Source organism: Haliotis rubra, unplaced genomic scaffold (genome assembly GCF_003918875.1).
Source record: "Haliotis rubra isolate DU_JTF1 unplaced genomic scaffold, ASM391887v1 Scf154, whole genome shotgun sequence".
Taxonomy (NCBI): domain Eukaryota; kingdom Metazoa; phylum Mollusca; class Gastropoda; order Lepetellida; family Haliotidae; genus Haliotis; species Haliotis rubra.
The window spans coordinates 296,211-361,150 of NW_025765492.1; the positions used below are offsets into that span (position 1 = coordinate 296,211).

Here is a 64,940-nt window from a genome sequence, read left to right on the forward strand (position 1 = left end):
TGATAAAATGTCTATGTTATAGTTATATTCTAGTTTTCAGGGCTGCATAGGACGTATTATAATCATTCCCGTACAACGCACTGGACCATGGCCTGGTTCCACAATAAGTTCAATAGATAGAATGTCTGTACTTTAACGTCGCCCTCGCTTATATTTCAGCTGCATGACGACGGTTGTGTACATAAATTGAGTTTGGACCAGGCAATCCAGTGACTGACACCATGACCATCGATCCACCCAATTTACATACGACGACACTCAATTCTCCAAGTCACCGATCCTAGCACCCAAACAAGCAAAGACTGCATTGAACTAGATGGTTTAAGCGCAAATATCGCTCCTTGTAACCTGCAGTCGTATACCAATGGAAAAGGACCTCGCGTCATGCATACCGAAAGTCCAACTGAAGACATGAACTTGTCCATAATTCTGATGTTATAATGAGGAAGCTCTTAGTTTTGGCGACCGGTTTCAGCAGGTGTTTGGTGTTTGGCAGCATGGCCTTCGACATCCGTGCTTCGTGCAGTTCGCACGAACAACGCACATACCTGCATTCCATGTGATCTCACGCGTGGTCCCATCCAGAAGACAGAGTGAGTACTACTGCTGCAGTCGGACAGATAGACAGATTATATATTAGAGTCTCACCTCATTGACATAAAATAATACAGCATAATATACAAAAAGAATACATGAGCCACTCCATTTGGAGTTATGAGAGACTATCTGTTAAAACCATGTACAATGATAAAATACACTATGATATGAGAAGCATAAATATGATTATAAGCATATACATACATACATACATACATACATACATACATACATACATACATACATACATACATACATACATACATACATACATACATACATACATACATACATACATACATACATACATACATACATACATGACAGACATACAGACAGACAGACATAGGGAACATTAAAAACATAAAATATATAACTAGGAATTGTACAATTTTTCCATTCGTTTGTCTAAAATAAGTTTACATGTTTTGGAACATAAAATGGCTATCACAGTGCAAGATAAAATGAAACTAGTTTTAGTGATATCATCAGCAGTATTAAACTCGGGCCACACTTCAGCACATCTCTGCAGTAAAACCTGTCGGACATCATTGTATAGAGGACATCGCAGTAACACATGGGTTTCGTCTTCGGTACAGTCATTACAGTTAAAACAAACTCGTTCTGCAACAGAGAGGTTAACATATCGCCCAGTTTCTATCCTGATAGGGGCGACTCCACATCTAAAAACGGCTAACGCTCTTCTGTGAGATTTGGCCATAGGGGTAATGACGTATGCCTCAGCGCCGAACTCCGACTTGAAACAACCGTAAAGTCGTAGTTTGTTACCTCCGGTAGTGCGGTTACCTTGATGACGCCGGATCGCTGTTACCCACTCGCTTAGGAAGAGTTGAAACATTCTGTTTTTTACTTCACTTGTAACATGCTGTATTGGAAGCGTCTTTTCAATATTATTAAAGTGTTCCAAATTTAAGAGTTTATACTTAGCATGAATCCTGAAAAAACTTGCAGAACTCGCGACAGCTTGTCCCATACGTTTATAGTCTAAATGTTCTGTAAGTAACAGGCCAAGGTAACTATAGCTGACAGTTGCCTCAATAATGGTGGATCCACACTTAAAAACACAGTGACTTACAGGGCGTGCAGGACTTCTGAAGTGCTGCCTTCAGGCACAAGGGGTCATCTCAAAGATATTTATGCTTCCTCATGTGTGTTGAATATGTCTCATCTTTCAATTAATATCGTATGTGTCTTTCTTTCATAAAGCTTATGTTGAGCTATGTAAAAGAGTATGATACCCACAGGAAAGCTTAAATCAGCCATCGTATTAAATGTCTCAAAATATATAAACTGATGTGCAAAAGAAAGTACACAGGTTGTGTTTCTTCCAATAAGATAGAAATAACAAAACCTTTTGATGAAATGGAAAATGTATGTTGAAGCACACTGCAATACACGTGTTTTATCAGCAAAATGACATTGTAACAATAAACAGCCATGTAGTGATGACCACTGCAGACGGTTCCTACGATGCTGGAAGGTCAAGGCCATTCCACGCAGCGGTCGGTAGGCCCATACATGCCAGCAGGACGAAATCGTCTTGTCACTGTGAATCGGCTTACGCGATGACCCAATGATGTGGCTGCTAATGACGTCACCGTCAACATCCAGTTGCGTAGGTGAATAACGCGCAGATAGTGATCCTCTTGGGGTGTTGTGACTCTGGAACGTCCACTTCTGGGTCGATCACATGTCTGGACTGTCGTACTGAGACGGTTATGGTTTGTCTTGTGCAACCCAATGTCCTTGCAATATCGCTGTTGACAGCACCCATTTGTGTCATTCCTTTGGCCCTTTGGGTGATTCTGACCCAAGTTCCTTTACAAAAATATTTAGATCATTTTTTTAACTACTGTAAACAATGGAAACTGGCTTTTAATATATGAAAAACTAAAATTGTTACATTTGGTAGTGGGCAGAAGAAAAATAAAACATGTTATTTACTAATGATACTACTTAATTGGAATTTTTCAGTTCATATAATTACCTGAGAATTAATTTCACAAGAATAGAAAATTATAACCGTCTACCCCTAATTTCATGATTGGTGAGAACTAATTAGGTTTCTCAGTATTGATAAGCAAATGTTTTACTTTCAGAACTTGTACTTCAATGAAGGTATCTTCCATACTATATAATTATATCATAACTGATAAAACAGTGAATGTGTATCCATGGCTAAGTCAAATACAGTCAGTGTTAAACAACTGTGGAATCACGTAAGTATACTACTCACACTTTGCTAAGGGTCACAAAAATTCACAACTTTACTTAAACGTAGATTTATAATTTGAAATTGTATCCATTTAAAACTGGATAAATAATAATATGGCAACCCCTCTTTAGGCAAACGGCCACTTTGATCTAACCTTATGCACTTGATACATGAGTAACCATAAACGTGGTTTTCATGGCACCAATCAACATTTTGCAAATCATGGAACGAGTCCTTGACAAGTACACAACAATAGCAGGTATGGGTTCCACAAGATGAAATGACATACTGAAACCTAGGATCCATACTTACAATAAGCTTAGATATTGAAACCAAATTTGACCCCACATCATAGTTTACTGTTGAATCCATGATTTGATCCTTAGCCAAGTGTAAACAGTATATTTCGAAAGTCTCTGCATTGTTTCAACTGTGGAAGGTGTACTGAAAGATTATTAGATTCAAAATACCTTGTCAAGATGTAAACCATAAACTACTTATTATGGCCCAGTCCTGTAACTTATCGTATCCTGTGATATATCCCTACAAATCAGGTACCTAACTGGTTGATTGGTCCTGGTGTTAAAGCGTACCCTCGCCAAGCTGAAAGCCGGGTCGATTCACCACATGGTGTCAGTGTATATATAATATTTTGAAACTGGTGGATATTTCAGCTGCATAACAAATAGTCATCCCCTCCTAGTACATATCGAAGTGTTTGTTAAACTGAAAGTTTAGAAATCCAAGCAGATCTTCAGACATAAAAATCAATGGGTCAAAATTACATGCGGGGCATCTAAATGGGGTATTCCCGTGAAGTAGAATTTTGTTGTTACGGTTTTATCTTCTTGATGTTGTGCCGGTGTTGTTATAATCTAAATCCGTTGCCTTCAAAGGCCCTATCGGTTTCAACACCAAGAAAGCGATTTGTATAATTCTGCTACCAAAATATATGATTGTAATGTCACAAAAGCATATATTTTACGATATGCAGCGAAGATTTCAAATAGCGTGATACAATAAGGCCTCAGTAAAACTTTAAAATGCAAGCTGTGGTAAACACTTGGAGGACATTTCCAAATTTGACGTGTCCGTTACAAAAACATGTTCTATGCAGTTCCCTTTTTGGACCAAACGTTGTCATGTCTTCAGGTGAACTATTGTCTTGCTGTATGTGGGTGTCACCAGTGGGGCCTGATACGCTGCCTGGTCACGAACACCGGGTGTCATCACAGCTTGGTTGTAGTTCATACACTAATGATCATCTTTGTCGGAATCGTAAATCGATTCATTCTGCTTCTAGCAGAGATGTCTAATGAATATGGAATGACTTCTGTTTTGTTGTTATCAAAATGTCGCAATCCTTGTTTTTTCAATATATTTTCCTAATAAACTTTACGAGGACGAGTCCGATAGGAGGTGACGGAGAGAGGCGAGTGTTGACGAGGTTACGTTTAAAGCAGAGCTCTTGACCCACATTGCCAAAGCTGGTTGTGTAGAAGGGTTGTACGAGTAGCTAGTGTGTCTTAAGTTATCTATCACAGGACCCGTGGACGAAATACACAGTTTCACAGGTGCTTCAATCACAGAGAGAGTTGACACAAGCGAGTAAACCAAACACGCAAGAACGCTTTAACACTGATTTGATTGAGATACCTTGTCAACTATACACACACGTGAGTATTCCTAGTCTATAACCGTGTTAATGCGGTAACATAATCTCATACTGTGTATTTCTTTTCAAAATAATTTATTTATTATTATTGGATATTTATATAGCGCACATATTCACGCACTAGTGCATGTTCAGCGTCCCTCAACGTAAGTAATTATCGATAATGGTTTATGTTTGTGCACTAGAACAATCATTATTATGTATACACGTGGAGGTTCGCGACTGTTATCGCTTTAGTGTTCAGTGGTGGGTGGAGGGTTTGGCGCGCTGCGAGGATAACGAACACCCCCAACCCCCGACTATGTCGACCTGGAATATAGCGGTATGTCTTTTTTCCAACCTGCTGCATATTTCAAAGTGAATATTGACACAAATTTCATATAGCCCATTTCACTAATTGTGAGATCGTGCCATGGTAATTGGATACATTTTCTTTACTATTGGTCGGTTAAGAGTATTGACAACAAACATTTTTAATGGAAGAACGTGTTACTGGTTTTACGTTTAAAGATCTCAGGTAAAATGTTTAATTACTTCATCATAGCAATAAAACCCGAAAGGAATGAACCAATTGCGGGACAGTGAGTTGACCTAATTCATCAGTATGCCAGTTACAAACAACAGGATTGCGCCGTGCTAGATCAACTCGTGTCAGGGAACGTCTCAAAATCATTATTAGGGTCAGTAATTAGACTATATCGACATATCTGATGTAGTTCATTTACCATTTCACAAACATTGCGATTATAGCGTCTCCCCTAACTACAACAAAAGAGGATGAGATTTACAATCGCGTAAGTACATATTGATATACGCCCACGATAACAAGGAGCGCTTAAGTGGAAACGTCTCCTATATAATCAATCATTTGAATCGAGATGTGTTTGTGCAATTATATAATCTTAATATGGTTGTATTTTCCATATTCGAGCCTACAGTGTGAGGGAACGCATGCTAAGATTATTAAGTACACTACACAATAATATACCGTTTACGGTAGACATATTATGATTGTTGTGTCTCCTATACTCGAGCTTACAGATCAAGGAAGGACATGTTAAACAGGATATTGTGTATAGTACACGCCCCAATCTTAGCATGTGCTGTCTTACACAAGAGGCTTGAGTATAGGAGACATCACTGTCATAGAATGTCTACCTTCAACACGGTATATTGTCCTGTACTGGAGCCTACAGGGTAAGTGAGCACATGCTAAGATTGGCGAATATACGACATTGCAACTTACAGTTTAAAGGGAGACATGCCTTGACAGTCTTGTCTCCAATACTCGAGCCTACAGGGTAAGTGAGCACATGCTAAGATTGGCGAATATACGACATTGCAACTTACAGTTTAAAGGGAGACATGCCTTGACAGTCTTGTCTCCAATACTCGAGCCTACAGGGTAAGTGAGCACATGCTAAGACTGGCGAATATACGACATTGCAACTTACAGTTTAAAGGGAGACATGCCTTGACAGTCTTGTCTCCAATACTCGAGCCTACAGGGTAAGTGAGCACATGCTAAGACTGGCGAATACACGACATTGCAACTTACAGTTTAAAGGGAGACATGCCTTGACAGTCTTGTCTCCAATACTCGAGCCTACAGTGTAATGGAGCACATGCTAAGACTGGCGCGTGTACTATACTACAATATACCGTTTAGAGGCAGGCATGCTATGACAGTTGTCTCATATACTCGGGCCTTTAGTGTAAGGAAGCAGATGCTAAGATTGGTGCGTGTACTATACTGCAATATAACGTTTAAAGGTGGACACGCAACGACTGTGGTGTCACTCATGCTCCAGCACAGACAATGACCGATTACTCATCTCATTAAAATAGTTGGAATTGTACGGAATGGAGCGTTGACATAACGGTCGACGGCGTGAAGATGGATTTAAATTGCTGACCCAGTTGATGAAACCACGAGCAAAGCCATGGTGCTTACAAAGCCCTGAACACATCAGACTCACGAAAGCTTCCATGGAGGCCAGTTACCCACAAGCTCTGAGCAACAGTGAGTTGGGTTTACGACGTTTGGAACTGTGTTCGTAATATATCAGCTTTATATTGGAGGAAAGTCGGAAGTGATTCAGGTTTTAGACGCTTACCATTTTGGAAAAGGTAAATTTTAACGCAAGAATGACTGTGCTGTGACTTCAGTGAACGGAGAAGTCAATGAAATATCCGAAGGTGTATTTGACCTGTGCGTCATTTGTGGCTCGTGAAAGATCGACTGAGTGTGTAAGACAGGATTAATCTTCCCCAGTATTTTAACTGGAACGAAGAAGTTGGACCTGCTTTATGATAAACGAAGACAATTCTTAGTTTGAGTCTCCAGCACCTCCTTTCACAAAGCACTAAGGTGATCGTAAGTCACTAAGGTAACCTTAGTGCAATGTTAAAGAATGGGAGTTAAGGTCAACCTTAATAAAGGTTGCTTCGTGAAAGGAGCCCCAAGTCCTTGAAATGATTTACACGGATATTGTAGAGTGACAATAATTCTTACAGCGTGAGTCATTTTTGTTGTCGGCATGAAATGGACGTAATCTGTCACTACACTGGGACAGAACATCTGCACAAGTAGGTGGCCAATGGCCGTGTCATCATTCCCCACGAACAGCTGAGCTAATACATCAATATCCAGACAAATGAAAGATGGTTAGCGATAGAAAATAATACAGGAAACAAAATAGTTATACATATAAAACATTTACTTCCATCCTCGTCAAGGCACAGGTAAAATAGACACAAGAAGTCTGACAATCAGGTCAGCAAACATGTTACACTTGATGTTCGAATTCAGCAACATTCAAGTAATCAATGAACTTTCTGGGCAAGGGGAGGTATTTCACTGCTTCACGTATGTTTCTTGAGTGATGCAAGTGACACCGTATGACTCTGCGACATATTCTCTGAAGTGTCGTCTGCATCACAAACTCCTCCTCAAGCCAGCTGGGGCAGTCTGCTTCCCCTCCGAACAGATGTGTCAGTAACACCATATCATAGTCCACGTGTGCGCCACACAGAATAAGGTATTTTAGCACCACTGGATCACGTGTCATGTGGACGGGCGGGTCTGGAAGTCGTTCACGGCGTTGATGTCAGCCCCAGTGTTAACCAACAAGTCGATCATCTCAAAGTGAGCCTTGTTCTCTCCCTGGAGAAGCTGCTGGATGTCTGAAGTGGGGATCCGTCTCATCCGTCGATAGAAGTCCACCGAGGTACACAGCATAGTCCGTATGTTCGACCTGGACAACCTGTCACAGGCAACGTGTAATGGGGTGTCCCCCTTGTGATCCTTATAGTTGACGTCTGCACCCCGTAGCAAGAGGAAGCGACTTCCTTCCAAATCGTTACCCATCACGCAAGCAAATAATGGCGTCCACCCGTATTTATCCGCGCCATGTATTGAGGTGCCGTAATTGAGTAGGAGCTCTGCAATGTCCAGATGCTTGCCTTCGATGGCCCTGTGTAGAGCATCTCGCTCCACGTAATCTCCACGGTGAACAGAGGCACCGTTGTGCATCAGCACGTCCACGATTGTTCTGTAACCAAGGTGACAGGCGTGGTGAAGGGGCGTCATACCACAGCCATCCTGCCCATCAACCTGGGCTCCACTACTCAGCAGTGTTTCTACCATTCTCAGGGAGTCCTTCAGAACCGCCATGTGTAGAGGTCTACGTTGCCAGGCAATGGTTTCTGACTTCTCGAGGTTGGCGCCAGCATGAATCAGTAGTTCGGCCACATCGTCATAGCCCTGCTCCAAGGCGTGGATGAGGGGAGTTTTAGCATAGAGGATAACACAGTCTATGTTGACCCCAGACTCAATAAGATGACGGATCTTTCCCAGGTCTCGTTTCTCTATGGCTCCAACCATACGGAACTGCATTTCTTTCTGATACCGCTTGGATCCTGAAACAGATATGCACAAATTAAGGTAAAAAATTCAAGGGCCTAGATTTTCGAAGCTCTCTTAGCGCTAAGATAGTCGTAAGTGCCATACATTAACATTAACTTACGACTATCTTAGCGCTAAGAGAGCTCTCGGAAAATCTAGGTCCAGGGCCTTAAAGTCTGATTCATGAACAGGGTTGAAAACCGAGCTACAACCTCATCACAACATGGGACAACTCAAGAAGTTTCATGCAATGGGGGAGACCTTACGAGATCGGGCACTTGGGACCAAACCTGCCTCGGAATCTCCACAGGGTAGGCACAGCAGCCAACCATTAAACAAATGTGTGTAATTATAGTATAGCGGACATTAGCAACATTTAGCAATGCAAAGTCATCAACATACCCATTAGTTATAATGTATGTGTGTGTATTGATACATTGCAATTGATACACTAAGTAAGATCACTTTTCCAGAAAGAAGAAACTTAAAGAAAGACTGACTGACTGAGTTTGGTTTTACACCGCTTTTAGCTATATTCCAGCAACATCACGGCGGGGGACACCAGAAATGGGATTCACACATTGTACCTATGTGGGGATTTGAACCCGGGTCTTCGGCGTGACGAGCCAACGCTTTAACCACTAGGCTACCCCACCGCCCCCTTAAAGAAAGAAGTGGTAGTAATAAATATAATCACTCACGGATATTATCAGTAACAAACATTAAAGTTAATTATCAAATACCAATTAAAACATGGTTTTTATCCTGTAAATATGATAAGCATTAATGATTATTATCCAGTAACGATAATAAACATTAAGGCTTATTATCTAGTAACAATCGCTGGCATAAATATATATCTGGTACCAATTACAGACACCAATGGTTAATATCCCCTTATTATTTCTTGCGTACCTATTACACAGCTTAAATCCATCTTCACCTTCAAATGTCTACCGGACTCTTCTTCATGGGCTTCAGATGAGGGTGACACCGATACTAAGGGTGGGAGAGGTGGTGGGGTCGGTGGAGAAGACGGAGGGTGTATATCCTCCGAGTCCTGTGCAGCCATTATGTATAACTGAAAAGTAAATGGACACTTTCACGTAACCTGTCATCATCTGTTTCAGTCATTAATCATACTGTTTTTGTTTGTCTCGAGATAAGTGTACAGTGCTTTCAAGTTAGAGAAGGGATACCGGGAGATTTAACAACTATAAATTCAATTTGAAACCCAACATGCACCGTACATTTATCTATATTCTATCAAGACAAACGTATGACATAACATGACCCTCTGGGGTTAGCCGCATGGTGAAGTGCGACCAAATTGGTGCTAGCTTAACACTATTAACTGTCCTTCAACAAACAATGGCGCTTAATGTTTTTGAACATAATTTGATACATCAATATGCTATATTCCTATATACGGCATATTCGCATATAAAGTTTGTATCAAAGATACTTCTTACACCAGACTGAAGTTGCTACCTTTGCGTATACGAGAAGCGCATTAAAAAAGGTATTGTCAACAACACGATGTTGCTTGATTAATCGCTGTTATCTTGCGGAATAGATTTATCAAAAGATAGTGTTTCTGTATGTGTGTTTACTCAGGGAGAGGGAACACCCCGACTTGTCGATATTTGCAACATTTTGAACATAATCATTCTGCTTCATTTACGTTAAGGTTCTGAGATTCTTCAAGGTCGTTGTTCTGAAACACATTGTCCCTTAATTTAACATATTGGAACGTCTTAAAACGTTTTTGTAAAAGTGCTTCACAATATCGCTCTAGAATAATTATTAGAAGCCAAAGTATATATTATTGTACACGAACTTCCGTTCTCATTCAGTTCTAACATTTTCAGTCACTGGGAGGTGCAATTTAACTAAACACATATAATTGTTATAAGAAACTACATGGACAGATTTTAAAGTTAGTTTGTAAAAAAGCTGACATATTATGGGATTATATTATTTGTCAGGAAAGACATTTGAGTCATTTTACATATTGACTGTAACACACACGATGTGGTTAATAACCAAAGTCCAATGTTCATGTGTTAAAATCTAAATAGTGTACATGAAAATCGCAGAATATGAAGCAAGTAATTTATCAAAACTTCGTCTTGCATCTTACCGATGCGATACACAATGATATCTACATTCCTCTATTAATTCCAAAACGAAACTATATTTCGCCATTGTGATGATTCATTCAATGTAAGGATACATTCTTGTACTTTGGCGCAACTTACATCGCGAACCAGTCGAGATATCATCCAGATATGCAAGGGAAAAAAAGACTAACAGAAGCGAGAACTAGTCCCGGCGGAGATCAGTGCCCCTGTAACTAACTGCACAGCAACAGGCGCTGGCATGTGACATTGTGGCACGCTTTTCTATATTTGCAACATGGCAGATGGAGGTTCTTGTGTCATTCATCAGGCGGTATATGGGTCACCTTGCCACCATACAGGTGTCCCCAGCCGAGTTTGTGGAATTACATACTGACAAATGTTCATGTGCGTCTTTACTACTTTGATAATGCCGTGTTGCCGGTGGTTTGGTTCAGTTTTATATATGTGTTACTTAACGCACAACTCTGAAGCAGTCGGTTGTATGACAACAGCCTATAAATATACGTGGATGCACCAAACTATCCAGTGTCAGGAAAGAGTTTGGTAGATGGTGTCGGCCTGGGAAAGCGAAATTTCAATATTCCCTATTCCCGGTAAAGCGAAAACCAAAGTTGTACTAGAAGTGCCGCGAAAGCGAATTGCTATGAAAACATCGGATTACCGTACTTCAGATTAGCGCGCGACCCCAATACTCGATCTGTTAACCTCTTAACTGAGATGAAGTTTCAGCTAATTCAAGTTTCAGCACGTCCGTGACCCTACTTAACTATACAGCTTGTTCAGCTTGACCTGATCAAGTGAATACTAATAAGTTGCGTGACCGTGTCACAACTGGTTGGAGTCTGACTGCCTCCGTGGTGTAGTCGTTAGAGCGTCCGCCCGGAGTGCGGAAGGTCGCGGATTCGATCCCCGACCGCGTCATACCAAAAGACGTTAAAATATGGTACTTGTTGGTCCCTGCCTGGCGCTCGGCATTAATTGGTACAACAAGGACTGGTCGGCTCGGAGTCAGTATAATGTGTCTGAGTGGATTCATGCTTCACTGCGGGTGGTATCTCAGTGGGCTAGCACTATAAAACCAGCTTCAGTCTGGGCTAGTACAAGCAGCCGCACATACACATACACACGCATGCACGTCGTCATATGAGCGAAATATACTCAAGCACGACGTTAAACCCAATTCCACCACCACCACTGGTCGGGTCTATTATTGTGAACAGGTGCACCTTTGTCAGCTGATCGTCAACATGCCCGAACAGCCGAGACAAGGTCGCCGTTTGATATCTCAGTGACGAGAAATCGTCAGCAATGTCCTTACTTTCTTTAACAAATAAGCTACAGGTGATAGCGAGAGCGAATCGGATTGTGAAAGTAACTGCCGTCTGTACGTTGTAAAGTTAGTAAACCAAGCTAGATAGCTGACTGTATAAACAATTCAAGTAAAACATGAAATGATTATTTTTCAGAAGAGTTGTTTTCCGGGACAAGTTCTGTAACGAATCCATGAATGCATGTTTCGCACGAACGCAGCATTCTGTAGTTCTATTAATTCATATAATGAATTATTTTCATTGTTAAAAGAACCTTATTGTTCCTGGCCGAATTTTTTATGTACTCCTTTGTTATACTCATGTACCACCGATATCTGTTTTCCCGCGTGAGCGGGCACATCATTGTGAACTACCTAAGGGAAGTTGATCTGTATCATAAATTGTAACTATGTAATGCGAATAACGAATTGAGTGCCTTTGAATTAAGTGCTATGACATTTTCTGTGTTTAAATAACAATTTCCTGAATAAATATGTTTTAAAAATAAAACTCTTTTGGACTATGTACTTAAAATGTTTATGAATGCAGACTTGATTTCGTCACTAAATGGCTGGAATAATGCCGAATTCCTATCTCTGTATATATTAAAAAGTGAATAATTTCAATTTGCTTTAAACTTGCTACTAGTGTACATCAAAATAAAATGTCAGTTATAATTCACAATGTTTTATCAGAAATGCTAGAAAATAATATGTATGCTTCACCATGGCTTGCTAATGTTAAACGTATTTATTTATTTATTTATTTAAATTTCTGCCATGACTACTGTATCAGATGACGACTCACATTTCTTTGTTTTTCTTGTGTATTGAGAGTCCCGGAAACGCTAAATTCAGTGTTCACTGTAGCGAAAGCGACACCTAAACTGAGGTGGTTTGGTCCAGATTTCGCTTTCCCGGGCCATAACTTGGTAGAGTATATCATATTAACCACATGTAGCGTTACATCAGATCAATGGGCAAGAAAGGCCAACGTGGGAGACCGTTCCCTCTTTCGTGAAACCATCAAGCCTGCATACAAAAGAACATTAATAATATTGGGTTTTTTACCCGAACATTCCTCATTTGGCAAAGTTTGTATTTAGTGGAGAGGGTGGGGTTAGGGTCGGGTGGATGGTTAGATTGTGAAAACAGGGAGAGGAGAATACAATGTACTTTCTAGTACTGAAATACGTACACAATCCAGAAGAAACAATCGTGTGATCCTAAACATCTTTTGAACTGGATATTGCGTTCTCCATACAATAGGCTTGCTCCCTTTTGAGGTGAAATCTTGCTTACTGTCGTAAATGCAGGAAATATAGATACTGGGTATGTCAAAGTAAATTCAAAGGAGTCAGGGGCCATCATGGCTGATAGCGCTAAGCGTGTGGTCGTTGCTCAACAAGGGACTTGTGCATGTCGCAACAGCCATGGAAGGTCTGGTCAATTGTCGTAAAATCATTCTTTTCTCAACGTGCCAGTCCAATTATCCCGTGATGATCCGTGTTAAAACTGGTCTTCCGTAACAATTGCTTGTCGTCACTGGATCGGGAGGTCAGGCTCGCTGACTTGGCTGACACATATCATCCTATCCCAATTGCGTAGATTGCTGCTCTTGCAGCTGATCATTGAGTTGTCTGGTCCAGACTCGATTATTTACAGACCGCCGCCATATAGCTGGAATATTGCTTGGTTGGGCGTTAAACAACAAACCAATCAACCTCCCAGTCCAATTCGGTATCACAGAAATGACAAACGTCTAGGACCCTCTCACAATAGTCCCGAGTTGAGTTATACCGAAATACGGACATACAACATACAGAAACACACTCAGGATGTAACGTCTCATTGAGGGGATCCTGTGTTAAGATATGTCCCCAGGAACCTATGTTGGTTGGATGGAACGACCTTCAGGGTCTAGTTGATTACCTGCCACTGACCCCACGGCCCAGTTAATCTGCGGTGTCAAAATAAACCCACTCAATAATATTTCTCATTCCGTGAGTGTGTCCCTTCCAACGTGGCTTAAATGTACAGGCCTACCTAGGTTTTTCGACCCATATTTTTACCTATGTACATATGTGTGTAAATGATGCATCAGAGACTAAAAGTTGGTTAATAATCCCCCAGCGGTGCCTATAACACAGTTGCTGTCGCAAAAGTAATCAAATCATATGCGTATATGGGTCTGAAAACAATATGAAACAGATCAACCCGCCTCATTACACAATCCCTTACAGATTTATGCATGAACAGATGGACATATTCAGTTGCATCTGTGTTCACAGCACAATTCATAAGGCTACATAACTCGCCTCCATCAGTAACATCTGTTCATTAGGCCCTTCATCCATCCCCAAGTGGTAGCAGTTACGGCTCTACAGCTGGGTCAGATCGGACAACTCTTAGTGTACTAAGGTAAGCCATTCGGACACAATACATTTTTTGTTTGATTTTTATCCCATCCAGCAAAAGTGTGGAGGGAGTACCCTTACTTCGTATGAGAGGATCTTGATAGTACTCTCGTAACAACAATGATGGTAGCTCTTAAAGATCTTCTTGATGATGGTAACCAGCAACTAGCAACAATCTTGGGTAGCTCTTAAAGATAACCAGCAACTAGCAACAACTCTTAAAGATAACCAGCAACTCTTTGATGGTAGCTCTTAAAGATAACCAGCAACTAACAACAATCTTGATGGTAGCTCTTAAAGATAACCAGCAACAGTACAATCTTGATGGTAGCTCTTAAAGATAACCAGCAACTAGCAACAATCTTGATGGTAGCTCTTAAAGATAACCAGCAACTTCTTGATGGTAGCTCTTACCAGCAACAGTCTTGATGGTAGCTCTTAAAGATAACCAGCAACAATACAATCTTGATGGTAGCTCTTAAAGATAACTTAGCAACAGTACAATCTTGATGGTAGCTCTTAAAGATAACCAGCAACAGTACAATCTTGAATCTTAAAGATGGTAGCTCTTAAAGATAACCAGCAACAGTACAATCTTGATGGTAGCTCTTAAAGATAACCAGCAACAGTACAATCTTGATGGTAGCTCTTAAAGATAAAAGATAACCAGCAACAGTACAATCTTGATGGTAGCTCTTAAAGATAACCAGCAACAGTACAATCTTGATGGTAGCTCTTAAAGATAACCAGCAACAGTACAATCTTGATGGTAGCTCTTAAAGATAACCAGCAACAGCAACAGTACAATCTTGATGGTAGCTCTTAAAGATAACCAGCAACAGTACAATCTTGATGGTAGCTCTTAAAGATAACCAGCAACAGTACAATCTTGATGGTAGCTCTTAAAGATAACCAGCAACAGTACAATCTTGATGGTAGCTCTTAAAGATAACCAGCAACTATACAATCTTGATGGTAGCTCTTAAAGATAACCAGCAACAGTACAATCTTGATGGTAGCTCTTAAAGATAACCAGCAACAGTACAATCTTGATGGTAGCTCTTAAAGATAACCAGCAACAGTACAATCTTGATGGTAGCTCTTAAAGATAACTAGCAACTAGCAACAATCTTGATGGTAGCCTTTAAAGATAACCAGCAACTTGCAACAATCTTGATGGTAGCTCTTAAAGATAACCAGCAACTAGCAAGTCATGGTGGTAGCTCTTAAAGATAACCAGCAACAGTACAATCTTGATGGTAGCTCTTAAAGATAACCAGCAACAGTACAATCTTGATGGTAGCTCTTAAAGATAACCAGCAACAGTACAATCTTGATGGTAGCTCTTAAAGATAACCAGCAACAGTACAATCTTGATGGTAGCTCTTAAAGATAACCAGCAACTAGCAAGTCATGGTGGTAGCTCTTAAAGATAACCAGCAACAGTACAATCTTGATGGTAGCTCTTAAAGATAACCAGCAACAGTACAATCTTGATGGTAGCTCTTAAAGATAACCAGCAACAGTACAATCTTGATGGTTGCTCTTAAAGATAACCAGCAACTAGCAAGTCATGGCGGTAGCTCTTAAAGATAACCAGCAACAGTACAATCTTGATGGTAGCTCTTAAAGATAACCAGCAACAGCACAATCTTGATGGTAGCTCTTAAAGATAACTAGCAACTAGCAACAATCTTGATGGTAGCCTTTAAAGATAACCAGCAACTTGCAACAATCTTGATGGTAGCCTTTAAAGATAACCAGCAACTAGCAAGCCTTGGTGGTAGCTCTTAAAGATAACCAGCAACAGTACAATCTTGATGGTAGCTCTTAAAGATAACCAGCAACTAGCAACAATCTTGGTGGTAGCTCTTAAAGATAACCAGCAACATGCAACAATCTTGATGGTAGCTCTTAAAGATAACCAGCAACAGTACAATCTTGATGGTAGCTCTTAAAGATAACCAGCAACTAGCAACAATCTTGGTGGTAGCTCTTAAAGATAACCAGCAACTTGCAACAACCTTGATGGTAGCTCTTAAAGATAACCAGCAACAGTACAATCTTGATGGTAGCTCTTAAGGATAACCAGCAACTAGCAGCAATATTGATGGTAGCCTTTAAAGATAACCAGCAACTAGCAACAATCTTGATGGTAGCTCTTAAAGATAACCAGCAACTTGCAACAATCTTGATGGTAGCTCTTAAAGATAACCAGCAACAGTACAATCTTGATGGTAGCTCTTAAAGATAACCAGCAACTTGCAACAATCTTGATGGTAGCTCTTAAAGATAACCAGCAACTTGCAACAATCTTGATGGTAGCTCTTAAAGATAACCAGCAACTTGCAACAATCTTGATGGTAGCCTTTAAAGATAACCAGCAACTTGCAACAATCTTGATGGTAGCCTTTAAAGATAACCAGCAACTAGCAATCTTGGTGGTAGCTCTTAAAGATAACCAGCAACAGTACAATCTTGATGGTAGCTCTTAAAGATAACCAGCAACTAGCAACAATCTTGATGGTAGCTCTTAAAGATAACCAGCAACTTGCAACAATCTTGATGGTAGCTCTTAAAGATAACCAGCAACTTGCAACAATCTTGATGGTAGCTCTTAAAGATAACCAGCAACTTGCAACAATCTTGATGGTAGCTCTTAAAGATAACCAGCAACTTGCAACAATCTTGATGGTAGCCTTTAAAGATAACCAGCAACAATCTTTAAAGATAACCAGCAACTAGCAAGCCTTGGTGGTAGCTCTTAAAGATAACCAGCAACTAGCAACAATCTTGATGGTAGCTCTTAAAGATAACCAGCAACTTGCAACAATCTTGATGGTAGCTCTTAAAGATAACCAGCAACAGTACAATCTTGATGGTAGCTCTTAAAGATAACCAGCAACTTGCAACAATCTTGATGGTAGCTCTTAAAGATAACCAGCAACTTGCAACAATCTTGATGGTAGCTCTTAAAGATAACCAGCAACTTGCAACAATCTTGATGGTAGCTCTTAAAGATAACCAGCAACTAACAACAATCTTGATGGTAGCTCTTAAAGATAACCAGCAACTAGCAACAATCTTGATGGTAGCTCTTAAAGATAACCAGCAACTAACAACAATCTTGATGGTAGCTCTTAAAGATAACCAGCAACAGTACAATCTTGATGGTAGCTCTTAAAGATAACCAGCAACTAGCAACAATCTTGATGGTAGCTCTTAAAGATAACCAGCAACTAAACAATCTTGAACAATCTTGATGGTAGCTCTTAAAGATAACCAGCAGCAGCAAGTTATGGTAAGATAACCAGCAACTTGATGGTAGCTCTTAAAGATAACAATCTTGATGGTAGCTCTTAAAGATAACCAGCAACAGTACAATCTTGATGGTAGCTCTTAAAGATAACTAGCAACTAACAACAATCTTGATGGTAGCTCTTAAAGATAACCAGCAACTAACAACAATCTTGATGGTAGCTCTTAAAGATAACCAGCAACAGTACAATCTTGATGGTAGCTCTTAAAGATAACCAGCAACTTGCAACAATCTTGATGGTAGCTCTTAAAGATAACCAGCAACTTGCAACAATCTTGATGGTAGCTCTTAAAGATAACTAGCAACTAGCAGCAATATTGATGGTAGCCTTTAAAGATAACCAGATAACCTCTTAAAGATAACAGCAACAGTACAATCTTGATGGTAGCTCTTAAAGATAACCAGCAACAGTACAATCTTGATGGTAACTCTTAAAGATAACCAGTAACTAGCAGGTCTTGATGGTAGCTCTTAAAGATAACCAGCAACTAGCAACAATCTTGATGGTAGCTCTTAAAGATAACCAGCAACTAGCAACAATCTTGATGGTAGCTCTTAAAGATAACCAGCAACAGTACAATCTTGATGGTAGCTCTTAAAGATAACCAGCAACTAGCAACAATCTTGGTGGTAGCTCTTTAAAGATAACCAGCAACTAGCAAGTCTTGATGGTAGCCTTAAAGATAACCAGCAACTAGCAGAGTGCAATAATCTTGATGGTAGCTCTTAAAGATAACCAGCAACTAGCAAAGTCATCTTGGTGGTAGCTCTTAAAGATAACCAGCAACTAGCAAGTCTTGATGGTAGCTCTTAAAGATAACCAGCAACTAGCAGCTCTTGATGGTAGCTCTTAAAGATAACCAGCAACTAGCAACAATCTTGATGGTAGCTCTTAACATAACCAGCAACTAGCAACAATCTTGATGGTAGCTCTTAAAGATAACCAGCAACTCTTAGCAACAATCTTGATGGTGCTCTTAAAGATAACCAGCAACTAGCAACAATCTTGATGGTAGCTCTTACACATAACCAGCAACTAGCAACAGTCTTGATGGTAGCTCTTAAAGATAACCAGCAACTAGCAAGTCTTCATGGTAGCTCTTAAAGATAACCAGCAACTTGCAACAATCTTCATGGTAGTTCTTAAAGATAACCAGCAATAGTACAATCTTGATGGTAGCTCTTAAAGATAACCAGCAACTAGCAAGTCTTGATGGTAGCTCTTAAATATAACCAGCAACTAGCAAGTCATGGTGTGAGCTCTTAAAGATAACCAGCAACCAGCAACAGTCTTCATGGTAGCTTTAAAGACAAACAGTAACTAGCAGGTCATTGGTAGCTCTTAAAGGTAACCAGCAACTAGCAAGTCTTGATGGTAGCTCTTAAAGATAACCAGTAACTAGCAGTCATGATGGTAGCTCTTAAAGATAACCAGCAACTTGCAACAATCTTGATGGTAGCTCTTACAGATAACCAGCAACTTGCAACAATCTTGATGGTAGCTTTTAAAGATAACCAGCAACAGTACAATCTTGATGGTAGCTCTTAAAGATAACCAGCAACTAGCGACAATCTTGATGGTAGCTCTTACACATAACCAGCAACTAGCAATCTTGATGGTAGCTCTTAAAGATAACCAGCATCTAGCAAGTCTTGATGGTGATTCTTAAAGATAGCCAGCAACTAGTGACAATCTCCATTGTGGCACCCAAAGAAAAACAGCAACAATCTTGATTGTGATACCCAAAGATAACCAGCAAAGAGCAACATGGCATGCATGACAACTGAAGGCATACCTATGCTGGGCATTGATTCACATATGACAACCAATAAGGCATGCCTAACTAGGGGAATAATTCATAGATGACAAGTGATGGCATGCCTACTCTGGGGGAAACTTCATGCCTGACAACTGAAGGCATGAGTACTATGGGGGTAACTTCATATCTGACAGCTGAATGCATGCCTACTCTGGGGGTAACTTCATGCCTGACAGCTGAATGCATGCCTACTCTGGGGGTAACTTCATGCCTGACAACTGAAGTCATGCCTACTCTGGGGGTAACTTCATGCCGCATTGCCTGACAAGTTAAGGCATGCCTACGCTGGGGGTTACTTCATGCCTGACAACTGAAGGCATGCCTTCATGACATATGCTGGGCAGTGATTCATGCATGACAACCTAAGGCATGCCTAACTAGGGGATTAATTCATAGATGACAACTGAAGGCACTCCTAACTAAGGGGATTAATTCATGACATCAACTTAAGGCATGCCTACTGTGGACATTAATTCATGCATGATAACCTAAGGCATGCATAACTAAGGGGGTTAATTCATGACATAAACTGAAGGCATGCCTACACTTGGGGATTTATTCATGCATGACAACCATGCATGTTAGTGGATTTCCCCAAAGTGGTAAAATCAGCATCTCTTCCTACTTTCCCTTACATCAAGCGGACACACCACGACATAAATGGAATACCGCTTCCAGGCTGTGTTAAAACCCAGCCCACTCACTCGTTTGTCACCATTCAAAACACACTTCCCAAACTGGTCTTAAAACTACCAAAATATCGAATTTTAGGGATTACATCGTCTATACTTTCCTTAGTACCCCTTTATTTTACAGTAATGAATAAATGCAACAGTTTGTACATTAGTACTCCTTTGGTGAATATGTTTTAAGATCTTAAGTTTCTTGCATGGCCTTGCATGTGTTTGTGTCAGGTGCCACTGATGATGCAGGATATGCTCACCTTTCCACAAACACCTGGTGTCATCACTATTTGACTCATAAACACATGCCCATGGTATCGTCAAAATCATACAATCAACACTGCTCTTGGCAGATATTACTTAAAGATGTGGAAAGGTTTATTTCAATGTAATCTATTAATATGTATGCCATGTACTTGTCACAGTAAACAGATGGAACCATTACCTACAGAAGGTTGGGATTACATTGTTATGAATACATTAACAAGAGTAATGTGCTGTGCAGATATTCAATCAACTGTCATGAATGCCATACATATGATAACATTTCCAACACATCTGGTACATCAGTTCACCTATAATAATCTTTTTACCTCGTGACAATCAATTATCTGTCAAACTGGAATACATAGTTTGGTAACAAAGTTATTTTTGAGTAATTGGATACCACATGTACGTGGTGTTTCCTACCTACCACAGTCCTATGATCTGCTAGTATTTCATTTCTACTGACATTTGTACTGACTCATTTTAATAAGAGGTTTTTTAAATACAATTTCATCATAATAAAATTCACAATGATGCTTACTAAACTGCCTGAATAATTACAAAGATGACATTGTCATTTTCAGCTGGGGAAAATCAGTTCACAGATGTAATAAAGACAATTCAGTATTTCTCCTTCTGGTATTACTCCTTGAAAGGTTTCACTGCCATAGGAAATATAGTTTTATGGGACATATGTCCAAATGTAAGAGTTCACCATAGGGCCTCAACATCAGCTTAGTTTGTTCAGATGACCTAAACAAACAGATGGCGGTTTCAACAATAAGATAGATGCAGTTGGATAGGAAAACAATCCACAATAAAGGTAAAAGCATCTACCAGAAAGAAGTCTTTACAGTATTAACATCACACATTACAGGAAATATGTATACAATGCATCGAATATGGAGAAAATGCAGGGACACCAAATGTGATGCACTGAGATGCATCCTCACTGCAACAATTGCATCCCATTGCATCTGAAAGACCCACCAATTGTTACAGTGCCTGCCTCACATATTGATGTGAGAGTGAGGTCCACATTTAGTGTGGAACACTAGCTGATTAACTGTGTCTGTCCAGTCTTTCTTTAACTTCCAACAGTCCAAAGACAAGGATTAGAAATGGTACTTCAATTCTCCTTGAATCTGAGTATTGTTAACATTACAATGTATGGTATGGATTTACAACTTCCTTTTATATTTACAGCATGACGTTTCAACAATGTATGGGCTACTTCTTGCCCCTCCATAACAATGTATGGTATGCCCCTCCATAACAATGTATGGGCTACTTCTTGCCCCTCCATAACAATGTATGGGCTACTTCTTGCCCCTCCATAACAATGTATGGGCTTCTTCTTGCCCCTCCATAACAATGTATAGGCTACTTCTTGCCCCTCCATAACAATGTATGGGCTACTTCTAATCGAAGATGGGTGGAGTGACTAAACGACCAAGCAATCGATCATGTTTTCTCATAATCGAACACAAACAATTCTGGAACACTTGTTTTCATAAACAATATTTTTCACAAGGTTGGTTTTTGTCAGTTACATTTCATAAGCACTACAAGCTCGTTTCAAGTCATGATTGAATTTATCTTAAAGACTCCAAGAAATTTATGTTCCTGACATACTAGTCATCCTTTAAAGATGTGAAATTTTGCCAAAACACCCAAAAGAACTACATGTTTTTTCCTTATTTTTATGTGCATTAACAAATTTCATTAATGACGCTTACCAATTTTTTTTCAATGATTGATCGGTTGTAATAAACCAATCATCAATTATGAGATTTTAACCAAGTCCCAACACTACTCCATAACAATGTAATGTATAGTGATCAGGTGAATCACCTGGTGAATCATTCACCAGATAAAGGGGCAAGAAGTTGAATTGTTGCAGCCCTAGTACATATTATATTTGACAACTCTGAATCATAATTCCATAACAAAACATAAACAAAATTAAACAATTCCAGAATTGATTGAACAATTCCTGAATTGATGTGTGGTGTTGTGCTGTTTGTTTAATAAACACTGCATTATGAACAACATCCCCAACAATCAACAAAGTCACAAAGTCTGACAACTGACCCATTTAGTTGCCTTTTTAAAAACAACACATGTTGCTGGGGACATATTTTCACTGGAGCTCCAAACAGATCTTGTGTGTCGCATGTTATAATTGATGAGCTTAACTGTGGTGCAAAACAAACATGTTTCTTGAATATTTCTCTCGTTTGTAACTGTAGGCAGCAGAATCTCTGTACTTGTAAACAGAAAAGTAACTTAAAAGTTAACAAATTACACACTGGGGCGGATACAGCTTTTTGAGAGGGGGGGGGAGGGGGTGCACAGTTCATTTCAACCCATTTTCATGAGAGTTTCCATGGTCCTTTAATAAACTTTCAGGACAAAAGGGTGTGTGCGCACCCCTGCATCCCCTCTGTATCCACCTATGTTATATATTTTCAACAGTCAGAAACCATTATCATGTCCCTAGAGTGATCCTGTCTTTCATGACTATGATCTAGCGTATGATCACAAGGTTGTCTTGTCCAAACTAGAAGGTTCTCCAAGGGGGATATCTAACTAAAGAATGAGGACTATTTTTATGGATATACAACTTCTTTATTCTGTACAGGCGACGTTTCCGACATAGATTCTAATGTCGTTGTCAAGCAAGTGGTGTGGTCTTTACAACAACATTAGAATCTATGTTGAAACGTCGCCTATTCAGAATAAAGAAGTTGTATATCCATAAAAATAGTCCTCATTCTTCATCTACCCAACTTCTAGAATGCAAATCAAAGAAGATATCTAACTAGTTTGCAGATAAATTTGGAATGGTGATTAATGTAACAGGTGGGGAAAAAAATTGTGGGTGTGTTGTTGGAACAAGCATGTCAGTATTTGTATTACCTAGTATTACCACTTATAAAATTTTCTCACATAATTTTCATCATTGTGTAAATGGAATCTTGCTTGTGGTGGTACACAAAGTTTTATAAAGAAATATTGAATGGTTTCTGTATCGCCGGTGGGCAATTATCGGACGAAAAAGAACTCATTGATTCCTGATTCTTTTTGTCACTTTTGTGTACATGGATTGGGCAGGGGTAGGGAGTAGTTTGTATAAATATACTCGTATTCCAACCAATGCCTACCTTGGTATAGTGCTAAGTCGTCTAGTTTAAAATTTGATACCAGAGGTACACACTTAGATCTTGGATATGTTATATATATTTTACCTGACCCTTGGAAAAAGACTATAAAGGAATATGGGTATATAAACATCAATGATCTCGATATAAATTCTCTCCAAAAGGAGTTCATATCCCCAAGAAAAGGTTCCAGATTATTACATAATAATTGTTATCTGAAAATGTTAAACCTCATATGTGCCCAAAATGGGAAACATTACTTGATTGTATTGATTTTGATTGGCATTTGATTTTTTATATTTGCAGAAAGAATTTAAGAGATGTGAAACTGTTAGATTTTCAACATAGATTTCTACACAGAACTGTTTATACCAAAAAAGAATATAATGAATTTCTAAAATGAATCTTGTTGACAATGCAATATGTTCTTTTTGTAATGTTTCTGGTGAGACCTTTTGCCATGTATATTGGGAATGTGATGAAACCAAAACTCTCTGGAAGAAACTTGAACCAGGGCTCCAGATAAGGGCCGTATCGGCGTATGTACAGATAAAAAGTATGCACGATACTGTAGGAAATAATTTAGAAAACGTAGCAGATACAAACCACAGCAATAGTGTACGGTCTTAGAATCATTTACAGACGTATTTATCTGAAAAAGTATTGTTTTATTGTTTATTGACCTGTTTACACAAGAGCGGCAATGTTGTGGTTCACATATGAAACAAAACACAAGATTAATGATACTCCATTAAATTCCAATCAGTACTCTAAATGTACACCTAAGGTTTTCCAGTACTCCTATATTGAGAAAATGAAGAGTACGTACTCCTGATGTTGAAAAATTATCTGGAGCCCTGTTGAACGGTGGATTACGAAAAGTATCCAAGCACTTAATTTGACAAAAATCTTTGATCTGGTTTGGCTTTTTAGGTAAGAACCCATTACTGAATCACATAATCTTATCTGCTAAGAAGTATATTTACACTTGCTCTTTGAAAAAAACAATTCCAAAATTTGATGTGAAGCCCATTTCTGGTGTCCCCTGCCGTGATGTTGCTGGAATATTGCTAAAAGCGGCATAAAACCAAACTCAGTCAGTCAGTCAGTCCAAAAGTTGATAATTTCTTAAGGATATTAAAAGACATATTCACCAATGAAAAAAATCATTTCCAGAAGAAATAATAATGGTGAAAGCTTTTTAGCCAAATGGTTTCCTCTCATCCCAGAATTTAATCCTGAATGACTATTTAACCCAAACATATTGCTGATATTGATATTTAATATACTATCTCTCTATGGACCCACAAGCTGTTTTGTACACATGTATATTCCTCTATATGCTTGTATTCAACTTATTGGGATCAATAAAATATAACAACAAAAAAACCATATTGGTTAAAATTATTAAGTATGTCTGATTCTCATCATCCCCCAAAAATGTTATTACATGATGTAGTTAATTGGGTTTCGACTGACTGACTGACTGAGTTTTGGTTTTACGCCGCTTTTAGCAATATTCCAGCAACATCACGGCGGGGGACACCAGAAATAGGCTTCACACATTGTACCCATGTGGGGATGCGAACCTGGGTCTTCGGCGTGACGAGCCAACGCTTTAACCACTAGGCTACCCCACCGCCCCAATTGGGTTTCAAAGTGTCGAGCTATGTTGTACAGTTTGGGTTTGGGTTTTGTTTGGGAACAGCAATTTGTTAATTCTCCTACCTCGTTTTTATCTGAAATTGTGAGTGGGCTTTAATGCATTCATGAACAGAACTGGTATAGTTCACTTCGAAATGGGAACAAAACTATGTTGTATTCTTACTTCAAAATATCATTTTCCAGGGAATTGTATTTAAATGTAATTAACAATAAATAGTTTAGAGTAGCACTCGCTCAGTTTAGATGTTTTTCACATTTACGTATTGAAACTGGAAGGTATTATGATATAGACAGAGATGATAGATTATGTTTACAGTGGGAAGAAGGTTATATTGAGGATGAATTCCATTTTCTCCTCATGTGTTCCAATTTCAAAAAGCTCCGCTTGAACCATATACCTTAAACCTATTGTACCAATCCAAGTAAAGCTAAATTCAAACTCGATCCTCATGTCATCATCAGATTGTAAACTTATAAATAATTTAGCTAGCTTTATTTATCATGCAATACATCTAAGATGTTAAAATTATTAAATTGTACTGTACACACCATGTTTTGCCATGCACAATGTAACCTATGTATTTATGGGCCGATGGCCTACACTTCTGTAATAAAAGACGTGAATATTCAAAACGAAAAAACAAACAGTCGTCTAGTTATATGCTGGTCTAGGATAGGGAGCTAAATTTTACTTCTTTGATAGGCATTCTAAATTTTACTCGAACTTGGCAGGGACTTGCTGTGACTTCAATAGGGAAAAATCATCCATGTGCATGTCTCTAAATAACAGATTCATAGGGTGTCCCAGTCTCTCGGAGACACTCCTGTACACTGTACTTGACAACCCCGTAACACATGTTGCACAAAAACCTCTTAGCTGGGGCCTATCACCCAGCACTTCAAGAAAACCACCGTTCAATTGATCACGAACACAAACCAAGGTCAAGGTTGATGTAAGGACAACCTTTCTCTGCATTCAAACAACGGCAGATTTTGTCATCAATTGGTAAGTCAGACTTAGTTAAATGTGTAAGTGAATTCGAACAACGAGGGCTGACATTCCCTCCCTTATATATCGTCGCGGATCCTCACGGTAACGCATATACTCGCGGCTATATAATTAGGCCCTGCACCGAAAACAGCCGGGATGTCGGTTCGTCAGTTGAAATCAAAAGTCCGCTAATTTGACTCTATTTAGCCGCTTGTCGTGTACTTATGAGAGGATGATAAACACACGTATCTTAATTCGGCTCGTAAATGGGAATAATAAGCGTTAACACACAGCAAACTTACTTCTCGGCAATCCGAGACTGTTTCCTTTCCATCACCGGTGCAGTGGATATTTGCGGCCCATGAAAAGTGGTTCTCCCGATCGGATCTCTTTGGCGTTCACTTTTCACAACGTTTGAGGAACAATAGAACATGCTCCTGTTAGCCAGGTTTCAAAGAGCATCAAACGCATCTTACTCATAACTTGTGCGATTAACGTTACAACAGTCTAGACATCAGTAAAGCTTTCAAAAGGTTCTGTGGTAGTATCACACTTGCATATATTTCTTACTACCTTTTCATAAATTTAGTGTGAGAAAGACAGTCCTTGCTCTAAAAGTATTTATCACCCAATACAGTGTTCCACAGGAGATATTGCTTGTGTGAGATCATTTGATATCGTTTTGACAGTAGATTTTGTACAATGTCCTGACAATGCTATGACGTCATGAACTTGATGACGTCACAATGCTATGACATCGTTGCACTGCAAGTCTAATAGAGGATACTAACCTCGCTTCCGTGTAATACCAATTTTATTAATCGAGTTAATGATTTTAATAAAAATGGTATTTCACGGAAGCGAGTTTAGTATTCTGTTTATTACTCTCCAACATACATGATAGAAACTGCCTACAGTGTGATGACTCTCATGTCAATAGACCGATCCAGTCCCGGCCAATAAGCCCCGCCCACTTCGTTTTTGACGTTAGGGGGGACAACCACTGACAAATCACAATGGCGTCACCGCCGGCGAAACGTTACGTGATTGCGAACGTTGTTGATGAATTCTGCTTGTGATACTTTGGTATCCGTCGTTTGTGAATGTTATTTAAAGAGGCAAGTTATACGTATGTGATTTTTATTATATTATAGCTGGCAGATTGCAACTGGCGAGTGAAAATGAGTTACATGCCCGATGAAAAATCGTCTCGACTAGCTGCTGAGACTGTAGGAAGCGTAATTTCTTTCGAATCAATTAATCTATCTGGCAATTCACCTCCGTCACAGATATTAGCAGGTGAAGGGTAACTGAAATTTTGTTGTTTGAGTTTATAATTTTATAAAACTCGTGAACACAACCACATGTTCATGTTGCAGATCGTTTTGGTATCTATAAATAGATTATCAACACTGCGCGTGGCGCCTTTACTTATCCGTTGGCGTTGTTCAAATTTAGTTCAATAATCTGAAAACATGGGTTTCTATCTTTTAATGAATTAAGAGAATGGTAAATAAAAAGCAGAAAATATTTCCCGTGTACTACTTCATGCACTTTATTTGTCTGTATATAATTTATGTAAACAAATCAATCACATTTGGAAATCTGGAAAAGTAATAGGGCTTGTAAACAGTATGTTTCCATGGATGTATCTATAGATCTGGACATACCCAGAAGCAAATATTCAACAGCTGATCTGCAGCAATTCTCAGTAAAGTTTCTCTCTTCAAAATCTTACACCATGATAAACTGACACTGAATATAAGAAAATCATTTTTTTTAATCATTTCCATTTTACTTTTCTATATGTACTTTGTTGTTGAATCCTAATTTACATACAAACTTCCGCAATACTGGACTTCATGAACTGCCAGCGTTTATGTACAGGTATGTCACAGTACCAGAACACACAAAAGATCCAAGATACAGTCTGCACCTGTACACTAGCTGAGCCATCTTCCAGAAATAGGAAACATGTGATGCAAAATCTTGGATCCACAGTTATCCAAACAATTAACTAGCATTGAAATAGAATGTTACACAAAATACAAATGTAGATCTATTGTTTTTTCATCAGAGACGTTTAACTGCTAACTACTAGATCTAGTGTAAATAAGGTGCAAAGAATATATCCTATGTTCAAAGCTTTTTGTCAATACAATTACATATTGACATTATTGCTTCTTAATTAAACAATGATAATCTTTCTTTTATTAGATCTGAGACCATATCCCTCGAGAACATAACACTGATTTTGATCTATTTCCTTTTCTGAGATACTTACTGGTGTCATAAAAAATATAGTAAAGTTGATTCAAAATTTGTTAAAAGTCATAACAAAGGTTAAGGAAAACAGACATGAAAATGTCCTGAAGCATTCACCTCCTACAAACCAGTGTGCAATTTAATATGAAGCTCATTTTCCAAATAACCATCAACAAACCTTGAACAATTTGTCAAAATCCATCATCTTAATAAACACTAGCTATGGCTCAGTCTTCAAATATTGATAACCTCCTAAAAACTGATGATTTATCAGAAGAATTACATCAAATATGGGTTAAATATATGTTTCAATATTTATTCCGTTACATGAAAAGTCAACTGAGATTTTTGTAAGTTATTCTGTTCCAGGGCCTAGATTTTCGAAGCTCTCTTAGTCTAAGATAGTCGTAAGTTAATGTTAATGCATGGCACTTCCGACTATCTTAGCGCTAAGAGAGCTTCGAAAATCTAGGCCCTGCAGGACTGGATAATGCATGACCAGGGTTTGACCAAAACGTAGCCTTTGCTTTTTCAAATTCTCTGGATGTTGAAATAAATTTAATGAGTTATGATACTAGCAATCACTTTCAGAATTATCTTATTAGTAAATGTAGTATTTAAAAAAACATCAAAAAGCAGGAACCAAGAAACTAAGTTAATACCAAGTGATTGTCCTGCCATGATATGTATGGTGTTTGTTTGCCTAGTTCTGCCTTAAAATCATAAGAATCTGATATGTCAATCAATTAAATAATTATTTATTATTGATTAGATTAATATTAATTTTATTACCCTTCCACGTTTACTAAAAAAAGCAAGATTCTTAAAACATACCTTGCTATCATTTCCAGTGAATTAATGAAAATTACAGTTGTAATATTACTCCTAAAATGTACCAATATATGTGAATAATTTATGTGGTAACAAAACTTCAAATAATGTTCTCATAATTAAGATATACACTTTATTTCACTCCGTCCAATACTCCAGAGAGTCGATCACTATTCTTCTCACATAGTTTTCGTATTCGATCAACAGGGAGGAAGGTAATTCAATTCAAAGTCCCATGCAACTCTTTATAAAAAAAGCTGAAATATTTAAAGCATGGTTTTATAGGCACTCATATGAATTCAGTTTGATCCTTGGATATTGCGTGATAGGCAACTGCTGACACTGACAATATTTCCGTTTGAATAAAAAATATTACTCCTCGAATATTTTGCTCTGTTAACAAGATACTGTAGGCCTTCAGATTGTGCTTATGAAACTTAAAACATCCTAAAATGTGTGACAAATTGAAGAATATCTAAAAGCGAAGTGGACAATATCCACCACATTGTTCTTTCATGTAACAAGTTTTGCTATTTCGGTTGACCGTAACCGAAATGGAGATTTGTTTACATTGTGTCACGGCTTTCTCGCCTGTCTCATTTAAGCTTTATGGCGTACCAACTCAATGCCTAGTAGTGACTAAACACGTTAAGCAAAACCAATTTTGTAGTTACGAGAATTGTCCGTGAATATAACACTTACAAAATCTTAAATTGCTATTTGTTGTCATCAATTGGTAATGATTTTGCACATGTGCAAAAGTGTGGAAATTCGTGCAAATTCTCATCAGCAGGCAGACGTAGGTTTCCTGAACGATGGTGCAGACATTTAACTGATCGTTAGGCCTATCGCGTTTCTTGATCCGCCTCCATTTTTGTTGTCTTGACCGTAATGGTTTGTTAAAGGTACACATCAAATAGCAGCAATATGTAATAAATATAGCGAGTGTAAATGGCATAATTCGAAGCACATCGCTTCGGAGGCATCGTTTGACCCCGGAAATAAGTTCGACAAATCAACACAGCGCGCCCGGCCTGCTGATTAGCCAAATTTGGCGCATGCGCCAGTTTTGATTGACAGACTGGATCGGTCTATTTTCTGCGAGTCAAGCAAGGTCTAATACCATTGCGACAGAGGTACATGTATTTGCATTGTGACGTCATAACTGTAACCATTATGACGTCATATGTCTAGCGGTATATACACTAGTGTAATATTGCCGTAAAAATATTACACTTAAAATACAGTTCGCTCTACCACCATGTACAGTGTAATAAAGCACACTTTCGCCCTGAATTAGTATAGTATTAACGTTATAATACATGGTGGTAGAGCTACACATGTCGGTAGAGCGAACTGTATTTCTTTTCTAAGATACCAAATTTAATACTTTCTAATGATAATTACGATTAATCTGAGGCAGAAAACAAACGGCGGTGTCGGTGACTTATTATTAAGAATCCTTGCACAGGGCTAACTAACGCGGTGTTCTATTGACGTGTCTGTCCCCCTACGTTAAGACGAACGTTACCAGAAAAAAACAAATGATAAACAGTTTGATGACGGTTTACGTTCGGGTTAAATATCTTCTCTAAATTGTTTTAATTACATCTGTGCTTAAGGTAAACCATATGGGGCAATATGAAAGTCGCATTTCTACTACCAGCGTAAGTTTAGATCAGTACATCCAGATGAAGCTGACTAGTCAAGCGACATTCCACGATTACATTGTGGGAATGTAAACACTGCGAACGTTACCGTGTCGCTGTAAAATTGTGAGCCGAACTGAGACATTTTAGCTGTCGGAAAACATAAACGTAATGTTTCCACCAGTGATGTTAGCTTAATGAAGCAACTGCAAACCAGGAAACGGGATGCAAAGGAGTAGTTTACTGTAGGAGGCTGTACGAGGCGATGACAACTGACATGCATCGTGACGTCGATTACATTGTGACGTAATGCAAAAGTGTTCGATTACGAGGGGGCAGACTAGAATGGCACAGTGACGCCAATACATTGTGACGTAATGCAAAAAGTGCACATTATCGTCTGATAAAGTACTGTCGGCGCCTTTGATCTTTCACAGAAGTATCTTAGAATGCAGCATCTTGGAGTTCATGGAGTTACCCGCCTTTGCCTGATGTTTACAGTTCAGAACAGAGAGTGCAAAAGTGAAAATTTTAAGTGTTTAAGCATCGTTAAAGAGCATAATCCTGTATGTGGTTTTTGCTTGAACATCATGGTTGACATTGAAACATGGAGGTTAAGAATTGGATGTTTTGTAATGCCAAAAGGCTGTCGACAAATTGAGCGAGTGGAGACTAAGTACACAGGAGAGACAAGATGGACGCCGTGGATGGAGATGTGCTACAGGCTTTATGCAGTGAGTGTTAGCCTGTCCATTATTGTGCTCTCGTCTGCATATGCACTGCAAGAATACCAACGCTCGCAATCTTATGTTTTCCCATATACATGCAATGGTAGATTGATGTCACACTGTCACTCTGACTGTTAGTATCAACATCCGGGTACTTTGGTGCCCCCTGACCTCCCTACACAACAAGACCTGCAGACGACGTTGTACAGTTCATCACTACTGCTGTTATCTGGCGACATTAAGACTAATCCATGACCTTTGACAAGATCTGGAAACAGTGACGTCAGTGATGAAGCTATCCGAAACTCACCGGAGCTTTTAACTCAACAAATGACTACCTTGACTGAAACAGTGAAAACAATGAACTCTACCCTAAACAACCTCGCAACAAGCGTGGAAACCAATAACACACGAATGAATGAGCAGTTGGATACACTAAGACAAGAAGATGTTATGTTAAAAACTACACTATCCGCCCAGACAAGAAGGATCGCTGAACTAGAAGAGAAAATAGATAAATCAGAAGGATATTCTAGACGAAATAACTTAATCTTCTTCGGGATTGAAATGTCACAGAGTGAAACACTGCAGGAAACAAAAGACAAAGTTGAAGCGTTTATTGAAGATGAGCTTGAAACTGATATAACATTCAATTTGACATTGTACATAGGCTTCGATCCAGACAGAACACACACACACACACACACACACACAAGCATTGCAAAGTTTATATCTAGAGAAGATAAATCTAATGTGTTCTTACATGCACGACAAAAGTTGAAATCGTCAAATGAATACAGAGTTTCAGAACATTTTACTCCTCTTGTGTGAGAGAGAAGAAAGAAGTTTGTACCTGTCCTTAAATCGTCCAGAGATGATGGAAAACAAGCTCATGTAAAAGTGGACCACCTCGTCATCGATGGACAGTATTACTTCTTTAACGATCTGGATGGAACTATCTCCAAAGTAACCAGAACCCAGGACTACAGAATACCCAGTTCTACAATATCAAAACAACAGGTAAACAAATAACAAGACGGCCGTGACCCTATTTTGGACTATGACGACACCACGATATGCACGGGATTTGCACGCACCTCAAACGAAGCAAGCGTGTAAAAGATTGTTTGCTGGAACGTGAATGGACTTTATTGAAAAAAATTAACAGTGACGACTTTATTAGTTTTCTCAAAGAATTTGACATTATTTGTTTTGTAGAGACTTGGTCTAAACAGTTGAGTGAACATGTTAGTTACCAATGTGTTAGAAAAAAGGTCAAGAAATATGGACGTCATTCAGGTGGTATCTCTGTTTACTTAAATCAGTGGTTTGATTCGTTCTTTTATAGAGTTCACGATTCGTGGAGTGACTGCATATTTTTAATATCAAAATCACAACATTGACCGGCAAACGGATAATCCTTGGTATTTGCTATATTATCCCAGAGTCACCGACAGAAGATAATGGCCTTGAAAACCTAGAAGATGTGCTGCTAACATTATTGAATGAACTCCCAGAGTGCGAACTAATGCTCTGTGGGGATTTCAACAGTCGCACAGCAACTAATGCGGGCTATATTGAAGACGACGATATCTCGCACATACCAATTGACGAAGATAGTTACACAGTAAATGACAATAGACCAGAACCGCGTCTTAGCAAAGACGTGTTAAACAGTTATGGGAAAGAACTCTTGGAATTATGTAAATCTTTAGAATTATGCATGTTAAGTGGAAGATTTTCTGATAAGGGAGAATTCACTTACATTGGCGGAAATGGATTCAGTACACCCGACTATATATGTGTGTCATCAACGCTTTTCTCTAGAATAAAGGACTTTCAGGTTGTAAGCAAAACAGAATCTGACCATATGCCATTAAAGGCTGTTATAAGCAATATATTTTCAAACATACAATCTAGTGACAAAGCAATGCAACATGTAAAATGTACGATACGAACACAATTCAAATGGAATGAAGACAAAGGTGTGGAATTTCTTAACAACTTCAAATCAAATATTGTGCTGGAACTACTGGACGAATTCAAAACCTGTACATATGACGACATGCAAAGGAGTACAGAAATACTGCAAACTGTTCTAAGCCAATGTGGTAATCATATGAAATTGCCTACACGTCTATCTGCAAATAAGAAGAAGCAGCCAGAATGGTTCGACGATGAATGTGAATCAGCAAAGCGACAGAAATATAAACCTCCTTATCAGTTTGAGGGTACTTCTAATGCCGAACATTATCAATTGTATAAAGAGGCTAAGGAATTGTTCAAACTCTTGTGCAAGAAAAAACAAGCTGACCACAATGATAAGATAACAACGAATGATAAACTCTGCAGCAAAGGGAAAGGATTGCAAAACATTTTGGAGACTAATTAAGAAACATACATCAACAAGATCAACATAAAATGCCATATCAGCAGACAGCGGGTTCTATTACTTCAAAGAGCTACTTAATCCAGTATCGCCAGATACGAACTCCCGAGGTGTCACGGTTCCTTAGTAAACACAATCCTGCAACATGTCATGAGTGTAAAATGGAGGATATTTTATCATGTGATATAATAGAACAAGATGTTATGAATGCAATATTATTCCTCAAATCAGGAAATCCCCCATATATGACGATCTTATTCAACCAAATTCTTCAAACTGGAGAATTTCCGCACTCGTGGACAAAGGAATGATTATGCCAATCCATAAGAAATGAAGTACCAACGATCCAAATAATTTTCGTGGCATTTCACTAATAAACGTTATGTGCAAAATCTTCACTTGTATCCTAAACAAACGATTAGAATTTTTCATCGAACTGAACAACCCTGTAAGCGAACACCAAGGATGATTCAGGAAAAATCACTCCACAATTGACTGTATTTTCATTTTGCAGTGCCTCGTACAAAGGTGTATTACCAAGAAGAAAGGAAAACTCTACTGTGCTTTTATTGACTTCCGCAAAGCGTTTGATCTGGTCAATAGGAACTTCCTTCTGTATGTTCTGCTGCAAAATGGAATTCATGGAAAATTCTTCAACGTTATCCAAAGTATGTATAACGACATAAAAGCAACAGTAATTGTAGAATACGGGAAAAAGCTCACTGACTACTTTGAAAGTACGTGTGGTGTTCGACAGGGATGTTCGTTGAGTCCAGTCCTTTTCACGCTTTTTATTGAAGAATTACACAAACATGTAAATAAGAACTTTGAAGATGGAATTTATGTGTCAGACGAAGTGTTGAATATAATTGCACTGTTATTTGCTGACGATGTCATCCTTCTTGCTGACTCTGTGATCAAGTTACAACGATGACTTGATTGACTATCTGACTACTCCTCAAAGTGGGGAATGGAAATCATACATAGAAAAAAGCAAAATTATGGTTTTCAAAATGGGTGGGCCTCTCTCTAAATCCGAAAAGTGGTATTTTGAAGGGAAAACTTTGAAAACTGTGAATGTGTATAAGTACCTTGGACTTATGATGACGCCAAAGCTTATATGACAAAAGCATGTAGAACATTAGAGAACATGTAGAGCCTAGCCAGTAAAGCGATATTCCCAGTAAAAGCTCTCATCAGACGCCTGAATATATCCGTAAATGAAGCTCTCAATATATTTGACATGAAAATTGTGCCCATTCTTACATATGGAGCGGAAATATGGGGTTTCAATCAACGTGATGATATTGATCTTGTTCAAAGATAATTTTACAAATACGTTTTAGGACAAGGCTATAAATCTTCAAACTGTGTAGCATATGGAGAATGTGGGAGAAACCCTCTATGGACTGTATATATATGTCCAAATGTGTAAAGTATTGGCTCCGTTTGATAACACTGCCTCCGAATAGATACCCATACCAGTGTTATAATATGCTTTTATCGATATCAGCCCGGAGACGTAACAATTGGACAAACAACATACGGAATCTTCTATTTAGATACGGATTCGGGCATGTATGGCTCTGCCAAGAAGTTGGTAATGAGGAACTGTTTATGAATTTTTTCAAACAACGTTTATTAGATACCTCAGCTCAAATGTGGCATGACAGTCTTGACAGCGATTCTATCACATTTTACTTCTCTTTTAAATCTCTATTAGAGTGTGAATATTATCTATCTGTAGTAACTTCACCTAGTCAAAGACGGATCTTAACTAAATTTCGAAGTGGCAATGTGAACATTGGAGTGATGAAACTAAGACAGAGGACAGAGCACCTTAGATGACATCAATATATTGTGTAGGTCCTGTTTATCCCTCGAAGATGAGAGTCATATATTGTTCGACTGCACCATATTTACGGACATAAGAAAAGAACTAATTCCAAAGAAAAACGATGGATATTACATATCCATTTATTCACTATTCAATTCTCAAAATCCCGAAACCATTAATAATTTAGCTAAATATATTTTCCATGTGTTTAAACAACGAGGAGAACTGTAAACTCTAACTTACTGTTAAAATGCTTTGAATATTTAATGAATATGTACAATGGGTCGTATGGCATTTAAAACGAATAAACAGAAACATTATCATTATCATTACCATTATCTTCCACGGGGGGCGAGTAATAAATGGCAGTACGTAGTGTTCAGAGATGTACATTTTTCTGAAAACTAATGAAGAGTGATTTTTTTATGATGAATAGAATCTCACCCTCTCAACACTCGTTGATAAAAGTAAAAATATCAACTCACGCTGATATAATTGATATCAGTAGACGCTTGGGTGAGATTCTCAATATATCGTTTAATTGTCACTGGTCAACCGAAGCAATAACTGTGTCTAACAAAGGCCTTATTGATAATTATACATACAAGCCGGCACCGGCCTATCTTCTCTTGGTCAAACACTGATAAGTGTTTTGTTACCAGATGGCGCATGTTTGATCATAGGCTAAACATGGACTAAAAGTCTACCCTTGTGATGTAATCCTGGGGCTAAGCTTTAATACATTCGTAAACTTTGCCAGCACTGGGTAGATACAATATTTGGAAAGTGTTACATCAGAGAAATTGGTAATGTTAAACGAGTGGAGCTTTGAGCTTTAAATCTACATGGGATTTGGATCTCAGACACACTTGCGTGAATAGACCCAAGGAACCCACAGCTCTCCCCTCACTTGTTTCAAGGTAAGAAACATGGACATTTGTGTTCTATATTTTGTTCTTATTTCAATGTAACATTGTGCTTTACGTATTTATAATGTACAGAACGAATACTTCTTTTCTGTTGTCTCGACATTCACGTATATATCCGTGCCTTCTTTGATCCATTGAATGTTCGAGATGAGTGTGTGTGTGTGTGTGTGTGTGTGTGTGTGTGTGCGTATATATATATATATATATATATATATATATATATATATGCAGTCTAGATTCTCTTGCAGTAGCGTTGCATGCAATACTTTAGTCCCAAAGGCAGTTCCAAGGTTTCACAGACCTACTTCAAGCAATGCTTAATTTGTAGGTGGGCCAGTTATTCAAGATTCTCCGATAGTTCACCTATAAAATATTACGGTCTTATTGCTGTGGTCACAGAATAGGTTATAATACGGTCTTATTGTTGTGGTTATTTATTATGTTTTGTCGTTATGAATAAGTATTTAGGTATTGTAAAATAATCCGTTCGTCGTATTGTTGTATATATGATACAGAACAACTTATACGCGAATTTCAGGACCTGAAATAAATAAGCAATAGATTGATCTGGAATGGAACCCATGCGGGGCTGAATGTATATTTTCGTTAAATATGAAAGAAGATCATAAATTATAAGCATAGTATTTAAAGGTTAGCTCTCATTAGTTGTATCGGGTCCCAACAGGACCTTTAGCTCATGTAACACAGAGCTGTTTTAATAGGCATGTTGAGAAAATTTCAAAATCTGACGCTCCAGTGACAAAAGTTGTGCCCGATGCAATCAGCTTTTTAAATTTGTACCAAATGTTCCCGATATTTTTCAGCTGAACAGTTGACTAGCCTTTGCATGTGTTTATGAAGAGTGCAACCAGTGGGACAGGACCCGCTCACATTTTCGCCAACATTTGTTATCATCACTTTTTATACTGTGATTCACAAGCATATGCTCATGACATAGTCGGGGCGGTGGGGTAGCCTAGTGGTTGAAGCGTTGGCTCGTCACGCCGAAGACCCGGGTTCGAATCCCCACATGGGTACAATGTGTGAAGCCCATTTCTGGTGTCCCCGCCGTGATGTTGCTGGAATATTGCTAAAAGCGGCGTAAAACCAAACTCACTCAGTCAGTCAGTCATGACATAGTCGGAATTGCACAATCGACTCTGTTTTTAACAGAGATTTCTTATGGTCGTGAAAAAGGTTTTGTTGCTTATATTTACAGACGTACGTATTTCCAGAACTTGAGGATACACATATTTATAGTCCTTATGCATTTTGAGGAGGTGTTACAGCGAAGACCGCCCGGTATACGGCAAGCGGTTTTCACATTTATGAAGAAATTACTGATATCTTCAATCGTTTTAAAGATATCGGCATTCCGTTTAAAGGTGTCAATTCTGTTTTTAAGATGTCCGTACATAATTGAATATATATTTGATTAATTTCTGATATCCAAAATAGAATTACTCATATCGTAAAATGTTACCGAGATATCACAATTTCGTGGTGAATTAAAGGCATCTTAATTATAGCTTTCGGCCGTAGGAGCCGCGCCAATTTACACTTATCAGAGGGGTACACAAAGTCCGCAGTCTTGACTACCAGTTGTCCTACTTCCATTTTAGTGGAAGTCTGACTTTATGTGCTAGAGATTAGGTGCCTGACTCTGAGGGTGTGGGTTCGAATCCCGGGTGGGACTCAACCCAACAAAAGTACAAGAATCTGTACTTTACTAAGAATATGTAATCCCAAATATAACATCTTAAATTCAATTCAAAATATCTTGAAATAATTTATATAAGCCACAACAAGCATTGCAGATATCTGTTGTGTTGCCGAACCCTTTGTCTATAGACGTGTGAATTTTCACCTTTTTATCATTGAAATTCATGAAATAATATTGATTGCTCTTAAACTAACGCAATAAATTCTTCTAAAATGACTTATGCATTTCTTTTCTTGAACAGTGTAGATCCTGTAGTTGTGAAATGGTGTCTTTTGGTAGTTTGTGATTGCTTAAACAGATATTGTTCAGGTTTTCATTGCAACAAACTTCATGAGTTGTGTTCTCTTCCTTATTGGTTGCAATCACAGACCTTCGCGGCGGGTATCTCAGTGGGCTAGCACTATAAAACCAGCTTCAGTCTGGGCTAGTACAAGCAGCCGCCAATACACATGCACACGCATGCACGTCGTCATATGAGCGAAATATTCTCAAGCACGACGTTAAACCCAATTCCACCACCACCTTCGCGGCGGATTCCCCTTGTACATAATACACCCCACTATACCCGTGGACAGAAGAGTTCAAATTGATTGCATACAGTTTGATTGTTGTTTAACGCCGCACTCAGTAATATTCTAGCTATTTGGCGGCGAACTGGACCAGATAATCCAGTGATCAACAGCATGAGCATCGATCTACGCAATTGGTATACGATTACAGGTGTCAACCAAGTCAGCGAGACTAACCACCCGATCCCGTTAGTCGCTTCTTACGACAAGCATGGGTTGCTGGAGACCGATTCTAATCCGGAACTTCACGGGTTAGAATGACATACAGAATGATTAATGTATGCATTTCAGGATGCATGATTTGGTTAACCACTCGATCTGATTAATGTTTGTAAATTCTTATTAAATCTGATTACTCTTTTTTCTAGCTAGTCGGTCAACAATGTCCAAACAAAGTCCAGCAGATCGCCTGTGTGCCCTGGCAGTGGAGGCTGGTTTTCAAGTGACGGATGAGAGGTTTGCCAAATTAATGGACGAAAAGGATGAACTGAAGGCATTCAGGAAAGAATTCCACTATCCAAAAATGAAGGAGATCATGTTTGGTAAGAAGACCTTATACAAGGATCATGATTGGCATCAGCCAATTTGTCAATCTCAAGCAAACGTGTTTTTTTCTAGCCGTTTGAAAATAAATTGAATTCTAGCGAATCCCCATTAATCCACCAATCTTTCCTAACAACAAGTGATGAGGACGCCTATTCAGGAATACAGGACATTACTCCCGAGAAAATGGTCGGTGGGGTAGCCAAGTGTTTAAAGGTTTTCTCTCGTCACGCGGAAGACCCAGGTCCTACTTCTTACATTCTTCCACATGTGCGAGGCCCATTTGTGGAGTCATCTGCTGTGATATTGCTGAAACCGGCGCAAAACTGTACTCTCTCGCGACTCATTGGGCATACCGGTTATTAAGTGTGACTTCACTATGAACGTCGTCCGTCGAACTCACTCACTCACTGACTCACATGAACGCTTAATTTAATAGGTTTAGTAGTAGATTGTTTCACGCATCACATAGATGTGAGTGTTACAGATGACGTGCAACCATTTACAGTAACAAAGGAAACAATTCTATCCAGTTAATGAGTGTTGAACAGTTTTTGCATAAGCAGATGAGGCTGAATGGTGATATAAGCAGTGGGGATATCAACAAACAAGATTCGTACAAAATGAAATGTAAGTTTCAAGATATCTGTGGATGTTGTTCAGCCGTGTAAGAGCGGCATCCCCTGCTCCTGTCCCAGGACTGTAGGGCCTGCTCCTGTCCCAGCTCTGTAGGCCCTGCTCCTGTCCCAGCACTGTAGGCCCTGCTCCTGTCCCAGCTCTGTAGGCCCTGCTCCTGTCCCAGCACTGTAGGCCCTGCTCCTGTCCCAGCTCTGTAGGCCCTGCTCCTGTCCCAGCTCTGTAGGCCCTGCTCCTGTCCCAGCTCTGTAGGCCCTGCTCCTGTCCCAGCTCTGTAGGCCCTGCTCCTGTCCCAGCTCTGTAGGCTCTGCTCCTGTCCCAGCTCTGTAGGCTCTGCTCCTGTCCCAGTTCTGTAGGCCCTGCTCCTGTCCCAGCTCTGTAGGCCCTGCTCCTGTCCCAGCTCTGTAGGCCCTGCTCCTGTCCCAGCTCTGTAGGCCCTGCTCCTGTCCCAGCTCTGTACGCCCTGCTCCTGTCCCAGCTCTGTAGGCTCTGCTCCTGTCCCAGCTCTGTAGGCCCTGCTCCTGTCCCAGCTCTGTAGGCCCTGCTCCTGTCCCAGCTCTGTAGGCCCTGCTCCTGTCCCAGCTCTGTAGGCCCTGCTCCTGTCCCAGCTCTGTAGGCCCTGCTCCTGTCCCAGCTCTGTAGGCCCTGCTCCTGTCCCAGCTCTGTAGGCCCTGCTCCTGTCCCAGCTCTGTAGGCCCTGCTCCTGTCCCAGCTCTGTAGGCCCTGCTCCTGTCCCAGCTCTGTAGGCCCTGCTCCTGTCCCAGCTCTGTAGGCCCTGCTCCTGTCCCAGCTCTGTAGGCTCCTGCTCCTGTCCCAGCTCTGTAGGCCCTGCTCCTGTCCCAGCTCTGTAGGCAAACTGAAGGGGGTCAAGTAAGTGTTGTGTCTTTCTGAAAAATAATTCTTAATGTTTTGCTTGTAGCTGACCAAACGCTAGTCGACCCCGAAGATGACTGTGTTTATTTTGTCGGCAACTCTCTCGGTTTGTGCCCTAAGAACGCAGAAGAGTATGTGAAGACACAGCTGGAAAAATGGTCCAAAATGTAAGTCTGGAATCTTCCACAGTTCGGTCGATGATCAAAGCGCGTAAACTATGTTCATTGCGGCGTCTGTGATGTCTGCGACTATCTGTGGATACAGTTTAGCTCACTAACCCACATTGTGTGATGAAATTTTTTTTTAAAAAGAAATGAATTCGTAGGCTTCTGAGAGACCAGATGTCATATTAGAGAGACATATTTTGTGATTTGAAACCGTTTCCGTTTCCCCGTTGGTCACGATAGGGTGTAGATTTAGAGGAACATTTTTTAGGGGTAGTAATGGTTCTCAAAGTAGCACAAAAGCGTTTTCCCGCCATTGTTTCTTAAACGACTTTCAAAACAAATTGACTGTACTAGATTAAACATGGAACATGGTTCATTAGTATGACGCTGATAAACTGTCTAAACGATAACACGCCTTGATTAAACATTTATTCGTGTGTGGTCTTTACGTCGTCGTCAGTTCAGCGACCTAGAAAGATGAAACACAAACAGCGCACTGTATTCCATATTTTAGCCCATATTTAAATGGCGTGTTCGAAAGCCTTCCTAGCTCACGTAATCTTGTATTGAGCGGTAACGATTAGCCGCAAGGTCGTTGTAAAGCCGACAAATCATCTTCAAGAAATGTAGAAGTGGGACATATTCATATTTCAGTGCCATCCACGGCCATCGTCACGGCGAGCTCCCCTGGGCCACTTGTGATGAATGCGTTGATGGCGACATGGCCAAGATAGTAGGTAGGCACAGTACCATATATACTTAATGGCAAAATTAATTGTGATGTTCATTACGACATATTGCAATAAAAAAAAGCAAGTGACTCAAAACCGTTTGCCTTTCGAAATAGAGAAAGTGTGCTGTTTTTATGAAAGATGAATATCAATAGGCTTTTTCGAAACGTAAAAGAATTGGGTGCGTTGTCACCTGACAGCCAGCCTTTCTGAGACTGAAATAATTGTGATCGCGGTATAAAACAATATTTATCCTCTCGAAAATCAGAAATATTCAGGGTTTTTTCATCGTAGCCAAACCCCAATAGAATTTGATTAGTAAGGTAAATGTTTCGAAAACCTGCTCTTCAAACTGACCGTCGTGGTAGTAAGAGCTGATCTGAATCGGCAAACGGTGAGGCAGGATTCATCATGTTCGTCGCGATTCCTTTTCCAGGAGGCCAACATGGTGAGGTTGCTCTCATGAACGGATTGACAGTGAATCTCCATCTATTGCTGGTAAGGCTACATCGGAAAAGAACTGGTAATATGTACACAGGGGCAAGATCATATTAACATTCAGATTCATTGTGATGGATGAGAGTGATCCTGGGTCTTTAGGAAGGTACATGCTCATATAAAGAAAACGTAAAGATTCCATTGAGCTACGTAAATTTTCTAATCGTTTTGCCAATATTCTTTTCAGCTATACAATGTAATATTTTTTGTAAATAAGCCTGTGGTTTTATCTCAATGATTTGGTTTTTTGTCCAGATCTCATTTTACCGACCAACTGCCACAAGGCACAAGATTATGTGCGAAAGCAAGTCGTTTCCATCTGATCACGTGAGTATAAGTAATGTCACGGGAAAGATTACTTACCTTTCGCACGCAATTAAGTTAGTCCAAATATAGAAGACAAGATTTCTATTTGGTAAATTCAATTCATGTTCATATACAAATATACTTCAGATACATTTATGTTATTATAGTTTTACAATACACCTGTTGAGATTAACCTTGTGTATCTTGTTTACAAGTGTGCATATTTTCTACGAGAAGCATTTCACAACGTTATTCCCGCCTTCCTGTATTGGTGTCCCTGGGATTTTATTTTCTTTGTTTCAGTATGCATTCGAAAGTCAGATAAGGCTTCATGGTTACAACCCAGCTGAAAGTCTTATCCTGCTCGAACCCAGACAGGTGAGGCCACCACACGGCACCATTGTTTGTATTGATCGTGTTACACTGTAGGGTCGTCAACACATCGTGGCGTTGTCCAGATTAGAACCCTTCTACGATATCTGATTCTCTAACATTGCCACGTTGTTCCGATAAATTCTTAGGCGTGCCCGAGTTCTTTGATCAGGGAATTCGAATTCCACCTTCGCCCAAATTATGACTCTTGGCAACCTCATATTCATGCTCGTAGCTTTAATCAAAGTTGTAAACGTCCGAGACGTGGGTCACTTTGTCCATTCCTCCAATGTCAACAAGCACCCAGTGACTGTACCGAAATGAGTTCAGTGTTGCATTAAACTCACTCACTCATTACAACTCACGTTGGCTGTTTAAGGGGGAGACTACTCTGCGCACAGAAGACATCGTGTCAAGGATACAGGAAGAAGGCAACTCTATAGCTGTTGTTTGCCTCCCTGGGGTGCAGTACTACACAGGCCAGCTGTTTGATATTGCCACCATCACCAAGGCAGGGCAAGCCAAGGGGTGCCATGTGGGATGGGATCTCGCTCATGCTGTGGGCAATGTAGAACTGCATCTCCATGACTGGGGGGTGGACTTTGCTTGTTGGTGCACTTACAAGGTAACTGAGATAAGCAATCCGTCTTATTTTGAAGAGCAATCCGTTGGGTATTCCTGTGAAATACCGTTGGAAGTATCCTTCCACCCAAGTAACGAGGTGGTAACAAGAGAACATAGTCATAGTCTTACAAAAACGTATATTTTATTATTAAAGGGATGTCTTGTGTGTGTCTTGTTGTTTTATGTTTTAATAATAATTATTATATAAGGGTCTATGAGACTATGCAGGTAAAAAGATATTGCTCTTTTGTAACATGTTTCTCATAAACTGCTTGATAGATATATCCAGTCTACCCTACATATACGATATCAGCAGCAGCAGCAGTGCATTAGCGATTGTTTTGTTTTAAATATATTTTATTAATGAGAAAAGGATTGGGTATGTTTTAAGTATATTTTATTCATGAGAAAAGGTTTGGGTACAAGTTATATAACTTTTAACACCTTCTCCGTAGTTATTACATAATATTATTTACATTTATTATACAAGATGGACAGACAAAAACAGAAAGATGGTAAACAGTGGAACAATTGCAATAATTAAAAAAATATTCTGATTAACAAAATCTTTTTAAATATATGTTTGAACAATTTTAAATATGTTTTGATTTATGCGAACAGTCAGATCTGCATCGCATGTAATAGTAACTCATAGTTTATATTCACATTGGTAACACTGCGTAAATTAGTCATCATTGCAGTTCTCTGTATATATAAATGACACTCAAATAGGTAATAATACGAATTTTTACAAACATTTCCACAAGAACAACTGGGGTTATCTTTTATACCAACACGGAATAGATCATAATTAGCGACATATGCGTTATCATCATCATTATCATCATCATTACACGAGACATGGCTGATTATTTCATCTTCCAGTACTTGTGCTCGGGAGCTGGGGGTATTGGAGGGGCGTTCCTGCACAAGAAACACGAAAAGAACGACTTCCCCAAACTGCTTGGGTGGTGGGGCCACAAGCTTGAAACAAGATTTGTCATGGACAATGGTAATTAGGATACATGGAAGACAAGATTCACATACAATATTTCAAGTGATTGACACTGGAAAGACTAATTGTCTTATAGGTGTGGTAGACGGTGCATTATGTCACTTTAAAATTTATCTTTTGGTTAAACCAAAGCACCTGAATTATTTTTCATCATTATTTTATTATACGCATTCTGTTCATTAATGCCGTGAATACATACTCGGACGGCCACCTTGCAGTGTTAGTTTTAACCAATAAATCAGTCCCATGTCAGGTTCCAGCGACATGTTCCAGTGTGCGTTTGAATGTGACTGATACTTATGTTTCCTTTACCAGACATGGACATATCCCCAGGTATATATGGCTACCGTATCTCCAACCCTGCAGGGATGTTGGTCCCGTCGCTAAAAGCAAGTCTAGAGGTAAACAACACAATGGGAAACACGACAGAAGCTCCTATGTCTTGTGGTACAGCGTTTGTGTCCTGTGTGGAACATGTCGACGTCTAAGTATTGCCCTGAGAAACAGTTGTCTCCCATGATGAATTCCCCTGGACTAGGTCTGTGGTGTCCCATGCCCGATGTTTTAAAGCGTTTGTCTGCTATGGTGAATGCCCAGCAGAATAGGTCCCTGATGCACCGTCTGGGGTGTCTCTGCCCCCCCATGTGTGGGATTGTCCAACAGAATAAGAACGTGGTGCTCCATGCATGATGTTTGTCCTATTTGGTGAATGGTGGTGAGTGGGTTGCTGGTGCTCCATGTCCAACTGTTCGATGAGATTTGTCTGCTATGGTGAATGCCCAGTAGGACAGACCCTATTGCCCTGTGTGTGATATTTGTGCGTGGGCTCCATTCCCCATGTTTGTCCAACGTTTGTTTCCCGTGCGAATGGCATTTTTACGGTCCAAGACACCCAAAAGTGTGTGAAAATGCTTTTCCTATCCTTAAGATAAAATCTTACAAAAATCGATTTATTCTTTCCCATATGTTTGTTTTTATATCAATGAATTTAGAACATCAGCTCGGTTCAAAGGATCGATAATAATCAAATATGAGATGACGTTTTCTGGAAAATATCTAAGATACACCTTTTGAAATATCATTGCCGTACCTTCAAATAAATGTTATTGGTAGAATAGATATCACCGCTGACATGTACGTAGAATAATTATTCAAATGAACGCACCTGATAATTTTCAGAATAATACCTAATTGATTTATACAAAATGCAATTCGCTTGGTTCTGAAATGTTTTATACTGCATGGTCGTTATATATTCCCTTCCAGCTGTATAACAAAGCCACCTTGCCAGCACTGAGACAGAAGTCCTTGTTACTGACCGGATATCTGGAACTGTTGATAAAAAAAATATGGCCGCCCAGAAAATAAGTCAGAGGATCCCGATGCAGTATACATTGATATACTGACCCCGTCTGATCCTGAACAACGAGGGGCCCAGTTGTCACTGTCGTTCAATGTCAACATTCACCATGTTCTTGACGAACTGTACAAGCGTGGTGTTTCTGTGAGTATCAGCAATGTGTCTGGCATTTTAGTGATTCAATTGTACTCTAATGAACGTGGGGTTACCATAAATGATGACACGTCACAGAGCACAAGTTTCATGGTTTTGTTTTTGAGAGCAAACATGTGTATTCTCAGCTCCACGAGAAGGATACAACATGTCTAACTGTGGCGTTCAGTTGCCGATACTTTAAGTGACTGCTAAAAGGATCTGGCGTTCAGTTGCCGATACTTTAAGTGACTTTAAGTGACTCACTCGTTCATTCTCACACTTCTCACTCATTCATTCTCACGCTTCCCACTCGTTCATTCTCACACATTCATTCTCACGCTTCCCACTCGTTCATTCTCACACTTCCCACTCGTTCATTCTCACACTTCTCACTCGTTCATTCACACACTTCTCACTCATTCATTCTCACACTTCTCACTCATTGAGACTTCTCACTCATTCATTCTCACTCGTTCTTTCACACACTTCTCACTCATTCATTCAGATACTTTACACTCACTCATTCACGCCCTTCTCACTCAGTACCTCATCCTCGTCATATCGCTGTACATCTTGACTGAAAAAGCAATGCATTTCGGCCTCACGTCAGAGATTTGTGTTTGGTTTACAAGTCATTATTCATGTCAACTTGACAATACCCTTTCAGTGTGACAAACGTCTCCCACGTGTTATCCGCGTTGCCCCAGTCCCGATCTTCTGCTCCTTCGAAGACGTCCACAGGTTCATGAAGTACCTACAGCAATCTCTGACCGCAGCCAAGGCACAAGGCCACGTGGACCATATTAGTGACAACAACCATGTATAAACCAAACAGTACCGATACATTTCTGTACTACAAATGGAAAACGTAATCTTTCTGAGAACATAATACTTTCATATCTCATTGTGTACCGCATGTGGTCGCTCATAATAGATATTTACACTCAGAATCATGATTGTCATTTTTATCTGGCTACTTTGTAATATCGCATGCATTACTACAGTGTGCCAGAAAATCGCAGTTATGCTGATTTCCTGCTTTAGGATATTCCTTTCTGGACAGATACGATTTCTCTTTGTTGTTTAATGTCGCACTCTGCACCATTAAAGCTATGTGGCGGCAGCCTGTTTATAATCTAGTCAGGCCCAGACACTGCAGTGATTTACACCATGAGCACCGCTAAGTTACTGGGATAGGATGACGTGTCAACCAAGTCATCGAGCCTGAAAACTCGATCCCGGGTGCACAGTTGTAGTTTAACTAGATGTAAATCCTGACTTATGTCACGGGTCACTTGGAGATGGGGCATTTTTATTGGTGCTAGGTCAGATTAATTAGTTCTTTTTTAATAATCAAAGATGGTGGCTTTTCAAAACATCATTGCGATCTCAACTTGACTAAGCGGTTCGAAGTTATTGGTGCTATGGGCTGGGGTATTGTCACGGTGGGGATACAATGGCAATACTACTTAATTATTCTCTTCATTTGATGTTTGTAATAACGTTTCTATTCGATGTTCACTAACATTTCTCGTTACGTGTATTATGCATACTTTTTCATCTTTTATTTGCTGATTTAATGGCTGTCACAAGCAACCAATGTACGGCCATCAACCTTCAGGGGTTCCAGTATGAAGTGCTCGTAAAATCCGAAAGTCTGCTTTGAGTGTCATCTTTAGGTCTCGTCATCATCTACCTATGCATTTATCGAAAGCTCCAGGTTAGCCTGACAGTGTCGAATGTGGTTTATAGATGAGACTGACTGAGTTTGGTTTTACGCCGCTTTTAGCAATATTCCAGCAACATCACGGCGGGGGACACCAGAAATGGGCTTCACACATTGTACCCATGTGGGGATTCGAACCCGGGTCTTCGGCATGGTGAGCCAACGCTTTAACCACTAGGCTACCCCACCGCCCCTTATAGATGAGAGGAGGATATACTATATGAGCGTCAATACTACATGACAATACGTGAACATGTTTAACCAGATTGGATACAGGTATGTCATGAATCGTCCGAGTTATTTGTTTGTTTCGATGTTTTCTTCGTATGACAGGGACGTATGTACGTGCTGCTTGATCTTCCATTATGAATATTGCTTTAAATGATACTAAGGGCATTGTATTAAATGTTGTTGACAGGTAGCAATTTAGGCAAACATACCGTTGCCTAAACATTTTTCAAAAGGATTTCATTTTCCTCTTTTAATGTTTTTGTGTTTCATTTGAGAATCCATTCCAGTTGTAGTGAGTGAATGAGTTGGGTTTTACGCCGCTTTCAGCAATATTCCAGCAATATCACGGCGGGGGACACCAGAAATAGGCTTCACATATTGTGTCCATGTGGGGAATCAAACCTGGGTGTTCGGCGTGACGAGCGAACGCTTTAACCACTAGGCTATCCCACCGCCCCCCATTCCAACTGTAATTTCTGGTAGTAACATAGTTCGCATTCAGCAAACCTGAGTGGTCGGGGCCTTGTTTACCCATACTGAACTTTTCAGTAATGATTCATACAGTATGTAATAATTATCGTCTATTAAATTTTGCTATGCTGGAGGGGTCAGCGTAATATGATAGCGATAATATAAATGAATCAATCCAAAATAATAGCTTGACGTTGTGCTTAGTTGACTATTAATACATAAATGTTGACAATGCAAAGGAATCGTTGACATCAATCAGGGCAATATTACTTCACCAACCACTCTCTATTTTCAACCAGTCGAGAAACCGTAATCCATTAGTGGGCGTGGCTTGTTTTTAAATAGTTTTATGGAGGCATAAGCGCAAAACTATTGAAGCTTTAGCCGCTCAATGCGATGAAATCACTTGCAATTTAAATATGAAACATTGATTCATATGTTAACACAAACGTGCGTGTTCCTCGTGTATCGTTTATATGTTAGAATTGAGGTGGCTTGGCTGTATATGTATGCCGCCACATGTGAACTATCTGACATTTCTCCATCTATGTACCCCACAACTGTTCACACTTTGTTCTGTATACAACAGATTGTTCAAGAAAACAGTTCCATCTTCAGTCGATTGTCATGAAAACATTGAAACATGGAGCATTTTCATGAACAGCACTTAGATTTCTTGCAACCCATTGCAGTAGGTCATGTTAGAGAAATACATAGCTGTACTCCTTTCATGTTATTTAGGTCAGCATGGGGAATACATTGAAGATTCACTAGTTTACATGTTTACAGGACAGTCGAACTAACACCACAATCTGCCAACAGGTCTGATTCCGATTTTCTCGATTTTGTCCATGTTAAATGCTATACCAAATGTCTTGTAACCATCCTAGTTTGTTTTAGGCCACCATCCTTGAACTATTTGAAGACAGATCGTCTAGTACGCGGAATCACTATTATGTCGTTACTATTTCATAACAACAGCAGATAAAGGCATAAGCTTTGTTACAGAATTATATTAATGACCGCATAATGATTTGTGGTGTGCGTTTTGGTCTTACCCTTTGATCCTTATGTCTTATAACTAAGGAATACTTCTGTTGTGAGTCCTTATCCCATTTTCAGACCGTTCTTGATGTTGTATTTTAGGGATCCATTTAGGCCTATGTAATATGTTCAGAACCTATTCTGCCTGCAATGTATGTTGTGTTGTGACCAATTTTGGTACTACTTCTGAGCTATATGTATACCTTTGCAAAAGATTACAAACTTTAAAAAGAGTAAATTTTATCAACAAATATCTGAAAAGATGAAATCCCTCATAGAGGAAAAGATTTCTTGTGTCGTTAACATGGTAACAGATTATATACGTCTTAAATAGATGTGATTTCATGTGTTCTCATATTTGTCAACAGAAATGCGTGTTATCTTTCACAAAGTTAGTATGTAAACATTCAGCCCGTCAAGGTCTACAATGACAGTCAGTGTTCTTAAAGCTTATGCTTTTGATTGACAAGAATTGGTTTTAATATTTTATTTCATGAATGGATGTGTGTTATGTTTCAAATGAACTGACGTTTTATATGTAGTATGTCCATTTACCCATTTCTTAATCGAACGTGACTTAATTAATGTGACTACTTGGCATAGGTCATAGCGTACATGGTGTCGTCGAATGTGTTATAAATGTTTAGCTGCTTTCTTGTTTTGCTGTTTAAACTCATAAAAGATTTAAAGATGTATCGCCAAGAAAGGAACAGTTATAATGTTTAGGTCAACTAGTGGAGAAATGGGTTCAAACCACCAACAAACGTCCATCATTTTGATATGCCTTATTATAGGTGATTCAATTACAATATTTTACTGTTTATATCCTTTAACCAGTGGCTCATCAGTATGCATGTGGTATGCTACTTATTGGTATGTATTTTATATTATGCATGTGATTTTGCATATATTTTCTTTAAAAGTATTACCAGTTAGTCTGTTATTGAACATATTCTTTACATGTTCCCATTAAACTATGTATCTCATCTTATATGTATTGTGATGTTTTCCGGGAGTAAGTTGCGGACTATCCGGGTCCAAATAATGAACGACAAGTATCCTAGACATTAAGTAAGAATATTCAATTTGAAATATAAGCTTGAGCCTTAAGATGTTCGTGCTATGCTTGTGCTCACATTGTAGCCACACTTAAATTCATTCTACTGTGAATGGTTCCAGAGGATAGTGTCTGTTACACACTGGAATTTGATGATTATATATTCTCATCTGAAAGTGGAAGTATCTCGACCATCAAGCAGTCCACAGATCACACACTGATGTGAGTGAGTGAGTTTAGTTTTACGCCGCACTCAGCAATATTCCAGCTATATGACGTCAGTCTGTAAATAATCGAGTCTGGACCAGACAATCCAGTGATCAATAGCATGAGCATTGATCTACGCAATTATGATACGATAACATGTGTCAACCCAGTCATCGAGCCTGGCCACCCGATCCCTTTAGTCGCCTCTTACCACACACGGGAGACGATGAGGTAGTCTAGGGGTTAAAGCGTTCGCTCGTCACACTGAAGGCCCGGGTTCGATTCCCCCATGGGTACAATGTGTGAAGCCCTTTTCTGGTGTCCCCCGCCGTGATATTGCTGGAATATTGCTAAAAGCGGCGTAAAACCCAACTCACTTACTCACTTACCACACAAACTATTGGAGTGATCATGGAAAGGAAGCGACAGATTCTTTTCTCATTCATTGGAAATCATCTTCTGAAAGCATGGTTTATTGTATGATCCCAACTATATCATGAGTATGGAGTCATTAATCACTATGAATCACAAATTGGTGGAGAGATTATAGAAATGGTAGCTTGGTAGCATATGTTTGTGACCGGTGCCGTCGGTGGGGCAGGATGCGCTCACCTTTTCGTGAACAACTGGTAGGATCATTATTTGATAATGGCTCATATACGCAGGCTCATAATATAGTCGGAATCGTACACCGGACTCACACTCGCCATCAGTATAGAGGAGACTTGTGAAAGCGCGTCTCGACATTGGAAGAGACGGGTTCAAACTTTCATAGAGATGGAATGTGTGGAACCCCTTTTTCTAAAGGTTAGCGTAAAAATCAAACTTACTCACGCACTCCTGTCTATATAGATGTGCCATTGTAAAGTTGCCACGGTGAGCTACGCTTGCTTTATAATTGGCACCATTAATATTATACAGAATAATCTGAACCCAGAATTTATCTGAACATGATCATTGATTTGTCGGACATTCATTAATGTATATGTGACAACATTAATCACACAGAATTCATTCAGCTGTGTTATCCCAGTAAATTTACACAAGCCCAATTAAATACAAACCATAGCTGCAACATTCCAATGCATTTGTGTGTGCGAAGTTAACAAATGGCCACTGTAGTGCTATTCAGGCACCGTGTGAGGCGAGGTTAAGGCCCTTGTAGCGAGATCAAAATAACACAACGCAGCCAGATGCAACGAGAATGTACTGGTTTGGAGTAGATCCCAGTTCCACTTACCTTCCAGCCCCTGAATCATAGCAAAGGATGCACATTTGCGATATTAATTTAAAAATAGGTTGGAACGCCCACAAGGGCTTGATGAGATCCTTAGAACGTGTTATTCGTTTATTTTTGCGTTCAGATAAAGGACTTAAAAGCGGTTACCTTCTCACGGTTAATCATGTTTAACTTGGGTCTATTTTTCATGGCTTTATGAAGTTGTATGAAATCGGTTGACAGTTTGTGATAAAACCGTATTTGGTACACATCTTAAACATTTTACATTATACATTGTTGTATCTTAGTACCGAAGTATTTGAATAACGATCATGCTAATTTCATCCTTACAAGAGATCAATGATACGTGTCCGTGTACAGTAAACACGGTATGTATACATAGTTGAAGTTAAGCAACGTCGAGCACGGAGAGTCTGTGGATGGGTGACCGTGTTTGGCAGCTTGACACCTGACAGTTCCTAGGACTTCCGTCCCGCCCCACAACGAAGCACATGTGATACATGTGGTTTCACCTTAGACAAGTGAGTTTGTTCAAAATTCCCTCTGTTCACCCAGCAGAAAATGGGTACCCGGTTGGATGTGACTATAACCTTCTAGCGCCTAACAGGCAGCTAGGGTTATCCGGGGTAATAATAATCAGATTCTGATAAAGCGCCGCGAGCAATTACTTGGTGTTTGGAGACTGCGCTATAGAAGATGACTTATTATTATTATTATTTGAAAACTTACTCTGTATTGATTGTTGTTAATCCAAATATACAACCTTCAAGTTCGCCCCTGGACTCACGCTTGGTATCTGAAGATAAATAACTTGAACGGAACCAAATACATGTACTTTGCACTGAAAAGGAAGCCCAGCGAGATTCAGAAACTGAACCTGAGTAAACGCTAGGCTTGCTTCTTGTAGGGTTATTGCATAGGACAACGGTGTGGTTCAGGGACTTTGAGAAGACCGAATCCATCCTAGCCTATTTGCAACAGATATTGAGAGCCTCTCTTACATTAGTTTATATCAAAGCAATGTTTATCTCATGGAAGTCCAATAACCCCGTGTTAGCCAGGAATATTTTGATGATCGAATGTGAATGTAGTTTCAAACATCTCGTTCTTATTTTGATCAAATCATTTGGCGTCACTTAGTTTTATTACTAAATTAACTAAATAATGATAATGATTATTTGTAATAAAATGTGGTTTATTGAGTATTTTGAAATAATCACACCAAACAGGTGTTCCGTAATTTAGTCCGTATTTGCAGTAATCAAGAAAGGGTATTGACATTGGACTATCCCATTCCAGACCTATTGCACTCGTAGATAATACTTTTGAAAAAGCCATCTGATAAAACTATAAAATAAAGGTGCAAAGCACATATTTCACCTTATGTGTACCATGATGTTGGTTCTACTTTTGTGTCTCGCAGGTAAATATACATTATAGAAGATTGTGAACCTATTCATAACATATTCATGCATATTATTACAGGGACGTTTCGATGTAGAATCTTTCTTGCTTGTAATCATTCCAGCTGGATAACGTTACAAGGATCTACATCCAAACGTCGCTGAATACAACAAATAACAAGTGGTTGTCCATGAAGTTGTATGTATCTCTAAACATCTGCTGACAGTACAGTGCGCTACGAATATATGTGCGCCGGTGTGTGTCATACGGATTTTATTGTTATTTTCCACGAGCAGATACAAAAACAGAATTTTCATGGATTGTTCAGATGCATGGTAATCCCAAATACAGGGCTATGAACACCGATGTTTACTCGTACGTGTAGTGACAACATGCATAATGTCCTGTGAGAAAGATATTTGTTTGTTTGTTGTATAACGTTGCAATCAGCAATATTCCAGTTATATGGTGGTAGTCTGTAAATAATCACGTCTAGACCAGACAATCCAGTGATCAACATCATGAACATCAATCTACGCAGTTGGGATACGATGACATACGTCAACCAAGTCAGCGAGCCTGACCACCCGATCTCGTTAGTCGCATCTAGCCAAATGCATGAACTGCTGAAGACAAGAAGGTCATCACACATCAGACAGAAATCGTCGGTGCATTGAACACCAGAGTAGATGGTTGGAGTATTCTAGTTGTTGAACGCGAGTTTGTTGATGGCCAAATCTCGTGAAAGTTCTGCCAGTCCCACCTGTAAATGAGCGCTTGCGTGAAACTGATGTTCGTCAAACCGGAATTGCACAAACCGTTGAGGCGTTTTGATGTTCACAGGAGAACCAAACAACCAGTTTGGAGTCGTTACCAACAGAATACTTGAACAAAGCCCCGACCACGTTTAGGATGTCACCAAATATCGCAACGACAAGATAATATGGTTTTCCCTCGTTGATGTTTTGACACATTAGTGCAAGGACTGTGAGGAATCGATTACGAGAGCCTAATATCCGACTATGGCGTCCAGCTGTATGTAAGTCTGCTGAAATGTCACCGAACTGATGGCGTATGTTCAATATGTTAAAAACGTCAAGCTACAGGACTGGATCATTGTCCTCATGACAGATTTGATGGTCGTCAGCATGCTTTTCGACGTCTGGAGGAACGGTGATTATTTAACATTCTGAATACAGTGTAAAGGAAGTCTAATTACATAGGGAAGCGTCACTGCACGTAACACGACACATCCAGTGGACATCGAGTAGCTTAAAAAAGTTATCACGTGTTCCAGTTTCTTCATCACAATGGACGACACTTTACAGCTCGTCCACACGTTGCAGATGCCCTGGCAGATCATTCCCACTCCACTGGCCTTCTGTTACTGGCGATGGCCATACCTGATACTGGCCTGTGAAATGACAATTGACTCCATGCCGCGTTCACTCTGAGATCACGTTTACAGGGAACGTGAGGTGATACAGTCGTGGCCATTTCATTGGACATCAATGTATTGTTCTGTTGCAAAATCGTTCTTTATTTGAGTGTATGTATTATCTCCGGGATAGTAGGTGATGCTAACTGCAGTTTGCGATAAAGTTGATCTAAATGGTCTGTCTTTTTGTATTTAGTAAATCAGCCACATATTTATTGAGGGTATTCATTCCTTTGACGTTATATATTTTGTCAGTTTCAGGCGTGTCAGCATATTCGCCGCCACCCGATGATGCGGTAGTTAACAGGTACCTTGTCTGTAACTAAGAATCTCCCCGAGTCTTTAGAGTTTGACTGACCCGACTTCATTTTTAGTCATGTCATATATCATTATTTGGGAATTCGCTCTATTTTTGCATAAAAAAGCCAGGATGAGACAGGAATTATGTTGTTCCCTTAATAGTTTTCATTAATTTGAAAAATAATTTGAAAGTCTTTTTGTTCTGTGCCGCTTGTTGGTCCTCCACAAAGGTTTGAAACCTGTTTATCTTTAAATGTTCATATCAGAACCCACTGGATACCCCCTTACCGGGCAGCAACGACGTTCAGGCACAAGTACGTCACCCACAACGGCGGCATAAATGACAACACATTCAGTGATCGCCCCTACGTCACAATCACTGTCACCAACAAAGTGTCGGATGAAGCACTACACAAGGTGAGGCGTTGTTGGGTGTCAATATTTCATAACGTTTTAGGACATTTCAAGGACCATCGTGTGAGTCTTGCTAAAATTTTGTTTCATCAGGATTACAGCATTCTAGTCTTCAGAATATAATTGTATTGCGTGGCAAGCAATAGCAGAATGCTTCCATATTTGATACAGCCGATGTACCTTATGTTACCATATTGTTTCAGGTGAACATCTGACTTGCCCTTTCATGTTTTTTGCCGGTGCCCTATTTAGGTGTTCACGAACACCTGTTATCATTAGATCCTGATACATTTGGTGAGTGAGTGAGTAGGGTTTTACGCCACGTTTAGCAATATTCCAGCAATATCACAGCGGGCAATATCAGAAATGGGCTTCACACATTGTACCCATGGGTGGAATCGAACCCAGGCCTGGCGTGACGAGGGGACGCTTTAGCGACTAGGCTACCCCACAGCCAGTGATACATTCGGAATCATGGAGACATCTCTGCATTTTGCAGAACGTTGTTATGATAATGGAAACGGTTGTGTCGTATGTATCAGAGAAACTTGAGTAGATCCGTCTTCGTTTCATCGACCTACAATTCATAAAATCCAGTAGACTGACAATACACTTCAATCTTGCTCTCAGACCAGAACATCAAATCAAATATCCAAATGTCTTCGGTTAATATTCTTGTAATACAATTATGCAAGAGAAACCTCAGGTTTCGCATCTCCTGATCACGAGAGTGATACAAAGACATGTATTAATAGACGCGCATGCGCTATAGCATTCACACATGTGATATGCCATGCAGTGATTAGGAATGTCGTTTGCTTCTTATTGACACACCCTGTGAGGAAAACAGAACGAGAGTATGTTTTGACTCCATAAATATTGCTGTTGACCATGATGTCAGAACTATCATAAATTATTATTATTGCTTATATTTTTCGTTGTGATAATGTATATTCCAGGCAGCACTAGATGTAAGCCTGATGGTACGGAACATGCCTGATGACGTTTTTAACGGTATCGCCAAATCACATGGTGTGGGGATCTTCTCCAAGTCCGAGGGGATGGTGGTCTATCCTGAAAACTCCCATCTTGCTGACACCCCAGCCTGTAGAGGTATGATGTCATATGTAAGAGATCACATGGATCATGAAGGAGTTGCATGGAATAGTGAATGCATGTAGCCAACGACGTGTACATAAGGTCCACTGAGACTAACGTGATTAAAATCTAAATCTGATTATGAGAGCCAATGGTGACGATGACCTTCATCAAGTGAATAGCTCTTTGTGCACTACTCCCCGTGGTTGCTGAAATTCGTTTTCATAGGCGTGGTAAATACCTAGAACCAGTATTACTTTGCGCTTTCCTTACAAGTTAAATTACATGTTTACAAAATTTAATGAAATGATTCAGTACACATCCTCTTGTGATGCCAGGTAGTTGCAGTGGATCATGCAGTTACACGTGTACTGTTGACAACCGGAAGTGGGCAACCATTGCTGGTCTAACCAATCAGCGTAGCTCTGTGCTTGACGATAACGTGTTGTGTGACGCCCAAGACCTGTATAATCACAAGGAGAATCTTCTTGTCCACGAATTTGGACATCTGACAATGAAAAACATGCCAAAGAGCTGGAATAGCAAGGTAATGCAGATGCGTTACACGTATGGTGGTTCCCTTGTAGGAGAAGCTTAGTCTGTTACCGTGACGAGCTGATTTGCAGCATTCATGATATGATGTAGTCTTCTTGGGGCTGGTCAGGGGATAATTGGCATAACAGATCAATTACTTTATTCCTAATCAAAATAATTCATTGCTCATTTGTTTTGTTTTCTTAATTCAACATTATGAAAACAAAGGAAAGTTATACAGAGAAAATGAAATATTAATCATGTTACTGTAGTTCACTATTTCATGGTTTTACACCAAACATCAGACATATCTGATTTTCATTATATCAAGCTCGATTCTGGATGATCGAAGCCTTACACCATGCACTGGAACTTTCATTTCCTGTTAATGTATTAAGATCTCACCTGTTTTACCATCAGTTCAGCACGTCATGGAGGTTGTATTTTGGCATGTTGCACGCTTCAAATTCTTATCGCACGTATACATACGTCCGGACAGAACCGAATGCGATGACCAAGCCCACTTTACCACAGGATTATCAAGATGGTTTACAGATTGATTTGGCATTTGCGTGGAGTTTTAAACTGAACGTCCAATCAGCTTATGTCCCTGGCTGGACATTCATCGTCACTATTCTAGTCAATTAAGAAATGGTCCTTGGTCCCTGTTCATTGGTATACAATTTGACCCATGTCTAGTAGAACACAACATCCATGTTACTTTTCACCTGTATTTTGAATGTTGACTTTCAATCCTTCTTATAATTGTTTTCCTATACTGCTTTCCGTTTTCTGTAGACATCTTTCCCTTTGCAAATGCTCGTGAAGCTGGAATTTTCCAACTTAAGTATACACACTAGTACAGTTTACACTTATTTATGCATGTTTCTATTACAATAAGCAATGTGTTGCCATTTCCAACACAGGTTATTCAGTCTGTAAATTATTATTTCCATAGTCGCAACATTGCTGTTGCTGGATTAAAACAGTTAATGTGTTAAACTATAGTCTATTTACAGTGAAAACGTACCGATGAATTTCTCTTTAAACGAAAAAGTAAATCAAATAAAGTGAAATTAAGATTGCGAATCCTCATAATTTGACTTTGCCAACTGAATATTTAAATCTCAGAATTTTATTAAAATGTAATTTACAAAGTGATACAACTCAAAGGTCCAGCTCAAGATGAGGTTTTTCCAAATTCATGTTGAACATTTTGTTTGGATCTGTTTCTACGAAAGGTCACCCAGAAAGTTACGTGCCATCGCACCATTGAGCTCTGAGCTCCAAGCTCATTATGTGCGTACCGCCATCACTTAACAGCATCACTGCTTCTGTGCATCACATGTTCACTTATTTACAGATACTTGCTGCATACAGTAATGCTCGCAGTAACCGTCTGTGGACACTGGGCGTGTATGGGATGGTGAATGCTGATGAGTACTGGGCGGAGGCAACCTCCTCCTTCTTCATGTCTGTACTTAGGACTGACGTCACGGCTGGCATGAACATGTGAGTAAATATCTGTCCACTGTTTCTTGCAATAATTTCTTTAAAGCTGAACGCGTGGTTATGTTGTACTTTATATTATTCTAACTGTCCTCATTGTTCCTGTGATGTTTGTAATTGCCCATTAACAATAGAATCTGTTTGTGTACAGTATATCATAAACGTCTGGTCCATGCCCAGTAAAATATACATGCCAGGGGTATAATGTATATACAATAAATCAATAATATTTGTCATATTAGGTGTGGCACATCCCAACCGTGTTCCTCCGAGTCGGCGTCAAGAGCTTACTTGAGGAAACATGACCCGCGGTTGTTTGAAGTTCTGGAATACGCCTACACCGACAATAGGCCAGATATCAGGAGCGGACTTAGACCATGCATCTAAGACTGGATGAGACTGGATAATGACTGTATTCTTGCTTAGACCATGCATCTAAGACAGGATGAGACTGGATAATGACTGTATTCTTGTATGCATAGTGCATGAAAATGTACAGGCAATACATTCCTGTTGCGCTTGTTACTAACTATTGTTGTTTTCTTTTCTAAAATTGGGGACGTTAAAATAGTATATAGTGTAGTAATATAATGGTTTACTGAACTGCATGCGTGGTTTTCGTATTTCAACAAATATATTTGTGTTCAATATGAATATACGTAGGGACGATTGGGCACGGAATTCAACCAACGCCGTATGTGGCACTTACAGGGTGAATAAATGAGTAAGATCTATGTGACCGAGTGAGAAGTGTGTACAAATGAGTAAGAACTATGTGACCGAGTGAGAAGTGTGTGTACAAATGAGTAAGAACTATGTGACCGAGTGAGAAGTGTGTGAGTAAATGAGTAAGAACTATGTGACCGAGTGAGAAGTGTGTGAGTAAATGAGTAAGAAGTATGTGACCGAGTGAGAAGTGTGTGAATAAATGAGTAAGAAGTATGTGACCGAGTGAGAAGTGTGTGAGTAAATGAGTAAGAAGTATGTGACCGAGTGAGAAGTGTGTGAGTAAATGAGTAAGAAGTATGTGACCGAGTGAGAAGTGTGTGAAAAATGAGTAAGAAGTATGTGACCGAGTGAGAAGTGTGTGAATAAATGAGTAAGAAGTATGTGACCGAGTGAGAAGTGTGTGAGTAAATGAGTAAGAACTATGTGACCGAGTGAGAAGTGTGTGAGTAAATGAGTAAGAAGTATGTGACCGAGTGAGAAGTGTGTGAGTAAATGAGTAAGAAGTATGTGACCGAGTGATCGAGTGTGTGTGAATAAATGAGTAAGAAGTATGTGACCGGGTGAGAAGTGTGTGAATAAATGAGTAAGAAGTATGTGACCGAGTGAGAAGTGTGTGAATAAATGAGTAAGAAGTATGTGACCGAGTGAGAAGTGTGTGAATAAATGAGAAGAAGTATGAGTATGTGACCGAGTGAGAAGTGTGTGACGTGTGTGAGTAAATGAGTAAGAACTATGTGACCGAGTGAGACGTGTGTGAATAAATGAGTAAGAACAATGTGACCGAGTGAGAAGTGTGTCAATAAATGAGTAAGAACAATGTGACCGAGTGAGAAGTGTGTGAATAAATGAGTGAGAAGTATGTGACCGAGTGAGAAGTGTGTGAATAAATGAGTAAGAAGTATGTGACCGAGTGAGGTGTGTGAGTACACCTTCAGCACGTTCTCGGTCACTGACCCCGGACAGACGCAGGATAAAACCAGGATTTGGCTCAGATCGTTTGTGTTAAGATAAGGACGTATGAAATGGCGTACCACAGAATCGATTTGTGAAATAATGTCATGACAGAGTTGACAATGTGACATTGCTTGACACTGGTATAAGGAACTTAAACAAAATGTCATTATTACCAGCACATCAAAATCTACTTTGTCATTCGTCACCTTCTAAGGAATGACAATGAAATGGTATCTATTTTTCTTTTAGAGACGTACAGTGAATTAAATTGACCGTATAAAATGTGCGCATACTAATAATCTGATCATTAATACTCGGGATACCCAAGCTGCCTGTGAGGCACTAAATGGTTAATAGTCTCATGACTTATTTCACCGAGTGCACATACAGGTTCTGCTGGGTGAACAGAGACAATTTTGAACAAACTAACTTGCCTAAGGTGAAACGACATGTATCACAGTCTCTTTTACACATTCAAATATGAACATTATCTATTCTCATCTGACAGTGCGACCTTTAAGTAGTCATCAGACCACACTAATCTCTTATCACTACTTGTGTGTGGTTAGAGAAAATGAACTATACCGGTATTCGCATGATCAGAGTGTATGATTCGTAAATTGTGGTTCTGTCATGACCACGAATCTCGATTCAGCGCAGTCTGGGCACATTCACGAGTGCGGGATGCTGAATGTCGAGGACTTGGCTGAGGCAACTTCCTCTGTCTTCATGCCTATGATTGGCAGTAATATAGACATACAGGCACCCCTACTCTTGAGTATCCCAGAAACAGATTCCTGTTGGTGAAAAGAGAACAAAGAGCTATGCAAAACATATAAATGGATCACTGGAAATCAGTATTGCCACCAGGTGTTCGCAAAACGGTCCTGGCATACTGGCAGCACACTCCATTCAAAGTTTGCCTACAAACATAGAAATTACAGCATCATACCACACAACAGTACTCCTGCCATGCGATTACGGCCTGTATACAGACCAGACAATCATGTGATCGAAGAACTGGGAAACATGATTTTGTTTAATTATGTCTGTTGTGTAGAAGTGCAGAAATTCCGATGCTTATAAACAGAAAAATACCATTTTAGAAATAAATGTGTTTTACAATACAGTGGGAGGTCTGTATTGATGTCTCAGAACAAACATTTCTTTTATTTTGACTAATGATTCAATCTCTGGAACTTCAGTCCACCAACATAGCAATCAACTCAGTTCTAGAAACCACAACACGTCCATACAAAGGAATACCCAGTGTCCCAGACTATCCTCAAAAAACAGACCCATCACAAACACATGTAAGATCAAGGCAAGTATGTCGGTAAACAAACATAGTAACACATGACACAAGTCAAAAACAAGGAATACGACCAACAAGGATAGCATACTTTTTCAGTGATCTGATACCATTCAATAACGAATGTAACCGGCGGGGAAAGATGAGATCATCCTTTGGAGGCATAGCACTGATGCATTTATGTATTCATTTGTGTCACAGAAATCAAACAAAGTATCAGATAAGTTAGCCTGTCCGGAACTGATCGATTGCAAAAATGTACACCAGTTGGGCACGTTTAGTAATTGTTGGTTAACTCGCGTTTCTTCAAGGCTACGGTGAATGTTTTTGCTCGTTACTAATTGACTTGTCTTTAATTGATGGAAGTAGACAGTGACTACTGGTACAAGCCGTGGGTTTGACTTCAAAGTCATATGTACAAACGTTTGCTCGGACGACTTGTTTCCGGTTAAAGGTAAATGACAACCAGATGTAATGATGATGATTAGCAATCTGGCGACGACTGAACAAGACCCGAATCAAGTCTTGAACTCGAACCTCTATCATATATCGGATTCGGCCATATTTCTCCCACGAAACAAACAGATAAGTGCAAATTCACTCCGAATACATGTTGTTTTACCTCTACGAATCATAGTGTTAAGTTTGCATTCTTGTAAATAGAGAGCACTGATACTATTGTATGGATTGAATGGATCAAGGTCCAGCATTCCTCTTCCTTCTGCAGGTGTAGAAATTATACTTTGTCTTTGCACTTGCTTGTGAAGGATGCCGCCGGTATCAAAACTATGTGATAATGGTTCATATAGAAATGTTCATGATGATGTTGCAATCATAAATCGACTCAAGCATCAGTACAGAATAGGAGGGTGACCTGCTGAACTGAAAGTCCGGGTTCAAATTTTAAAAGAGCTGCAATGTATGAAATCCATTTCTTCTTAGGTTAGCGTAAAATCAGGTTCACACACACACTCACTCACACATGGCTGTATAGTTTTGCCATTGGAAGTTGCTTTTCATATTTGTATCATTTTCTGGAGATTGTGGAATCGAAACCCACTTTTCCCCAGATTATCATCCTTCATTTGTCAACACCATGTATGGATCTGAATATTCTAACATCAGTAATAACGTTGACATATTATTCACACCAGTGCTCAGTTAAATTACACATGCAAACAATACTTGACTTAAACGCCTTTGTATCCACGAACTTATACTGCTAATCGAGCATTGAGTTGGGCGCGGTAAGACCACGTGTAGCGAGATCTAAATAGCACCACACTATCAGAAGCAACGGGAATGTGTCTTCTAGTTTGTAGTCGATTCCAGCACAACTGTCCTACCAATCCCTGTCTCGTAGTACAAGAACGTGTAGGGATGCCTTCACAAAAATATAACCACAAAGGCTGATCTTTTGGAGGTGTCATCCAACGTGTATTTTTGGTTCAGATAAAGAACCTAAAAGCGGTTATCTTTCGGTTAAACGTGACAGGAAGTTTGAACTGTCAAGGTTATAAAGAATTGTTGGGTAAAACTGTATTTGGCACACATTTTTTAACATAATACTTTATACATTGTTGCATATTTGTCCCGCAAAATTTGAAATCTGTTTGTACACTGGACTGACGTTTGGTAACTTCCATGCTAATTTGATCCTTACAAGAGATCAAGGATATGTGCCCGTGTATAGTGAACACAGTATGTACATCATTTTAAAATATACACTGTATTGATTGTTGTTGAACCTAACTGGCAGCCTTCAAGTGCTCCCCTGGACCAACGCTTGGTATGTAAAGATGTATAACTTCATACTCCAAACAAATAATCTATTTACATTGAAAAGGAAATTCAATGATGTTCAGAAGCCGAGCCTGTGGAATCGGGCGGAAGGGAAAACGATGTGCTTCCGGGACTCTGAGAAGACCTTGTACATCCTAGCCTATTTGCAACAAATATTGAGAGCCTCTCTTGCAGTTGTTTATTTAGAACACTTGTTTATCTCTTGGATGTCACCTAACCCGGAATATTTATCCTGGAATATTTTGATAATCGAATGTTGATTTCAACATCTTGTTTTTATCCACATATTACCCAATTAACTAACCTATGGTAATGATTATATGTAATGCGGATATGGGTTATTGATTGAGTATTGGAGAAATATGAATCACACCCAAGACGTGTACGTAACAATTGTTGATATTTCAGAAAATATGCAGCCTAAACAACCAATAACATCATTATGAAAGATACATAAAACACAATTCAGGATACTGTGTCGTATAAGCTCCGTAGTTACATTTAACTAAAATCTTACGTACATACGTTACACTGATGCATTCGTCACACAAAACGGCTAAGCACTGACGTCAGTATTTGAGGCATCCCAGAAATGTGTATTGTCATTGAGCTATTCCATCACGGACCTATCACGCGCAGGTACATTCTTTGATAAACCTTTCTGATAACACTATAAAACAAAAGTACACGACACATAGTTCACCTTCTGAGTACCATGGTGCTGGTTCTGTTTTTGTGTCTCGCAGGTAAATATGCGTTGGTTGTTTTACGGGCATTTTAGACATTAGTTCACGCGACTTTCGGACGTTTCTATGTAGATTTTCCTTGTTTCCAGCATGATTGCCGTTCAAGAATCTATATAAAAACGTCAGTACATCATGTAAATAATCAGTTGTTATCCATATAGTTGTGTGTTACTCTCATTACTTGGTTGTAGTCTTTCCAGCTTGATGGTCATGTCAGAAACTGTATCGAAATCTCAACGCAATACACAAGTTGTTATCCATGAAGACCTATGGTTCCATAAATGTCTGTTCACAGCGCCGTTTGTTAAATGGGGCAAAGATGAATGTAACATGTTTTTTATTGGTAATC

The 64,940-nt window shown here is 39.5% G+C and overlaps 3 protein-coding genes across 5 annotated transcripts; 2 read left to right on the forward strand and 1 right to left on the reverse strand.

Annotated features, from left to right (window-relative positions):
• Positions 1-7,207: 7,207 nt before the first annotated feature.
• LOC124270711 (26S proteasome non-ATPase regulatory subunit 10-like) lies at positions 7,208-26,592 on the reverse strand. Its single transcript, XM_046705742.1, has 3 exons — positions 26,497-26,592; positions 9,331-9,496; positions 7,208-8,429 (listed from the first exon to the last, which is right to left on the reverse strand). Exons 2-3 carry the CDS (start codon positions 9,485-9,487, stop codon positions 7,576-7,578), a joined length of 1,011 nt encoding a protein of 336 aa, XP_046561698.1. The 5' UTR covers positions 9,488-9,496; positions 26,497-26,592; the 3' UTR covers positions 7,208-7,575.
• LOC124270710 (kynureninase-like) lies at positions 26,056-50,834 on the forward strand. The gene is given in 13 exon segments (XM_046705741.1): positions 26,056-26,209; positions 39,487-39,656; positions 41,213-41,333; positions 41,988-42,070; positions 42,501-42,562; positions 42,818-42,889; positions 43,172-43,246; positions 43,620-43,865; positions 44,750-44,876; positions 45,195-45,280; positions 46,146-46,222; positions 46,224-46,383; positions 47,042-50,834. Coding segments are annotated over 12 exon segments (1,428 nt in total). The 5' UTR covers positions 26,056-26,209; positions 39,487-39,496; the 3' UTR covers positions 47,201-50,834.
• Positions 50,835-53,690: 2,856 nt separating this feature from the next.
• On the forward strand, positions 53,691-59,572 carry LOC124270712. Of its 3 annotated transcripts, XM_046705743.1 has the most exons (8): positions 53,723-53,773; positions 55,448-55,499; positions 55,759-55,909; positions 56,866-57,019; positions 57,343-57,551; positions 58,902-59,050; positions 59,290-59,439; positions 59,492-59,572. In XM_046705743.1, exons 1-7 carry the CDS (start codon positions 53,734-53,736, stop codon positions 59,432-59,434), a joined length of 900 nt encoding a protein of 299 aa, XP_046561699.1. In that variant the 5' UTR covers positions 53,723-53,733; the 3' UTR covers positions 59,435-59,439; positions 59,492-59,572. The 3 variants fall into 3 exon arrangements, with proteins under 3 accessions (XP_046561700.1, XP_046561699.1, XP_046561701.1); XM_046705744.1 differs by having other exon boundaries at positions 53,691-53,773; positions 59,290-59,572; XM_046705745.1 differs by having other exon boundaries at positions 53,726-53,773; positions 55,454-55,499; positions 59,290-59,572.
• The last annotated feature ends 5,368 nt before the right edge of the window (positions 59,573-64,940 follow it).

Coding starts and splice junctions, on each gene's coding strand:
- LOC124270712 (XM_046705744.1), top strand. CDS start 53,734: ATGTGTACCATGATGTTGGTTCTACTTTTGTGTCTCGCAG. Junction 53,774..55,447: donor TCTACTTTTGTGTCTCGCAG/GTAAATATACAT, acceptor ATATTTTGTCAG/TTTCAGGCGTGTCAGCATAT. Junction 55,500..55,758: donor GATGATGCGGTAGTTAACAG/GTACCTTGTCTG, acceptor TGTTCATATCAG/AACCCACTGGATACCCCCTT.
- LOC124270711 (XM_046705742.1), bottom strand. CDS start 9,487: ATGGCTGCACAGGACTCGGAGGATATACACCCTCCGTCTTCTCCACCG. Junction 8,430..9,330: donor GGATTTAAGCTGTGTAATAG/GTACGCAAGAAA, acceptor TATCTGTTTCAG/GATCCAAGCGGTATCAGAAA.